The 72,089-nt window shown below is 37.4% G+C and overlaps 3 protein-coding genes and 3 long non-coding RNA genes across 6 annotated transcripts in view; 1 reads left to right on the forward strand and 5 right to left on the reverse strand.

The window, feature by feature from the left end:
- Positions 1-891: 891 nt before the first annotated feature.
- Positions 892-24,308, forward strand: LOC306867710 (abnormal spindle-like microcephaly-associated protein). The gene is made up of 30 exons (XM_079413544.1): positions 892-1,273; positions 2,101-2,244; positions 8,465-9,845; positions 10,006-10,074; positions 10,193-10,294; positions 10,373-10,519; positions 10,625-10,861; positions 11,694-11,761; positions 11,886-12,027; positions 12,170-12,300; positions 12,406-12,581; positions 12,747-12,892; positions 12,982-13,067; positions 13,214-13,426; positions 13,572-13,776; positions 13,910-14,052; positions 14,206-14,334; positions 14,426-14,620; positions 14,777-18,472; positions 18,584-18,733; positions 18,947-19,113; positions 19,202-19,361; positions 20,138-20,347; positions 20,806-20,955; positions 22,346-22,537; positions 22,734-22,926; positions 23,007-23,161; positions 23,288-23,464; positions 23,607-23,779; positions 23,871-24,308. Exons 1-30 carry the CDS (start codon positions 983-985, stop codon positions 23,971-23,973), a joined length of 9,531 nt encoding a protein of 3,176 aa, XP_079269670.1. The 5' UTR covers positions 892-982; the 3' UTR covers positions 23,974-24,308.
- Positions 24,309-24,416: 108 nt separating this feature from the next.
- Positions 24,417-27,564, reverse strand: LOC306867712. Its single transcript, XR_013784040.1, has 2 exons — positions 27,385-27,564; positions 24,417-27,266 (listed from the first exon to the last, which is right to left on the reverse strand). It is a non-coding gene; the product is annotated as an uncharacterized lncRNA (long non-coding RNA).
- A 2,169-nt stretch (positions 27,565-29,733) lies between these two features.
- On the reverse strand, positions 29,734-30,606 carry LOC306867711. Its single transcript, XR_013784039.1, has 3 exons — positions 30,478-30,606; positions 30,258-30,324; positions 29,734-29,873 (listed from the first exon to the last, which is right to left on the reverse strand). It is a non-coding gene; the product is annotated as an uncharacterized lncRNA (long non-coding RNA).
- A 7,635-nt stretch (positions 30,607-38,241) lies between these two features.
- On the reverse strand, positions 38,242-47,215 carry LOC306867446 (complement factor H-related protein 2-like). Its single transcript, XM_079413104.1, has 7 exons — positions 46,985-47,215; positions 44,718-44,896; positions 44,228-44,401; positions 40,297-40,470; positions 39,032-39,205; positions 38,631-38,831; positions 38,242-38,497 (listed from the first exon to the last, which is right to left on the reverse strand). The coding sequence occupies exons 2-7, from the start codon at positions 44,761-44,763 to the stop codon at positions 38,298-38,300; spliced, it is 969 nt and encodes a 322-aa protein (XP_079269230.1). The 5' UTR covers positions 44,764-44,896; positions 46,985-47,215; the 3' UTR covers positions 38,242-38,297.
- Positions 47,216-49,161: 1,946 nt separating this feature from the next.
- On the reverse strand, positions 49,162-49,879 carry LOC306867447. The gene is made up of 3 exons (XR_013784018.1): positions 49,793-49,879; positions 49,573-49,645; positions 49,162-49,289 (listed from the first exon to the last, which is right to left on the reverse strand). It is a non-coding gene; the product is annotated as an uncharacterized lncRNA (long non-coding RNA).
- A 5,973-nt stretch (positions 49,880-55,852) lies between these two features.
- The window catches only part of cfhl4 (complement factor H like 4), a 16,393-nt gene continuing 156 nt past the window's right edge, over positions 55,853-72,089 (reverse strand). Inside the window, exons 1-13 of the mRNA XM_079413049.1 lie at positions 72,068-72,089; positions 71,804-71,983; positions 71,516-71,621; positions 71,370-71,446; positions 70,821-71,015; positions 63,131-63,322; positions 61,243-61,440; positions 58,995-59,168; positions 58,505-58,678; positions 57,167-57,340; positions 56,636-56,809; positions 56,235-56,435; positions 55,853-56,134 (exon numbers count right to left, since the gene is read on the reverse strand). The exon at positions 72,068-72,089 is cut by the window's right edge and continues 156 nt beyond it. Coding sequence (XP_079269175.1) covers positions 55,935-56,134; positions 56,235-56,435; positions 56,636-56,809; positions 57,167-57,340; positions 58,505-58,678; positions 58,995-59,168; positions 61,243-61,440; positions 63,131-63,322; positions 70,821-71,015; positions 71,370-71,446; positions 71,516-71,621; positions 71,804-71,983; positions 72,068-72,089 — 2,067 coding nt within the window. The 3' untranslated portion in view covers positions 55,853-55,934. The remainder of the gene's footprint in view (positions 56,135-56,234; positions 56,436-56,635; positions 56,810-57,166; positions 57,341-58,504; positions 58,679-58,994; positions 59,169-61,242; positions 61,441-63,130; positions 63,323-70,820; positions 71,016-71,369; positions 71,447-71,515; positions 71,622-71,803; positions 71,984-72,067) is intronic.

The following is a 72,089-nucleotide window of genomic DNA, read 5'->3' on the forward strand; positions in this document are numbered from 1 at the left end:
AATAAGGAACAGAGGACAAAATGCAGCTACACTGTACTTTTCACCCTCTTGCAATCATGGCCTTCCATCCACTCCAATCGAATGACTTCACTCAAAAAGCTCTTATTTAATGCAAAATAGACCATGCAATCTGCCAGGATTCTTGGGTAAGAATTTGCAATGCCTTCCGGTTAGAGTTTAAACAACTAGCTCATTTGTCATGAACCTGTGCACTGGTGAATGTCATGTTTTTTTCTGTCATTTGTAATAATTCTCCACACAATTCTACATTATTTTGTTTTTGTATATTCTTTCTTTCCCCTTAATTTGTATGCTTTTTTTCTTATTATATTTTTTTTAAATGATGAGGACTAAAATAAAAATTCATTAAACAGAAAAAAAAGATTGAAAAGCAGAACGAAACTAAGAAAATAATAAATTTGTATAATAATAATAATTATTATTATTAAAAATCATCTTGCAATTCTACGTAGTCTACTTCTAAAAGGTAAATAAATATAACATTTTCATAAGATGTGAATATAAGAAATCATAATTTCCTAAATAATAATAATAGGCAATTATAATAATAATAAATTAAAAATCACCCTGAGCTACACATTTCGAAAGTACTAAAAAGTAGAATAACAGCCTAGACAAGCATAAGCATTGGCATTATATAACTAAAAAAAAACACATCGCTAATTTAAAACTAACTGCAACAGCCGTGCCCATGTCTGTCTGAACAACATTTCAATGTGCATGAAGCAGCCCTGCATTGTGGGCGTGTCTACATATTTTTAAATAAATCCTAGAACTTTGATTGGTTTTGCGTTTGCTTTTCTTTCCAGTGATTGGACAATTCTATCAGCTGCAACGAGCTGATTGGCCGTCTGGTCTGCACTCAAATTCAAATGTTCGACTACGCACTAAACGGTATTGTAGCTCACCATCACGAACACATGGATGTACTGAATCGTCGTTCATTTATATGAGTTAAAACATGTCGTTTAAAGTCGCGAAAGCAGAATGTTTGGACTTTAGTCCGACATTTGATTCTCACTGTAATCGCGATAAACCCGGCAAGGAAAACAACACTTCAGTTCCCGTGCTTAGTTTGCTTCAGTTCTCCAGGTCTCCTTTCGTGTCATTTGGGACGATCAAGTTGGGATCATCAAAATCTTTGCCTTTACGAATCGAAAATATTACCCAGGATGCATCAACGACAGTCATTGTGGATAAAATTGCAGTATCCAAAGGCTTTTCGGTTGATCAGACGACTTTTACAATACAAGTAAGAGAGCTGTGTGTCTAAACGATGCTTTCCAGCTAAACAAAGTGAAGAAAATCAGTTAATGTGCTTTAAAACACGTGCATATTACATTCATGTCTATGTAAAATTACTATCGTACTATGCAATGACAATGAGACTAGTTTAGTGTAATTTATTAGCTAACGTTAGGGTTTATTACAGAATTTACACATGCATACTCATAGCTATTATGTAGAGAAATAACTCGCCAAGAAATGAAAATTATTAATTCACCTAACTATCTGTTATTTGTTTTTTTTAATTCTGTGGAGCACACTGAAGTTGTCAAGCTCTTAAACTCAAGAACAGTACAATATAAGTTACTCTATATGACATTCTGAAACAACATTAGTTTTTTTGTCTTAAATTTAATTGTTATTTACTAAGTCATTATTCATATTGTGCTATCTAAATATGAGCATATTCAAAATTAGTGCCTTTTTTATTGATTACAAAACACACAAAGCAATGCCATTGTGAGTAGAAGTTGATGTCAAACCAGATGTGACATTTCTTGACGGACTATATTTGAGTATATGCAAAGGTTGTGCTGAGAAGATTATTGATTTTGTGTAAAAAAAAAAGAGGCCTAAATGTAACTGGAATATTGTGCAATGTGCATAACTATTATGCTGCTTTTTGTTGTTTTTGACAGCTCAGACAGTCCCTATTGACTTTCATTGTATGGAAAAGAGCTGCATTAACATTCTGCTAAATATCTCATTTGGAGCTGCGCCGAAGAATAGGTGCAAGTTTGGAACGACTTGAGGGAAAGTTACTTAAAAGTGCATTCTCTATTTATTTTTTAGCCTGAAGACAGCATTATTTTAACTGTCACTTGGACACCAGTGGACGAAGGTGGGGTTCGAGAACTCCTCAGCTTTGTTGCAAATGGAATTGTCAAACACCAGGCGATTTTGCTTGGGAAAGCAGTGGCGACAAAGAAGAAAAAGGTAATCTCTTTACACAGAGAATGGGGTAAACGTACCTGTTAAGCTCACCAAAATCTACATTGAAGCATTTTTACTGCACATGATATCGGTTTTTAAGGCAAGAAGTTATGTTAAAATAAAATCTCAATCACAATAATATTTAATTTGATTTTAAATGACAAAAGCATTTCAATTAAGATGTATATCATTAAATGCAAAAAGTCTGGCTGTGCTTAATGGGTACATTTTTGTACCCTTTAAGCACACCCCTGCTCCCAATAAACCCACATCATATGTTATTAAAAATTCTTGTTTATTTTAAACAATCTTTCTAAAGAATAATTAGAAAAACTTTTTATTTGAAGGTACAGAGTCAAAAAAAAAACAGAACACTAAAATCAAGCAACAAGGCATTCGAGTTGATTAGTTTGGCCTATATATTAAGTGAAATGTCATTCAAACACATTGCAACATCTAGACTAGTCCATGTTCAGCTAAGTAACACATAAGTAAATCAAACCTATAAAACATTTGATGTTTTTCTGAATTTCCACTGATTTACAGTCTGGAAAAGTTGACACTAGTTGCCAAAGGTCAGTCTGCAGATTTGAGTTGACAGATTTAATAGAAAATTATGTAGTGTGTGATACTTACAGACAGATTTTTTTGAGCTTCAGACTGATTCTCTCCAGTCGGTGGAGATCAAACATGTTTGATATTTTCAGCTGACTTTAGAACATATTGTTTTTTGAGATAATTACATTATCTCAAAAAAGCAAAGTTTTTTGAGATAATGTAATCTTGTTAAAACTGTTTTCATAAAATTGGTATCGAAAAAAGTATCGTTCAGGACCCGGTATCGAACTCAAGGTATCGTATCGATATCAAACATTTTTGAACGATACCCAGCCCTAATCAGAAGATATCTTGTTTCAACTGTGAAAAGATGTCAATAAACACTATTTTTCAAGTTCAAATCCACCAACGTTAATCTACTCTCCTGTCTGGTTTGTTTGTCGGACAAGAATTGCAGATTTGGCATTATGATTGCCTGTTAATGGAACCCCTGGCGAAGGGTCAATTGCGCAGCCAAGGTTGGACCAAGTTTAGAAATAAATGGGTGTAAAAAAATGACTGCAGTTAATGCCATATCCTGAACTTTTCACATGTTTCTTTAAATAGATTTGTAATGATGCAAGGTCTTTGTGTAATTTGCAGCGACCACTCATCATGTGGTGTGACCAATAATAGCAATAACTGTAAAAATAGTTAAAAATAAATTATCTAATTTCTGTGGCTGAAATATAAATAACTGCTATAGTATGCTTAAGTGAATGGTATTTAAAAAATATTTTTGTCAGTTTTATGCAATTTGCAGAAAAATAAGTCTGCTAACTACAATTAAGAAGGCAACTCTGAAATTATTAAAACAAAAATATAAGATCATTACACAAACTCAAAAGAAATGCAAATATTTTGTTTCTAAACGCTTCAGTTACTGAGAACATCTAAAAAAAAAGTTAAGCATGTTAAGGAAATTAATTAATTTTAATAAAAATCATGGTCGCACCACATTACATTTTTTTTTTTTTTAAGGCTATGGATGATTCATCTAGATGAAAAAACACAAAAATCACTTAATTTAAAATTTTAATATGACTTTGCGTACACAACCAAATATACAAAATATATTATTTTTGTGTTTTAAAATTTGCCTGTCGAAAATCCTTGTCAATGACCCATATATATATATATATATATATATATATATATATATATATATATATATATATATATATATATATATATATATATATATATATATATAACACACACACACCGGCCATACACCTGTTCAATTGCTTGGTAACACAAATTGCTAATCAGCCGTTCACATGGCAGCAACTCAATGCATTTAGGCATATAGATGTGGTGAAGACGACTTGCTGAAGTTCAAATCGAGCATCAGAATGGGGAAGAAAGGGGATGTGACTTTGAACTAGGGCTGAACGATTTTGGAAAATAATCTAATTGCAATTTATTTTTTTATTTTTATTTAATTTTTTTAACCAATATTAAAATTGGTAAGATTACGATTTAATATGCAATTTATTTTTTAAAGTCTTTGTTGAATAATACAGAATATAAAAAGACAAGTAATAAATCATTGTATAGTATGCAGTGTTGGGCATGTTACTTTAAAAAAGTAATTGGTTATATTTACTGAGTTACATCATTATAAAAGAAACTAATTACCAGGGAAAGTAACTATTGTTACTTTTTTTTTAATGTTCAAATATGTCAAATAACTTGTATGCCCCCAATTTTAAATGTTAAATGAATGAAATGATCACTAAATAGAATAAATTATTATTATAAAACATTGTACACTAATCTACACTTTTAATATTTCTGTGGGACAATGTGAGAGACACCTATCAAATTCAATTGATTACTGTAAATATTATCAACCCTGTACTTGGCAATAGAATCTCCATGGGCTTGTAATTGTTTTTTTTTTTTTTTTTTTTTACTCCCCAGACTAATATTAATTATCTGATTTTATATATAAATAAATATTTATTTATCTATCAACATGACAAATATGCATTCATACATGGTTATTCTAATTACTAAAGTTCTATCATCATTTATCATAATATCATATAATGTTTGACTGACAGATGCTAAGTGAGATATAAAAAAAAAAAAAACTGTGCCATTTTCCAAACATAAGCTTTTATATATATATATATATATATATATATAAGGACGTCTCCTTATGCGTTCTCTCGCTGTACTTTGATGTCATACACCAATCGATCTTCAAGTCGAAATCAAATCAAAACAAAATGAAGTTAAAGCTTGTTTTGAACAATTTCTTTGTCATCAGCAGATTGATTTTAAGTAGGGGAAAAAAATCGATTTAAATCGTAAATCAGATTTTTTTTCTTAGGCCATATCGCCCAGCCCTAGTCTCACCAGTATATTAATGGCATAAATAGAAATTTGAAAGTGAGCCTTGAATATTCAGTGTCTGAAGATCAATTTTCTTGATCTGGAAATAACTAAGCAGGCCAATGGTGCGCTACATACTTCCATCTTTAGGAAACCAACAGATCGAAATACGATTCTTAGAGCTAATAGTTTTCATCCACTCAGGCTGATTGAGAACATGCCTCATGGCCAATTTCAAAGACTGAAACGTATTTGCGATCGAGAGGACCATTATGAAATTCAATTACAGGACATGACCAGCAGATTTCGACAGCGGGGTTATGATTCAGGAGTTTTAACTAGGGCCACAGAGAAAGTTTAATCAATAGATGGGAAACAACTATTGTGTAAGAAGAAAAAAGTGCAACAAGGCTTCAATGATTATAATCGGGTGATTAATCATGAAGCAACACAAACTAAGCGTATAATATATTCCAATTGGAACATCATTGAAAGTGACAGCACCCTTAGGGCAATTTTTCAAGAAAAACCAATGGTCAGTTATAGATGTTCACCAACTATATGAAATAAGGTAGTACGCAGCTGTCTTCCTGCCCCTGAAAAGATGGGCTCGTTAGCAGGTAATTTTAGATGTGGGCGGTGTAAACATTGTGATAATATGGTGAGATGTAATAGTTTTACTGATGTGTTCTCTGGGAAAATATATCCAATTAAGTCTTTTATCAATTGCAATTCCTCGTATGTAGTCTATAGGCTAGAATGCGAGTGTGGACATTTCTATGTAGGTCAAACAAAGAGGATATTGCGTTTTAAGAGTGGCTGAACACAAATATGTTATTCGTGTGAAAAATGTTGTATCCAATGGCGAGGCATTATAATGAGGTGGGTCATGTCACTGAGAGTTCCCTTAAAGTGATTGGAATTGAATCTATCCCTTGTTCTATGAGAGGTGGAAATAGGCAGAAACCGCTTCTATCGCGAGAGACTTTTTGGATTCACACGCTCTGGGTGACTAAGTCCCCTAGAGTTAATGAAGAAATGGATATTTTACCATTTTTGTAATTTGCACCATTGATGTATAATTGTATTCCTACACTTTTGTATGTTTTATATATATATATATATATATATATAACATTTCTCTCTCTCTCGTACATTTTTTTTTTTTTTGTACTAAGAAGCTAGTCTTAGCCACACCCACATATTAACCAGCTGTTTTTGATGATTCATTGTTAACATCAGTTTAAGAATACCTGTTTGAGCAATTGATGTGTCCTGAAGAAGGCTGTTTTTGCCTAAACAGCTGTTTTCTCCACCACATCCAATGAGCATCAGTGGCTTTATAAAGAATCTGCTTCTGTTTTTTGTAAGAGTTGTATATTAATATTTTAAGTCTGTTTATTAAGTGTTTACATAGACGTTCAATGTGGAAGAGCTTTAAGGGAGCGGCAACCATTTTTAATTAATAAATATTACATGAAATTTAAAGGACAATATTTTGCAAAATGAATAATCTAGGTCATGTATTGAGTTTATACATAATTTAATATGAACAACTATGACAATATTTATGAAATTATACTTTTTATTATTGATGTCAGTCTGAAGCTGTGTTATTTTCATAGAAGTGCACCCTTTAAGGTCACCTTACAATAATATGAAATCTTTAAAAATAACAGCAGTGTAAAACCACAGACCAGCAATAAATTGTCAATTTATAATATTATAAATTAAAAAATACAAGCCAGTAATGCTGCCTGTGAAGTAATATATTAGCTTAGCACACAATCTTAGACGGCTATTCAGCCACTGTAGCATCTGGACTATGTTACTAAAATTTCCCACATTTCCCCGCCTATTTCACACATTTGAAATCCAGGTTGTAATATGCAAAATTTTAAACCTTTTTTAAATCTCTTAAAGCTGCAGTCCGTAGTTTTTTTTTATTTTTTTTATAAATCAATCAATATTTGAGTAAGTACATAACCAGCCAGCGTTCAAAACTATCGCCTTACTGTAGCCCGATTCACAAAGGTTATCTTATAATAATGTTTTCTAATTTGAGTGGTACGGGTAGGTTTTCACGGGAAATTCGAGCATGGCACTGCATCATTACTAAACAAAGAAGTTGTCCCGGCTAGTAGGCTATCGCATGTGAGGATCCTGCAGGTGACGCATCGTTTATAGCCTTTGCTCACAGCTGCTAGAATAATTCAATTTATCATTTTGATGGCGGATTGTAATCCAGAAAGGTTTATGTGTTAATGAAACACGTGAATGAAATGAAATTATATTCCAGTTTTAAATGTGCTTCTGATTACAGATATCTTGGGATTACACAAGATTTGTATTTTAAAGAAAACCAGTTCGAAGGGAGCGTAACTTTTTGGGTTAAAAGAACTTCTTAATATGAAATTCGAATGGTATGACAATTAGAGATTAGACCGTACAGAAATTGAAATCTACACACTAATACACACTATACTCAGTCACACAATGCTGATGTTGTTAACATTAATAATTTGAGAATACATTATAACAACAATAATACTTTGCACAATGTGATGTGAGCTAACCGATCAATAGGTTTAATCGCTGTTGATGGCGCGATTTATGGTAATGCTTTTTTCCTCTGTTGGGCAGAACGAACGTGGCAGACTTGTTACTTGTTCAGATGGCAATATATGGTGAAAATTCTTATTTGGGTCATATTTTACAAGACATAGGCTAGAATCTGATTTTGAAGTACAGTGAATATCCACACTGGTGCAGTGATTGACAGCCACACATTCACCTCAAAACATTAGATTAATCTGCGCTGGAGCCGTGCCGGATCACAACCCCACGCAAGCAAGATAATTCTGCAAGCAACTGCAATTCCAGGATTTCAAACAGAGATGGTGACAAAAAGGCAAAACTTATGGACTGCAGCTTTAATTTAGTGACAAGTAGTGAAATTTATCCAAAATATAGGCTTAAACATCTAAAAAATGCATGTTTAAGGGACTCCTCTTTTGGTGAAAGTTTTCAGACAGCTTTCAAAATGGCCGCCAGGCACATGGATACTTGTATCTCAGTGTGATATGGTCTTATTGACTTGAAATTACAGGAGGTATGTAGTAACAAACACATCAGTTGGTTAAGACCTCAAGTAGGATAACGCATTTATTTTATTTATAATCTGAGCTTAGAAATGGTGTGCTTAATGGGTACGTGAGCTTAATAGGTACGCTTACCCTATGTGTTTTAGCATGTTGAGTGCTTACAAATTCTTTATTTGCAGAAAACCTTATGGGATTCAATTAAAACCAAGAAGGGTGTCCCGGCGCCCTCAAAAGAGAAGAAAGTGTCTTCAGTGCCGATAAAGTCTGCAAATAAGACATTTCATGTCTCACGCCAGTCGCAGTACAGAAAACATAGAACATCCAACCCGTTGTCACCATTAAACCAGGAATGGTCTGCCTATGGGTCCAATGCTATTAGGAAGAATGCACCATCCTCCACTCCAGAGATGTCAAAGCCTGTTTTTGTGATGGAAAAGTTTGATGATATGCATTTGCAAAAGAACTCGCCAGTGGTCGTTTTAGTACCAGCAGAGAGATTTTTGGATACACCTGGTAACAAGGATGTGCCTTTTTCACGCAAAGCAGAGTGCAGAGAAATCACAAGGGTTTTGAATACAACTCTCTCTCCTGCCAGCACCCCAGAGAGGTTTGGAAATCCTTTGTGCTTTCAGAGTCCACTTCCCATGATTGGACAATTTGCACAAGATCAAAGTCGAGAGCCAGAGAAATCGTCTTTGTCTGTAAAAGATGCTCTGGACGTTATAGGATCAGATCTGTCGCATGCGGTGAGTCCGCCTAATGCTTGCTCAAGCTTTGATTTTTCTGATTCTCTTGAGTCAGAAAAACCGGATCCAGAAAGATCATTTAGAGCGACAGCAGTCATTTCACCACCAGTTGAAGTCGCTCACCCAAGGTTGACTTTCTGTGTGAAACCCAACAAAGTCATAGGCATTGAATCAAATCATGATGCAATTAGGCTCAAGGCGTTACCTTTTAGCACTGCCACAGTGACCAAATCTAATAAAGTGGATGACGCCCTTGTTCCTGATGGTCCCAAGAAGTTTCCTGTGAATTCTACCACAGTGACCAAAGGCAAAGTAGAAGCCTCTGTTGAGAGTCCAGGCTTGCGTAAGAAGAAAACTTCCAGACGCAGGCTCTTGGAGAAGACCGTGGAGCTCTCAGAAGCTAGTAATGCAGAATCCAACACAAGTTCTCCTGACAGTGCTTTACCTGTCATCAGCTCAGATTCAAGTCCAGATGTGGCACTAGAGTCCAAATTTTCTGTAACTTCAATGTCTCCCATACGACCTCAAGTTTTGACCACGGTTAGCAGTCCGTCAAGCGGTCTGGAGTTGGCAGCCGGTAACGTCTCTGACAAAGTGCAACCAGGTCTTTATCAGGACCAGTTTCCTTTGCAAAGCAGGACATCTGTGCAGAGTAAAAAGAGAAAAAGTGATGAGTTTTTGAGAGGTCAGTCAGAAGACAAGACAAACGTCCAAGCAAAAAAGTGTCGTGCTCTGGCACATGCGACAGAGGGACCAAGCCATGAAAGAACGTTAACTTCAAGGTCCACATCTGGACCGCAACGCAAAGCTATAGGTAAGCCAACTGTACTCATTGTGCATGTCATACTAGTACACATTATAAAATACATGCTGGTATACATTATTTGAGATATTTGGTCCAAAATATCTGAAGTTTAATATCCAAATAATTTGGACATTGAGTTTAACTTTCATTTAATTTTTTTCCCCTAAAGCTCCACCAAGCTCAAGAAAGTTCACAAAACCTCCACCAAAGAAATCCTCTCCAAAAACGACTCAAAAAGGTAAGAATAAATTGTTCCTTTTTAGAATGGCATGTCTTTTAAAATAAACTTTGAATAACGTGTACTACAAGTTTAGTATGGCCAAGGATACCATTTTAAATGTTTTTAACTCATATAGATGGCCGGTCTGTGAAGTCACTGTGCAGCTCGAGCCGAAAGCCTGCAAGGATAGTGGCTGTAGCGCAGGCCAAACTGACCTTTATAAAGCCGTCACAGACTGGTATGTTTTTACAGCTACTTTCTTATAATTTCTGGCATAATAATGGCATAACTTGCTTATATTGTACAATCTTGACAGCCATACCAAGGCATCCTCTGCCATTTGCTGCAAAGAACATGTTTTATGATGAGCGATGGATTGAGAAGCAGGAGCGGGGCTTCACCTGGTGGATGAATTATTTTCTCACTCCTGATGACTTTAAAGTTGCTACTGAAGTTACCAAAGGTTGGTGCTTTTGTTTTCCTTCATGTAAGATTTTGAGTCTTTTGCTTTAAGTAAATTCAGCAGCATTCTTGTAACATCTTTCTTCCTTTTATTGTGTATTCTTAGTGAATGCCTTATCGTTAACTATGGGGAACGACAAATTCAACATACCCAAAGCACCAACAAAAGAAGAAATGTCTTTTAGAACCTACACAGCCCGTCAACGGCTAAACCGCCTTCGGCGAGCAGCTTGCAAGCTTTTTACGTCAGACACCATGGTTAAGGCCATCCAGAGACTGGAGCTGGAAGTAGAGGCCAAGAGGCTCCTTGTGCGAAAGGACAGACATCTCTGGAAGGACATAGGTATGAGATGCAAATGATGTTTTGTCATGATTGTGAATTATGCTTGTATGACATGGGAAATCTCTTTATTCAACTAGTTGTTTGTTGTAACAAGCTGTCAAACGATTTATTCACATCCAAAATAAAAGTTTTTGTTTACATACTGTATATGTATGTGTACTGTGTATATTTATTATGTATAAATACACACACATTCAGTATGTATTTTGAAAATATTTACATGTTTATAAATTATAAAATAAAATAAATTTTTTATACTTTATATTATATATAAATATTTAATATAAACGTAACATATTTTTCTTAAATATATACATGCATGTTTATTATATATATATTACACACACACCATAAATATACGCAGTACACACTCATATTATGTAAACCATCTTTTATTTTGGATGCGATTAATTTTGACAGCACTGATTTTTACTTTAATATATTTTAATTTCAGCATCATTACTCCAGTCTTCAGTGTCAAATGATCCTTCAGAAATTATTCTAATATTCGAATTAGTGCTAAATAAACATGTTTTATTATGATCAACAGTTGTGCTGCTTAATATGTCTGTGGAAACCGTTATAGGGTTGTTTTATAGGATTCCTTGATGAACTAAAAAAACTTTTAACGTTACATGTCATTACTGTCAGTGTTTATCAATTTAATCTGTCCTTCCTGAATAATAATATTAATAAAAAAAAACAATCATATTACTAAAAACACTCTCTTTGCTAAATATTTGTTTTAATGGGCAATTTTTAGTTTTAGTTTTTCAGCAAGCCTCTTAAGGTGAATCTTTTTCAAATTGTTCACCTTTTATTTATTTCTCAGGTGAACGACAAAAAGTTCTTAACTGGTTGCTATCGTACAATCCACTTTGGCTGCGAATCGGACTTGAGGTATTTATTTTTCTTTGTGAAAGCATAATATTCATTTTGTTTGTTGATCAAATTCTTTAATTGAATTAAATGACTACATTTCGAATTCTCGATGACATGTCTTTTACTCATTCCTTTTTTTCAGACAATCTACGGAGAGTTAATATCACTTGAAAGCAACAATGATGTCATGGGACTGGCCATGTTTATTCTTGGACGTCTCCTGTGGAACCCAGACATAGCCGCTGAGTTCAGACACCCTAAAGTGCTCCATTTGTACAGAGATGGTAACTGAATTTATTTGATTTATTTATTCTTTTTTATGCAACCTGTTTTATTTTGTCTTTATTTTTTTAATCATTTTTATTACTTTTGCAAACATTGTGTCTGTTAGAACAGGTTCTTTATTTTTTCACTTTTATTCATCAGGTCACGAGGAGGCGCTCTCTCGCTTCACTCTAAAGAAACTAATTCTGCTGGTCTGCTTTCTGGATAAAGCCAAAGAGTCTAGACTGATCGAACATGATCCTTGTTTGTTCTGCATGGATGCTGAATTTAAGGTATGTGGCTTTATATTGTATAAAAAATGTAGAATAAAGGTGGTTAAAACAAGGAATTTAACAATGGTGCACTTTTTTTAATCTATTTTTTATCTTTCCCTACAGTCAAGCAAAGATCTGCTACTGGCATTTTCTCGGGACTTCCTCAGCGGTGAAGGCATTTTGTCACGGCACCTCAGCCACTTGGGCCTAGCAGTATCCCATGTTCAGACTCCTCTGGATGAGTTCAACTTTGCTGTGAAGAATCTTGCTGTTGATTTGAGATGCGGCATTCGTTTGGTGTATGTTTGATTTGAAAATTTTGATTGCATGCTTATTGTTCATGTGTCATAATGAAATGTTATCGCTGTTGTTACCCAAGCCAATATTTAGATATTTGATATTTAACAAGCCACCAAAATCCCATTATATACATCTTCATTAAATGTTTCTATATTCATCTTCAGACGGGTCATGGAGCTCTTCACTCTGGACTGGACTTTGTCTAGAAAGCTGCGGATACCTGCAATTAGCCGCCTGCAGAAAGTGCACAATGTTGATGTTGCACTGCAGGTTCTGAAAGACAAAGGTGTTGACCTTAAAGATGAGCATGGTGAGTTTCATGACCGTAAATAACTAGCAATGCCTTTATAATTTGGGGGAAAAAAAACTCACTCTGAATTTGCCTTCATTATCTTGAAGGAATGAACATTGGCTCCAGAGACATTGTGGATGGACACAGGGAAAAGACCCTAAACCTTCTGTGGAAAATCATATTTGCCTTCCAGGTATCAACCAGGGCCGAATAACATATTTTCCAGTCCACTTTTATGATAAATAATTAGTTTGACTGTGGCTAATTTTTTATCTTCCAATATTGTACGTGACCTTTTAAACACTGACCTTACATTCTGATGTACTTTAATTTTCATAGGTGGACGTGCTACTTGATGAAAATCAACTCAAAGAGGAAATCAGTTTCCTCAGGAAAACATGGAGGACTAAAAAGAAGCTGGCCTCATTAATGGCTAACAATGGGGTTGCAGTGACAAGGATGAAGTCAAGACAAGAATTTGAACATCCGAGCCAAAAAGTGACACTGCTCATGGACTGGGTCAATGCTGTTTGTGAGTTCTACAACATAAAGGTGAGTTGCATTAAAGAAATAGTTTGCTCGTTTATTCACTCTGTAGAGAGTTAATACTACATGTTTTTTTGTTGTTGTTGTTTTTAATAAGGTGTCCTGCATAGGATTCTTCTCTGAACAAAATCTCTCCATTATGTTTTTCCAGGCTGAAAATTTCACGGTGTCATTCTCAGATGGCCGTATCCTGTGCTACCTCATTCATCATTACCATCCTAGTCATCTCCCTGCAGAAGAGATTCAACAGAGAACAACGCAGACCATTGAATGTGGCCATCGTGGCAGAGTGGAGCTCAATAACTCCTCGACTGACTCGGACTGCTCTTTTGAAAATTTGCTCACAATACAAACTGGTACTTTGAGGAAATTACTTATTTTATTTACTTATTTATTTTAAGATTAAGCATTCCTATAATAGTGTGGTATTTTATACAGTTTAACACTGTAAATGTCTCAGAACGGTTTGCTTTTTTGCCTTGGGTTCAGAATCCTCGCCAGTGGACTTCAAAGAGCTACTTGAGAATGAGAGAAGTAACTTTCAGTTAGTGAACACTGCCATGTCTTATCTTGGAGGGGTGCCTGCTATGATAAATCCAGAGGATATGTCCAACACTATCCCAAATGAAAAGGTAAAAATAATTGTATATTGTAATCCCCTTCCACATTTTGGGTTAGCAGTAAAACATACTTATTGGAAAAAAAAAACAGGTTGTGTAGAAATACTTTTCATATTAATGTATATTTAATGTGCGTTGATAAATTGTGACTATTTTTTAACTCAGGTTGTCACATGCTACCTCTCCTTCCTCTGTGCCCGTCTTTTGGATCTCCGCAATGAAACAAGAGCAGCCCGGGTCATCCAGGGTGCATGGCGGAAATATAAGCTACAGAAGGACATTGAGCTTATTCAGGTATCGGTACAGTTTTTCTACTTTTAAGCTGCTTGGAACCTTGCTGTGCTTAGATTTTTTGTCTTATATTGAATATGCTCTGTATGCACAGCAAAGGAACCTGGCTGCTACTAAAATTCAAACCCTTGTGCGGAAGTTCATCTTGAGAAGAAGAATGATCAGACAGAATAAGGCAGCCATCATGATCCAGACACTCTGGAGAGGACACGTTGCACGGGAAAAATTGAGAGTGCTGAAAAAAGAGAAACGGTTTGCTCTTCAAAATGCAGCTGCAACTGTAATTCAGGTATATTCAGGATTAAGACAACATGTAATACAGCTCATCCTGTACCACTGTACCTAGTAAAATTGTAATATTTCAGCAGTTAGCCAATTTATAGATCAATTAAAGATCTATCTCTAGATGGCTAATCTTAATTAGAATTTTCTTGTCCTCCCATAGAAAACATACAAAGCTTGGAGGATTCAAAGTCTCCTAAAGAAAAACCATGCTGCCTCTGTAATCCAAGCAGCTTTCCGGAAGTGGCACGTAAAGAAATTGCAGGAAAGAAATGCTGCAGCCTTGCGCATTCAAGCATGGTACAGAATGCAGCGTTGTAAATCCCAGTACCTGGATATGAAAAGCAAAGCAGTTTGTGTTCAAGCATGGTTTAGAGGTCAGCTTCAAAGATGCAAGTTCCAGACTTTAAAGAAAAGGCATGATGCTTCAATTGTCATTCAGAGTGCATTTAGGGCCTACCTCGTCAGACAACACGCATCTAAAATGAAGCAAAATGCAGTCGCGATTCAGAGGTGGTTCCGAGCATGCATGCTAAGGAAAGCAGAACAGAAGAGATACTTCAAGATTAAATCGGCAGTTCTTGCTCTGCAAGCAGTTTTCCGTGGCTGGAAGGTCCGACGATCTGTGGCTCAGCGCCTCCAAGCTGCACTTCTGATTCAAACTGCTTTCAGGCGGTTTATGGCTCAAAGGTACTATTTATGTTTAAAAAGATTGGCCATTGTTCTGCAACAGAGATACAGAGCAAAAGTACTTGGAGACAAATTACGACAAGAGTATATGACTCTTAAACTCGCTTCAGTGACAATTCAAGCAATTTGGCGAGGACGAGCTGAGAGGAAGAAGATCAGTCAACTCCACAGATTTGCCAGAATCATTCAGTCAAACTACCGTAGATTTGCAGCACAGACACGGTTTTTGGAAATGAAACGGGCTGCTGTAGTCATTCAAAGAAAATACAGAGCCGTCAGAGATGGATGGAAGGTGTACGCAGAATACACTGAAATTAAAAGAGCGGCCATTGTGTTACAGAGTGCTTATCGTGGCAAGAGAGCGAGACGAGAACTGCAGAAGAAAAACAAAGCAGCAACTTTGATTCAGTCTGTGATAAGAGCACATAGGTGCCGTCAGAGGTTTTTATCTCTAAAATGTGCTGCTATTTTCATTCAGCAACACCATCAGGCTTTAGCACTAGGACGGTTGGAAAGAAGCCATTACGTCCATTTGAGGCAGGCAACTATGACTCTACAGGCCCTGTATCGGGGTTCCAAAGTGAGGCAAAATCTGAGACGAGAGCATCAAGCCGCTACTATCATTCAAGCTCAGTTCCGAATGCATAAGGTACGCGTTGCCTTTCTTGCTGCAAAGTGTGCAGCTATCATTATACAGCAGCAATACAGAGCCTACAGAGTTGGCAAATGCATGCAAGCTACTTACTTGCAAACGAAAAATGCCGCTGTAGTTATTCAGTCAGCATTCAGGGGAATGAAAGTTCGTAACTACTTAAGAAAATCTCACCAAGCTGCAACAGTGATTCAGGCACATTTCCGTGGACATTCCCAACTCAAGAAGTACCAAAGACAACAGTGGGGCGTATCAGTTTTACAGCAACGATTCAGAGCAGTGATGAATAAAAATGCTGTCATGAAGCAATATGCGGCCATAAAATCAGCTTCCATATGTATCCAGTCAGCTTTCCGTGGAATGATGGTGAGAAAGCAGATTGCAGAAAGGCACAAATCTGCAAAAACGATCCAGAAGACATATAGAGCATACAAGCAACGCCGTGATTACCTTGCTCTCAGAAATGCCACTATTCATATTCAGCAACAGTATAGAGCAATTGTAAGTGCAAGGCAACAACGCAAACAGTTTTGCTCCTTAAGAGCAGCCGCCATCACTTTGCAGTCTATGTACCGAGGGATGAGTGTAAGGAAAGAAATCGATAGAAAGCATAAAGCGGCCGCTGTGATTCAGGCAATGTACAAAATGTACAGAACTCGAGTGTCATTCCAAGCTATGAAACTGGCTGCATTGGTCATACAGAGGCAATACAGGTGCCATATGCTGAGAAAAGAGGAGCGAAAGAACTTTTTGAAGCTACGGCGTAGTGCAACTGCAATTCAGGCAATTTACAGAGGAAACCGTACACGCCGTGACATTGCTAGAATGAATTTTGCAGCCTCAGTCATTCAACGAAAGTACCTTACCTACAAACAAAGAAAGCGCTTTTTGTCCGTCAGAGCTGCTGTTGAATTCTGTCAACAACACTATCGAGCCATTTTGGTAGCAAGGCGCGATCAGAGAGATTATCTTGCTAAACGCCAAGCTGTTGTTGCAATCCAAGCAACTTTCAGAGGAATGCAGGTCCGTCGACGGATCCGAAGAGAGCATGAAGCTGCAACACTCATTCAGTCCCATGTGAGAAAGCACAACCTCAAGTTGCACTTCCAGCGACTTCGGTGGGCAGTCTGTACTGTTCAGCAGCGTTTCAGAGCTATCAAAATGATGAAACGAGAGATGGCAGCACTGCAGCAACAGAAGAGTGCTGCATTGATTCTGCAAGCAGCCTATCGTGGCATGAAGTCCAGACAGACTTTGAAGCAAATGCATCAGGCTGCCACCACTGTTCAGGCAACTTTCAGAGCTTATAGTGCTCGTAAACGATATTTAGCCATGAAATGCGCTGCCATTGTCATTCAGCAAAGGTACCGTGCCACAAATGTAGCGAAACGTCAAAGAAAGCATTTTCTTGAAATGCGCCAAGGTGCACTTGTTCTTCAGGCATGTTATAGAGGTCTTAAAGTTAGAAGGAATCTACTACAACAGCGTCAAGCAGCTGTCTTGATTCAGTCTTGTTTTAGGAGACACAAAGAGATGGTTAAGTACAAGGCCATGAGGTTGTCAGCTATCATTATTCAGAGCCATTACAGGTCAAAGATCCAGGCTCGAGCAGATCGTGAGAACTATCTATGTTTAAGAAAGTCAGCCATTGTCATTCAAGCAGCTTATCGAGGACACTCTCTAAGGAGACAATTGACAGAAAAGCAAGAAGCATCCATCATCATACAGGCTGTTTTCCGGATGTACCTGCAGAGGTCAGCATTTAAGAGACAGCGCTGGGCAGCCAGGGTTCTCCAGCAGAGGTTTAGAGCCCTGAAACTTCGAGATGAGCAGATGCGTAGATACCAGCAGGTAAGAAATGCTGCTGTATGCCTGCAGAAGTCGTTCAGAGGGATGAAGGGGAGAGAACTGGCCAGACAGACCAAGGCTGCAAGAACCATCCAGTCCTACCTAAGGATGGCTGTCCAACGCCAGCGTTTCTTGAAAGAAAAAGCTGCAGCAATCACGATTCAGTCTGCGTACAGAGGTCATTGCGCCAGAGTTCAGCATGCCAGGATGCAAGCAAGCGCATCACTCATCCAAAAGTGGTACAGATCATGTAAACTGGTCCAGAAAGATCGGAATTGTTTTGTTGCTCTTAAGCAAGCTACGCTTACCTTGCAATCTGCATTGCGTGGAATGCTAGCAAGGAGGCTTGCAAAACAAAGGCGGGCTGCAATCAAGATTCAGTCTGTAATGCGCATGCACGTACACCGCAAGCACTACGTGACGCTCCGCTCAAGTGTCCTGAAGTTGCAAGCTCATTACAGAATGTTTGTGGACCAGAGAAGATACTGCAGATTGCAGGCTGCAACTGTTACTCTCCAAAAGCATTACAGAGCTCATAGGGCAGCAGTGGAGCAGAGGAGCAGTTATCTGAAGACACTCCAGAACATAAAGATCCTTCAGGCCAGAGTGCGTGGACATATTGAGTACAGAACATTTCAGAGATTGCGTGCAAGTGCCATCACAATTCAGGTATGCAATTCACTGTACTTGTATTTTGTCTTGTCATTTGTTTTATCCTGTATCACTTTGGAAATTCAACAGGAGTGACTAGGCCAAACTTTATTTTTAACCCTCAAACAGGCCCATTATCGGGGGATGATTGAAAGACGCAGGTTTCAGCATCTCAAGGAATCTGTTTTGGTTATACAGGAGCATTACAGAGCTTTTCGGCTCTGCCAGAGAGAGCGTGCACAGTTTCTTCAACTGCGAAAGTCAGCTGTTGTGCTACAAGTAAGCATGTAACAACTCGAAAACTACATTTGATTAAACTATTTATTTTTTTCCCTGAATCTCTGGCACCTGTTACTGCAAAATTCCTACTTCTGTTTTTGTTTATTTTTTAATGTACACTTTTGTGTTTCTGCTGATGTTCCTATTTGAGATTTTTGGATTTAAGTGTATATATTTGATTTTCATATTTGGTTTATCTCTGGCTAACCTCAGACAGCATTTCGGGCTTATCAAACAAGACAACATGCTATGCGAGCACAGGCTGCCCAGAAAATTCAGGCCTGGTTTCGAGGACGCATAGCTAGACGAAACTACATTTTAAAACGAGCTGCTATTGCAACCATTAGTCGGTGTATTCAAGCAAGACGCCAACGTTCAAGGTAACATATAAAGGATATTTTATTATTCTCTTCTACTTTTAAATTGTCGTATGGATTTACAACATGACCATTTGTCCTCTACTCCAAGATTTCTAGCAGTCCAGCACAGTGTCAGAGTCATTCAGCAAAGATGGAGGGAAACTCTAATCGCCAGAAAACAGCATGCTGACTTCCTGAGGTTTAGAAAGTCTGTTCTATACATCCAGGCGTTTTGGAGAGGTCAAAGAGTGAGAGATTCCATTCAAAAGGTACTTGTTCTTTTTGTGGGAATCAGTATTTATTAGAAAGGAATTGCTAATATAATTCTGTCTTTATAGGGCAGTCGTGTTTGACTTATACTGACACCTAGTTGTGTGGAAGCAGCATTACATTAAAGGAAAGCTTACAATTGCTGCTGTAGATATATGCTGTCAACTAACATTAGCATTCCATGAGTGAGAGTATTGAATAATAATAGATTACTGAGATGTAGTTAGTGGTATTTGGCTGGTTAAGTAATCATGACGTGACCCACTATTTAATAAGAAAAAAATAAAAAGATTGAGTGCACCTTTTAAATGTTAGTGAACTTTGCTTTGAAATGTCACACTGTTTTGTCACCAGTTTGTATAAATTCCGGTAAGTAAAATAGACTTTGTACAGTGATGACATTGCTCTGTAAATACAGTGTCTAACTAAAGTTTGTTATTTGCAGATAACGTTTCTGGGAAACCGTTATCAAAGTCCATTCTTCATTTATACAGAAATTGACATCCTGTGTAATTTTGCTTGTATTGGCAAATATTTATTTTGGTCTGTTAGGTCTTGACTGATTTTTAGAATAATTGGGGCAATTGTGTTGTGGTACATACTAAACTTTTGCTTTGACTTACAAAGAACTGCTGAAGCTATAGAAACAATCCTGTTATTCACAAAGAACTGCTGAAGCAGCTATAGAAAACAATCCTTTCATTCATAAATGTATTTTGACATGTTGTTTAGCAACTTTTGAAATCATCACTAAGCCTTCTATTCTTTTTCACAGAAAATAACAGCTGCTGTGAAGATACAGTCAACTTTCCGAGGCTTTAGCCAAAGACGTCGATATCACCAACAGAGAGATGCTGCCATAATTCTACAGCGCCATTTCCGATTTTTACAGCTGGCCAGAATTAAGGAAGAAAATTTAAGACGACGACACAATGCTGCTGTCTATCTTCAGGCTTTGTGGCGTGGTTGGCTTGTGAGAAAACGGGCAAGTTTTCTTTATATCTATGAGTAATCTTATTGACTTGCATAAGTAATTGGCTGTATAAAGGATTTGTTCACTTCCAGAATGAAAATAGTCATTTACTCACCCTCCACTTGTTCCAAATCTGTACGAGTTTCTTTCTTCTGTTAAACACAAATTAAGATATTGGTATTCGAACGGCTGATGGCAGTCAATGGTGCTTATCAACTGATTGGATACCAACATTTTTCCAAATATTTTGTGTTCAACAGAACAAAGAAACTCAAAGATTTGGAACACATGGAAGTGAGTAAATGATGACAGAATTTTTATTCTGGAAGTGAACTTATCCTTCAAGTAATCATTCAACAACCAACTAGTTGGAGTAGGTTACTTAATGCCCATCCATGATCCTTGAGTCAACTGATGGGACTGAATATACTAAAAGTTAATAAATGTGTATTAACCTTTTCCCTTAATAGATGAAAGAAATGGCTTGTGCTGCAAGACGCCACCGTTTCACAGCTGCTGTTTATCATCATCTCTGTGCATTAAGGATTCAGAGAGCTGTGCGAGCACACTGGGCTCTTAAATCCGCCAAGAAGAAGATCTCTTCGGTCCTATACATCCAGGTACATTTAATCATCAAAATAAAAACATTTCTTAATTACAGAGAAGGAATTACATGTTTTTGTTTTCAAAGTTCACAGATTTTCAACCAGCTTTGCATTGTTACAATGTTGGTTGTATATAGCCCTATTCGGACGGGACTAGTTTTACAGGGGGTCCTTGGAGAAACTTGTTTCACAGATGTATTTTGCGATTTTAATCCCGTCCGAATCTGCCACGTCTGTGTTTTTCTCACACGACCTCTGTAATAATTCCAGAGCAAATTACCTACTGTTTTTCAACAAACTCAGTGATCCTCTGTGATTAGTGAGAAAACTAATCCCGTCCGAATGCAAATGTCTGTGATCGCCGACGATATTTATAAAAAATTTTTCCCACAATGCATTTCCTTGTGTCTTTTGGCCAGTGTGAACTACCGTACCGCATTTTTTTTTTTATTTTTTTTTTTTAATACGTTTGAATCCTGGCAAAGAAATAAAAAAATAACAATAATAAAATCAATATTCAGATCACGTACACTGTTAAGACTGGCTACTATAATATCAGCAGCAGATTAACGTTACTCACCTTCATTTCTGCACTCAATTATGTTTTAATTACATATATACCTTGAAAGGAAAATTAAACATGGTTTTACTTCAAATAAAAAAAATAAAGTTGAATTAAAGTAACCACACAATAACCATGCTTTTGCTATACTATCCATATAGCTTCACCATGGTATTTGTAGTAAAACTTGTTATACTGGCAGTGTCCCAAATGGAACACTTCGTGTGCACTTGTGGTCTTACAGACTTACAATGGCCGCCGTGTGCTCGTGTCCGTTAAGTCCATTCATTCACAAGTCCGTCATTTTAGCATTCAGAAGGGTGCTCGCGAGCGCCCCCTTTGCGGCCATTATGCGCCCTTGATATGCATTTCTGCCGAGCCTGCACTGGGACAAGCTCCGCAGCAGACTTCTACCCGACAGTCAAAGCGGCATTACGTCACAAAAGTGCGGATTCAGAGGATGACCGTAAGGGTTTAGGGTGTAATTTGGGACAGGGCTACTATCAATCCGAATGATTAGCCTATACACACAGCGCGCGTGATCCCTGCCATGCCCAGATGTCCAAAACAGACCCTCCCACCTCTGTAATAAACACGGAGATGTTAGTCCTGTCCGAATTGGTACAAGAAAATCGTAGGCCTCTGGTGATAAGAATCGAAACTCAAATGTAGTTTAGAAAACTAGTCCAGCCCGAATAAGGCTTATGTAAATTAAAAATGTTACTTTTTATGTTACCTGCATTGAGATACTTTGAGTGATAAATAAATGGAGATATCTTGGTGCAGATAACAGAGAAAGGGTACACTGTTACATTTCTCTCTTCCTCTGCCCCACTTTTCTAGCAATGTTTTAGGGCAAAGCTGCAAAGAAAGAGATACCTTAAAGACAGAGAAGACATCATCAAGACCCAGAGGGCAGTGAGAACTTGGTTACATCATCGCAACAAAGCTGCTATTACTATCCAGCATGCAGTTAAGAAGCTCCTTCTGAGATGCCGCAAGGAGAGGCTACAACATGGAATAATAAAGGCACAGGTATGGTGTCTTAAATGACTTATTTAAATATTTATACATGTAATGTATTCACTATTTACTGGTTTTTCACTATTTACCAGTATAACTTGGTTTCTTTAGGCCACAAAAGTGTTAATGTAGGTGTTGGAAGTGTTTTCTATTTTGGGTGAACAACTATTAATTAATGAATTTTTATAATTGAATTAATTGTTTTAAGGCGCTCTGGAGGGGTCATCGTTCAAGAAAACATCACGACACAAGCAAAGTCATTTCCATGAGGTGCCGTCTCAGGGAAGTAAATCGAGGGGTGAAGGAAGAAGACAAGCTTTGTAACAAGACAGCAACAGCATTAAGCTACCTGCTTGGACTTCAAAATTATGCTTACATTCTTGCAGCCTTGAAACATTTGGGTAAGATCTTGTTTTTAAAGTTTGGAGGCTGGCTGATTCATAAAATGATAGCTAACTTTATCTTTTTGTCATGGTTAAAGAAACTGCCACAAGACTTTCTCCAGAGTGCTGTGAACATCTTGTTGAAAGCGGAGCAACACACACCATCTTCACTCTGATAAGGAGCTGCAACAGAAGTGTGCCTTCAATGGAGATCATCACATTATCCATCCAAGTTCTTCTCAACTTATCAAAGGTATGTTGCTTCATAATTAAGGAATTAGGGTTGTTAGTTACAAATTTGTATGAAATCACTTAATATGCTGATTAATTAATTGCATATAACATTGCTGATTTGTGCTTTTTTCAATATATTTTTCAGTACAACAGAACCATTGATGCAGTTTATGATGTGGACAACTCTGTAGAAACCCTCCTAGATCTTCTGCAGATCTACCGGGAGAAGGCTGGAGATAAGGTTGCAGAAAAAGGTGGCAACATCTTTACCAAGGCTTGTTTTCTCTTGGTCCTCTTAGTCCAGGATGAAAGGAGAGCAATGGTGGGTGTTTTGCCTTAAGCAACTTGGTTCAATAACAGTTGAAATAAAAAAAAGTGCTATCAATACAGCCCCGCTTGTATTGAACCTGTATCAATTTTAATGCCATGAAAGCAATTCATTTTGAAAAGTTCTTTTCACACAGGAGGTTCGAAACCTTCCAAAGGTTTCAGATCGCATTCACAGCATATACCGACTTACACGTCGAAAGTGCAAGATGGATGCTGAGAGAAACAAAGTCAAGCAGAAAATGAACACCTCTCTCAATGGAAGCTTCCTCCTCCAAGCCACCCCTCGAAAATCAAAACCTGTGGCCAGGTATGCAGTTATTTACTATCTATAAAACATTTTTCCATAGTCTGTGTTGTAGGGAAGACACTGATCCCATCAACCTTCTGATTTCCCTCAGGTTTGCTCCCGACTGGGTTCTACGGCGTGACAAATTAAAGGACATCGTGGATCCTCTTCGTGCCATTCAGATGCTGGCAAACGCTCTGGCTATTGTGCCTTGAAAATATTGCAGCAAGGAAAAATCTCTATATTACCTGTGCACTGCCAAAGTGTTTAATTGTTGCTCAGAATTGTGCACCCTTGTAAATATTGTGTATTTTTGTATTGTGAATATTTTTAATACTTTGTTTTATCAAACTTTTGTGGATGACTGTTTTTATTGGCGCATTGGGGTCTGTGCTAAAATATGTGATGTTAACTCTGAGATTCTGTAAATACAATGCAGTTTGGAATTGATTTATTTTAAAGCGCTGGAATTGAATATTAAAAAGAACCACAGCTTGTTCTGGTGCCATTCTTGACTGAAATAACAGAATTAAAACAACATTAGTGAGCCAATGTGTTGAAATGAAAGTTACCAAGATTCCATTTGTCGATGAGCGCTACTATTTAGGATGGTCCTCGGAGGCTACACCCGAGGTAATTTAAGACTGAGCGATCATCCCCCAACTCATTTGGTTTATTTCAGCAGAATATAATTAACGTTAAACTGTTACATCCAAATTCCCCAACATACTTAAGCAAACATTGATCACATTTTGAATAAGACAAATCTATAATGCAGCAACGCCAAATTATTAGTAACAGAAATGATCAGCCTAACTGACCATATGCACAAAGGGGCCTTTAGAATTTCCTGTGCTAAATCATTTCATTTCAGGTGCTAAATATATACTCTCAGAAACCTCTCCTGCCTCATTCTTTTACGAAACTGAGAAACAAAATAATTGCAACACCATAAATTATGATAGCGGCATTAACATACAGTTTCATGTTATTTAACAACATATAAATTTATATGCAGAGCCTTGTAATCCCAGAAGGATAAATAAACACCAACTGTTTATTTGTATCTAGACTCTAAACAGCATCATAATGGTATTCTTGATAATCAATATTGTTACCTTAATAGCCATGAACACATTTTTTTTATTTTATAACATTTTAAAGCCTTTATTTCTCAACTCAGTGCAGTAAAATTTACTTTTCATTCATGAAGAAATGTGCTAAAAATGTCTCTTGCCAGAAAATGTTAATTTTTTTTTATGAACGTGATATGAAATTACCATTTTTACCAGGAGATGGCAGCAGAGGACCAATCATTGGCTGCAGCTGCTATTTCAACTCCCTAGGTTTTTTCACGTCTTGCTTTTGGATTTATTATAAAATGAATATTATAACAAGTTTTAGTACTTTACTGCACTGAAGTATAAAGTATAGCAAGTGCAAGAAGTCCAAACTTGTCATTTAAAATAAATAAGCCCAGGCAACAGCCTATAATGGTGTATTTGGCTATTTAAATATATAGTTAAATAAAAATGGCATTCAATCATTTGAAATATTTTTTACATTTAATTTAGTAACTACATCGTTTAAGTTTTTTCTTTATCTGTGAGATGCTAAATTCAGCCAACACAGACTTGTTGCTGGTGTAGTTTTGTTACTCTAAATTAACTCTGCATCACTTAATGCACAGCTCTATTTTGACATCGGCTTGTCAGACGTTTATCACTGTCGATCATAGTATTGACTCGTAGCACGATTTAATTAGATGCACTCGTGTAAAAGTTACCCTTGTGTTTGAAATGGTATACGTGGATGATTGGTCCTCTTAAACAAAACTTTTCTTCAAATTATTAATGGATTATTTAGAGAAACAGAGCAAAGGGCACTTCCCTTACGGCACAGCACAGTTGACCGGAAATGACTGAGCTGGCTTATCTAATACCAGGAAATAATCGTGCATATGGTCAATTCATTACTTAGCCGTGAACTCCAAAACTAGGTGGTACCTCCAAGTCTCCACATGCAATAATTAAACACTGTTACTTGCATAAAGTTGAATTAATCTTACATCAGATTTAAGCATTTGTGAAATCTTGACTGTTTACCTCCTGAACTGACATTTTTTAGCACTATTCAGTGCAAACCCTGCCGAGCAGCCAATTTCATTGGTTAAGGTTAGATTAGGTTAGAAGGTTAGGTTAGTATAGGGTTAGGGGTTTGGATTGGCTGAAGCAGTGTGATGAAAATCAGCATTGTGAATGAATGACATGCCCAATGAAATCTTTAGAATCAGCTGTGGGGTGGAGTTTGTGTTGAATTGTTTTGGGAAAACTGTCAGTGGGAGAAAGCCACACTCTCTTTTGGAGTTTCCAGCCCATTTAGAGATCTCCAAGCTGCAGTTATACCCTTCTTGACAATTTGTCGTTCCCAAGTTATATTAAAGATTCATAAAAATGAATGAATCATTCAAGAATAACTGATCACTACAAAATAGACCCCCTCGGGATAATAGTAGGCTTGTGGATTTATTTATCCTGTACATTTTGTTTCTGCTTTCTAAATGCAACATGAAGGATATTAAGCCAAATGAAATTAATTATAAAGACATAAAGACACTTTATAACTGCATGCAATGAATCATTAGGCAAGCATAGGTAAATAGTCAGTTCATCCTTTATAAAGCATTGTCCCAACAGTAAGCAGTTTATAAATACCTTGTTATTGATTTATAAGCATATCTATTACAAAGGAGATTTAAAGGCTTAGTTATCTTCCTAAAAAATACACAAAAACAACACAGAGGGGTACAGAAAATAAAATAAAAATGAAACTGTACACTGTTTGTTTAACTTTTCTGTTTGGAAGATAAATGAGCCTTTAAATCTCCTTTGTAAATGCTTTATAAGGTATAAAACGTCACTTTAGATGAGCTCACAAAAATAGATGGCTGGCAACTACTAAATCATGAATTACAGCAGGAATATGTGTTAATGAAGCATTTATCATGTGTCTAAATAATTAGAGTTATAAATGTACATTTAAATAGTTTATTAATCATTTACTTACACTTTCTAAATGATCTTATGAACCCCTGACAACTAATAAAGCATTAAAATACAATTATTAAACATTATTGATATGATCAATAACAAAACATTTATAGCTGTATTTATAAACTGCTTATTAATGTTGAAACAATGCTTTTTAAAGGATGAATTGAGTATTGACTAATGCTTAACTAATGACTCATATTCTGTTATTCAGTTATAGTGTTACCCATTCTTTTACATTGTGTTGTGAATGAAGCGTTGATGTTATAAACACCGAGGCAGAAGCATCACTCCATTTGTACATGTTTGTCTTAAGATAATTTCATCCTTTAAATTTTTGCCTGTCTGACATGCAAAGGAGATTGAATCCTTGTGTGGTGAGAATATTTTTTGCCGTCCACCCCATTGCAGCTCTATACCCCTTTTATCCATTTCCTCCACCGTCACTATACAGGGCTCTGAAACAAACCCAACATAGAAATGTTACAATAAATATTCATTAATTCATCCACACAACCTACAACTTAAACTGACACATTAAGACATACACAAAAACAGGTAAGTGTCCATACTTACTTAAACATGTAAAATATCCTCTCCATTCACCTTGCACACAGGTCAAGTATGGGTAGCCTTCCATTGTGAATTTATTATAGCACATGTATTCGACTTTCTCCCCATAACTATATTCATTTTTTGCCATTTCTACTGTGTCTGCATTTTCCTGGTGTGGTGGTGGCCCACATTCATTTCTCACTGGAGGCAAAGACATTTTCCTTGATTTTTATTTATTTTAATTAGTATTAACTGTAACTGTAAGCCAGTGTTTCATTAATTAGTCTTAACATTAGCAAGATGCATTTTTATGTTGTTATCTATAAAATGCATTTTCAGTGTAATGTACTATGAGAGGGCTTAAAGGATTAGTTCATTTTTAAAAAAACTTTTGCTGATAATTTACTCACCCCCATGTCATCCAATATGCCCATGCCTTTCTTTCTTCAGTTGAAAAGAAATTAAGGTTTTTGATGAAAACATTTCTCCATATAATGAACTTCATTGGGACCCAAACGGTTCAAGGTCCAAATGACAGTTTCAGTGCAGCTTCAAAGGGCTTTAAACAATACCAGACGATGAATAAGGGTCTTATCTAGCGAAACGATCGGTCATTTCAAAAATAAATAAAAAAGTTTAAGTTTTATAAGCACAAATGCTCGCCTTGCTCTGTTCTGTGATGCGCGTTCATGACGTCACGTAATACGCAATGACGTGAAAGGTCACGGTTGACTTAGGCGGAAGTACCGAGTCAGTGTTTACAAATGTGCGGAAGGAGGACCATATTGTAACATTCTAAATGTTACCTGATTTTTATGATATATTTTTTCTCTAGCTATTGCTTATGAAGACGTACCTGGTTCAAGGGTAATTCCACTAGGAGCCACGTGATGGCACTAGTGCATAGTAGTTGCCGGATATAAGCCTGATTAGCGGCGAGCAAATTAGTTCGTTTGGTAGAGGGAAACCTCATAGTTGACCTAATGCTACCTGCCTACACATTTTAAGTCCTGGTTTGAGAACTCGTAGAGTTTATGCTCAAACGTGGGTATTGACTGACTTGGATAACGACTTGGTTTATTTGTATGCTTTTTGACTGATGTTAGCTATTTTACTTTCTTTTGTAGAAAGGACTTTTCATCTTGTATTCAGCTGATTGTATCACGATTGGACTATACCTCTCTGGTTGCTTACTTCACCGTGTTTATTGTGAGCACCGTGTGATTTCGCCGCACGCTGCCGGGAAGTGGGAAGTATGAATGCTTGTATCTCCACGCTGTAGTGAGGCTACAGCGCGGGTCTTGTTAACGAGGCAACGAACACCATTTGACTATCTTTACTTCTCTCTTATTGGATTATATCATTGCATCGCTTTCAAATAACCTTGTGGATTTATACTCCTCTCATCACCATCATCACTTTAGTTCATCTAAAGTTTGGACATTGATAAGTTTAATTTATTTCATTGACTCATTTACACAGAGAAAAGGACTGCTTGTTTATTCATGTTCTTTATTTCTTATTTTTGATGATAATTATATAAATGTGCACTTGACGGAATAAAATAGGAAAAAAAAAAAAATGTTGTTTGGTGAAGTGGTTTTATCTTTCAGTACCGGTCGAATTTCTGTTGAACCCCCTCAGAGTAACATCTTAAAGACAAAAGGAGGTGTTACAATATACACCTATTCAAATGTCTTTGTGTCAGTTTATCGTTTAAAATGCCCATTTCGTGTGCGTATCCTGGGTGTTTTAATATTAAAAAGCCTACTGACTCGGTACTTCCGCCTACCTCAACCGTGACCTTTTCCACGTAATTGCGTATTACGTGACGTCATGAACGCGCATCACAGAACAGAGCAAGGCGAGCATTTGTGCTTATAAAACTTAAACTTTTTTATTTATTTTTTAAATGACCGATCGTTTCGTTAGATAAGACCCTTATTCATCGTCTGGTATCGTTTAAAGCCCTTTGAAGCTGCACTGAAACTGTCATTTGGACCTTGAACCGTTTGGGTCCCAATGAAGTCCATTTTATGGAGAAATGTTTTCATCAAAAACCTTAATTTCTTTTCGACTGAAGAAAGAAAGACATGGACATCTTGGATGACATGGGGGTGAGTAAATTATCAGCAAACGTTTTTTTAAAAGTGAACTAATCCTTTAAGAAGGTAAGTTGAAACCATGATTTGTAAGAAGTTGGTACTTGGGGTTAACATTTTGTTAAAGCAATTAATACCAACACAATATGAGAAAGCACCTCTAATATTAAAAGAAAAGCACCATTTCATACTGTTTAGTTCATTTAGGCATTTTTCCCTCTGTGGCCTTACTTTCACATTTTGGAAATGAGTTGCTCCATTCTCCATTTGACTGGCAGGTGATTTCTCGTTGTCCTTTTAAAATCAGACCTTGTCCATTACATGAAAGTTTTAATGTGTGCCCAGGCATGACTGAAACCTCAGACTCTATGATCATATTCCCTGTGAGGTTTGCAGCACACGCTGCCTCTAAAGAACAGAAAATTGGTCAATTTAGCTTTATTCTACTTTCAAACCAACCATAATAACGATGATGGTGTGATGTGGGATGCTTATAAACTCATCCAAACATACACCTAAACTTTTGTTATAAAGCGATATCCGTTATAGTCTTACTGCAATAAAGAGCAGTTTATGGAAAGCTGATATTAATCAATAGAGTAAAACTGAGCAGAAATGCTCTGAAGGTGTATGCCATGCTATACTAATAATAAAATCGGTGATAATTTTAGGGTACGTGAGCTTTAATGGGAAACCAGTCACTGTATTCAGACAGGTATTATAAATTATCAGTTGTTTTATTCAAAAGAAATTTCAATGATCTGCATTAGCTAATTTGTTTCATTGTGTTACCTTTTGTTGAGACCTCCATGAACATTAATTGAAGAAAGAGAAATACTTCACAATATTTCATTTTAAGCTGTAAAACATAACACATAGCTCAGTGCAGTTTACAGAGTATCGACTGAATCACCGACCAAATATTTTGTATTTAAATGCTGATTCACTTTCACAAATCAATGCAAAGATTTCTTGAGTATTTAACATAAATTAGTACTGATGAAAAACTTACCTTTTTTGTTTAAATATACCTAAGCAGTAGTGAATTAAGCAGTGATATGAATTTGTGAAGTCTGTGTTGCTGAAAGCAACTGTCCCCTTCTATCCACCCCTCCAAACAGGACTTGATACTAAAAAAAACACAGACGACTTTTGTGCCTGGGTGACCCTGCACTTTGTCCATGTTTGTGTGCTAATGTTAACTGAAGTTATGCAATTTAATCCATTTGATTCCATTGGCAACATATCTGAACAATTTCAGGATTTGAAGCATCTAAAAAGAGTTTATTTATTTTACTTAGACTTGTCAACTAGAAATGATGTGCAAACTGTCTTGAATGTAAACTCATCTGACCAGAGCAGTTTCATTCCAGTTTGACACTCTAAAAGTTGAATTAGTAACTGATTTACATCATAATTGCTTCACTGGACTGTTCAATAAAAACAAAAAAAAAGTTCATTGCACACTGAGTTTTTTCATATTCCCCATCCATATCAAAATGCATGTTACAGATGCGAAAACGCAGAAAATCGAACCTGATCCAAATTTTTTTTTTGACAGACAAAAGTTTCGGAGGCAGTGTGCAAACGTGATTGATACAACGTGAGGTTGTATTTATTTTTTAACGTGCGAAAATTTCGGATGAAAATGTCAGACTCTGTGCAGTGACCTTTTACAGTATCTAGAAAAAATGTAGGGTTAAAAAAGTTAATATTTTCATACATGAATATCTGAAGCCTGTTACATTTAATTTACTTTTTTGCAAGAAATCTGAAACAGACTAATTTAACTGGGAAAAATATTTTATTTTGATTTGTTCCATTTGTTTTTGCTTAGTAGCACAGCTGACGCTTCAGCAATGCTTTCTTCCCATTGTAACACACTCGGGTAAAGTCATCGCTCCATCAATACACTTTTGTATTGGGGCAAAACCTGTTGAAACTTTGCCCCTCTGACACATAAAGGTGATATGGTCATCACATGGTGTGAACATATTTTGTTGTTCAGCCCACTGCAGCTCTTTTTTTTTTTTTTTGTAATTCAAGTTTTTATTGTTTTCATCTGGTACGTGACAATATCACACCAAACAGATTACAGATGTATACAAATACTGCATGTAAGTCCAGAATATATACAGTGGCTGAAATGAACAGTGATAATAAAAATAGATAAATGAAAATAATGAAAAAAGTATATGTGTGTGTGTATATGTGTGTGTGTATATATATATATATATATATATATATATATATATATATATATATATATATATATATATATATATATATATATAAAACTTCAATACTGTTTCTTGCTCACTGGTGTAATCTAAACATGTAAATATAATAAACATTGATACCATGTAAATATAAGTAACTTTGATAGTGTAATGTTTATGTAAAATACTAATACATTAAATATTAATAACTGTGATACATTTACATTTATGCATTTAGCAGACACTTTTATCCAAAGCGACTTACATTGCATTCAAATTACAGTTTCTACATTTTATCAGCTCTTGCTTTCCCTGGGAACAGTGTAATGGTCTTTTTTTTTTAACACTTATGCCACTTGAAGGACTGATAGGTCAGGCTGCTCGCTGGTGACACCAAAGTGTTCTTCTGAGAAAAAAACAAACAAAGGTACAGGGTAAATTAACTATAAAAATCTTGCATACATTATGAACAGTACCATATCCACTATGATTGTGTTTTGTCTTTTTCTGCAAGGCCTAATCATATAGGCATGTTATGTATTATGAATATATCAAGATATGAAAAGGTAATGTAACAATATTAGACTGTGATACATTTACAGTCTACTCCTACCTTATTGTCTCAAGGAGTCTTGCAAACAGGACCACCATCCCACTGACAGGCCCTGGCTTAACTCTCTAGACATACCAATGGGGCATGTTAATATTATTAATCAAAGTTTATTAATTATATATGTAATTCATTAAAGTATTTGATAATTCTCTTACACTTACCATTGTTCAAGGTTTGTGCCAACTCTGCTCCATTTCAGTGCAGTTATGTAAAGGAGGAACAATCTGTGCAGATAATTAAATTGGATTCAGATGCATTTTGAATTACTTTCAGTTGCATTTTAAATTGTTACATTGTAAATTAACATATATTTTGAATTGAATTATAAAGAATGAATAATCTTTATAATATTACAAACACAATACACTGTTCAGTAATATTTAAAAGGATGTCCCTATGCCTTAACCATTTCGGATCTTGTTTTTTTTTTTTTTTTTTTTTTTTTTTTTTTTACTGAACAGCTTCACCATGTTTGCGTTAGAAAACTGCTATATTAAATTAAAACAATCACTTCAAGCTTCAGGGTACAGATAATAAAACATTGAAAATATAAGTATACATTGTCATAATTAAGGTCTAAAAATAGGTACAGTATTTAAAATACTGCAATATAAATTGAAGATGTTCATCACAGCAAACACCTATCAGAGCCAAATGACAGATGCAAACAACCGTGGATTAACTTTCCGGGAGCTCTGTTGTTATTGCTACTATCTCTTAGGGGTCATAAAACTTTGTTAATGGTGTTTAAAGCTAAACTCTACTTAAGTGCTGATCAAATCGGCAGCATTATCCAGTCTTATTAACATTAGCTAGATTTGCTATAAGACGATAGCACAATACTCACCCTAATCAGAATCAGAATAAGCTTTTATTTCCAGGTATGTTTAAACATACAAGGAATTTGTTTGAGACAGAAGCTTCCACAGTGCAACAGAATTACAGTGACAGAACAAAAAACACAGATAATAAAAAAAAGAATGAAAAACTAGAACAAGTACATAAAGAATAACAATATACAAGTTGACAATTGTATGTACAGGTATATAACAATAGACAGTTCAGGTTCAGGCACAGGTATATTATGTGCAAATTGAAATGTAGACTAAGTATGTGTGTTAGATAAATAAGTATATAAGTGTATAAATAGTGTGTGTTCCACAATTATTGTCAGGTGTTCATGAGATGGATTGCTTGAGGGAAGAAACTGTTCCTGTGTCTGGTCGTTCTGGTTCTCAGAGCTCTGTAGCGTCGACCAGACGGCAACAGTTCAAAGAGTGAGTGTGCTGGGTGTGAGGGGTCCAGAGTGCTTTTGCCAGCCCTTTTGCTCACTCTGGATGAGTACAGTTCTTGGAGAGTGGGGAGGGTCATACCAATGATTCGCTCAGCAGTACGGACTACCCTCTGTAGTCTTCTGAGGTCAGATTTGGTAGCTGAGCTGAACCATACAGTTATTGAAGTGCAGAGGATGCATTCAAAGATGTCGGGAGTAGAACTGTTTCAGCAGCTCCTGTGGCAGGCTGAATTTCCTCAGCTGGCGAAGAAAGTACAACATCTGCTGGGCCTTTTTAACAATGGAGTCTATGTGAATGTCCCACTTCAGGTCCTGGGAGATGGTGGTGCCCAGGAACCTGAATGACTCCACTGTCGTTACAGTGCTGTTCATGATGGTGAGTGGGTTTCTCCTGAAGTCCATGATCATCTCCACAGTTTTGAGCGTGTTGCGCTCCAGGTTGTTGAGACTGCACCAGACAGCCAGCTCCTTAACCTCCTGTCTGTAAGCAGACTCATCACCGTCCTGGATAAGGCCGATCAGTGTGGTGTGGTCTGCAAACTTCAGGAGCTTGACAGAGGGGTCTTTAAATGTGCAGTCGTTGGTGTAGAGGGAGAAGAGCAGTGGGGATAGAACACAGCCCTGAGGAGCTCCAGTGCTGATCGTACGGGTGCTGGATGAGTATTTTCCCAGCCTCACTAGCTGCTGCCTGTCTGTCAGGAAGCTGCTGATCCACTGACAGACGGAGGTGGGCACGGAGAGCTGAGTTAGTTTGGGCAGGAGGAGGTTTGGAATGATAGTGTTCAAGGCCGAGCTGAAGCCCACAAACAGGATCCTCACATAAGTCCCTGGTCTGTTTAGATGTTGCAGAACATAATGCAGTCACATGTTGACTGCATAGTCCACAGACCTGTTTAGTCTGTAGGCAAACTGAAGAGGATCCAGTAAGGGTTCAGTAATGTTCTTCAGGTGGGCCAGCACCAGTTTTTCAAAAGACTTCATGACCACAGACATTAGAGCCACAAGCCTGTAGTCATTTAGTCCTGTAATTTTGGATTTCTTTGGGATGGGGATGATGGTGGCGCGTTTGAAGCAAGAAGGGACTTCACACAGCTCCAGTGATCTGTTGAAGATCTGTGTGAAGATGGGGTCGAAGGTTTAATGCATGTTCGGTCTTTTACTTGCGCTTCTGAATTTATCTGGATTTAGTTTCAAGTTTAGTCTAGCTCTATGTTCAATCTGACTCCAATTTCACATGATCATTAAATTTAGGCAATATTCCTAATTAAAAACTGATCACTGATATTGATTGTATATTAATTTAGATTTGATTATTCTGGAAATCCCATACTTTCAATTATTCGTTCATTAGCGACATAGTGTAGCTTAGCAATTCATTAGGCCAACTCCTGCAAATAACAAAAAGTGTGTTTTTCCTATAATCATGAAAACTGTAAATTGTTAAGTCAGTGACAGACAGAAATCAGAAGATCCCTAATGATGAGCCCCCGCTTCATTCATTGGTACTTAAGTATGATCTGTCCTGGACGCAGATTTGTGGAAACACTAGACTAAATCTCCAATCTACTTGAAAAAAATGGTTTCAGAAGAGATCAGAATAAATCAAATAACAATTTATTATTAGTCAGGTAAAGTTGTATCATGCCAATTACATAATGAAAATTATCAGAAACCAATTTAGAAATAAGAAAATACATAAAATCAGTTGTTCAAAGATGAATTTAAGGGTAAAATATAGTGGTTAGAGAGTCAGACTCGTAATCCAAAGGTTGCGGGTTCGAGTCTCAGGCTGGCAAGGATTGTAGGTGGGGGGAGTGAATGTCCAGCGCTCTCTCCACCCTCAATACCACGACCGAGGTGTCCTTGAGCAAGGCACCAAACCCCCAACTGCTCCCCGGGCGCCGCAGCATAAATGGCTGCCCACTGCTCCGGGTGTGTGTTCACTGCTGTGTGTGTGCACTTTGGATGGGTTAAATGCAGAGCACAAATTCCGAGTATGAGTCACCATACTTGGTCGTATGTCACGTCACTTTCACTTTCACTACGGGCTGATCTGGCTACAGAATTGCAATGACTGATTTGCAAATTTCCCTTAAATACTACCAGAACAAAAGAATTACCAGAACACAGATTGCATCTTTGTATGGGGAATGAGAAGCCTCTGTAGGAGCTGCTCTCGTGCCCCAAATGGTCACACCTGGTGTAGAGCAATGTTTATCAGATTTTGAAAGGAGAACGCCCACAACAGAAGTACAGAATTCACTTAAGTTTTCAATATTTCTCACAATATAAGTGACTACTGTGAAATTGAGACCAGTTTACCAATCGCAGACCTTTAAAATGATACCAAACATGAAAGGGAAAAAACAACATTAATATAACAAAATATAACACTTGTGGCATATGGATATTCTTGCTTTTTGGGGAAGAAGAGTGAGGGAGGAGAGGCAGAAAGGGCAGGGGGAAGAAGGGAGAGGAAGGGGGTCGTACATGATCAAGGAGATAAGTTTGGTCAGGGTGGTGTTGTTTGTTCTCTTTGGAAATCTTTTGTTGTCTTTGGAGATCTCTTCTCCAGATTAGTTTTATGGTTTTATTGCATGGCATCTGTCTTTGCGAGAGTTCCTGAGTTTTGACCTCAGAATTAATTTTATAAGGAAATAAATTCACTCCTTGCAGGGGTTGCTGGAGGTGTTAGTGGTTGTGTGGAGAGGTGTTCAGAGCGGGTGTGGGGTATTTTTCCAAACCTGCAGTAGAACTCATTCAGGTCTGCCAGTTGTTGATTCTTCACAGTGCTGGGGGATGATGTCCTGTAGTTGGTGATCTCTTTCAGGCCTTTCCACACTGATGCTCAGTCACTGGAAGAGAATTGAATACTTATTTTTTCAGAATAATTCCTCTTTGTCACTCTGATCTCCTTTTCCAGTGTGTATTTGGCCTGTTACAAGACTTTGTCTGAGTTCGTCTAAGCTGTCTGAGTTTTGCAGCGAACCACGGTTTGTCGTTGTTGTTGGTTAAATGAGTCCTGGGGGCTGTTCCATAAAAGACGCTAAGAAAAGCGGGGATTAAAGTCCAAAACCTGACTTGAAATAACCTAACAAATCAATTGGGACTAAAGCGGTTCCATAAACGACAATTCAAGTTCACGCAATCTGACTAATGCTATCCAGGTTCAGTGAGTCAGGATAATGTGACGTACACGCTTATTCTGAAGCAGCCCTTAATGTCGATCATGGATCAAATCGATCCACCATAGCAAACAGCGAATATTTGTGCTGTTTAACGCATTTGAAACATTGTGTTTTCCTCAGTGCATAACTGATACGTCACAGGTATATTTTTTACATCTGTAAATGTCAGAAAGCCATGCAAATATATCCATTTAGCTGTCAGGAGTGGGCGGGGCTTATGCGAGAGAACGAGCGCTGCGGCGCGCATGCGCGCTACACAGACGGAGCAGAATAGAATACTAGCGCAAGAATTCTGAATAAAATATACATTCTGCTAAAATATTTGTTGTTGGACATTAAATGTGACACATAGAATTTTACTACATATAAGTGTATTTTTATGATAGCAGCAACTGTTAATCACTAGCTCAAATGAGTTAAATGTGTGTTCCTCTTATCAGTTAAAATGTACTCTGATTTCTATTATAAATTTGCATTTTTAATTAAGTGATCTTAACTTTTGTGTTTTTATGCTTTAATGCTTTAAAGAGACATTTTAGATTGTAATGTTTTAATGTTCTAATAACCATAAAAGGTACAGCTGTCATATATTCAGAGAGAAAGGCTGCATGGCTAGAAACTTCTGATCAACTGCATGCACAAGTAGCAACTATGTTAAAATGTCATTCGCCTACATTTTGGGCACAATACATTAAATACAGTTGGTTGTAGCCTATTTTTTATTTATTTGATTATTTAAGGTGTATTTTCTGTATACTTTTATTTTTGGACCGTTAATAAATTAAACTGACTGTATGTGAGAGAGTCAGTGGTAATATCGATGCGTTCCTATTGGTCAGAGTTAGAGGAGCTCAGCTTAGCCTGACAGTTAGCCTGCTCCGGACCAGGTTAGTTTGCCAGCATAAGTTGCCGGGGTAACTGAGTTTGAACTTTTTTAAGTTTGATTTATGAAACCGAATCTACCAAAAATAAGCCTGACTAACCGAAATAAGCCTGGCTTATACTCTAATCTTGGTTTATGGAACAGCCCCCTGGTAATGCATGTTGGCGCGCTGCCCATGAGTCTATACTGGTGCCGAATCCGACGTGTCATTTTCATTTTTGTTTTCCACCAGGACACACATTTTTTTTTTCATGACATATTCATAAATGGAAAAATTAATCTTTAAAGTGAATTTTACTGCACAACTATAGAGCATAACTGTCTTTATCACCTTTTTCACCCTTGATGAGTTTGCATCCCTGGTTATACATTTTTAATTTGGCTGTTCAATGAGTAAAATACATGCACTGACTTGCAGTATATAGAAAAAAAAGTAGGGTTAATATAATTTTCATACTTTCACATCTAAAAATTTTATATTTAGTACTTCTTTAGTTTTTTGTTTGTTTGCTTTTTTCTTTTTCTTGCAAGAAATCCAAAACAGACAAATTGATTTGGGATAAAATGGTTTATTTTGATCTGCTCATTTGTTTTTTGCTTAATAGTACAGCTGATGCTCCATCTATGTTTTATTCTCACTGTTGCACACATTCGGGCAAAGTCATCTCTCCATCATTACACTTTGTTCTGAAGTCAGTAATACCTACTGAAACTTTGCCCCTCAGACACACAAATGTGATGTGATCATTATGTTCTGCGAACATCTTACGTTGATTAACATAGGCCAAACCTATACCTCTTTCAGCCATTAACTCCCTCGTCAATGTACAGGGCTCTGAAATAAACCCAGCATGTCACTGTCAGAGTCACAATATACATTCATTAACTAATCATCACAACCTACATTTTAAACTACAAGATTACATCATGATGCATATATAAGTATATTTAAGTGTGTTCATACTTACTTAAACACTTGATATTTCCTCTCCACTGGCCTTGCTGACAGGTCAAGTATTTGGTGGAAGGGTGTTGCTGATCCAGTGTGTATTTATTAAAGCATCTGTATTCAACTTTCTCCCTTGTATTGTATTCCTTTTTTGTCATTTCTACTGTATCTGCATTGTTCACTTGTGGTGGTGGCCCACATTTCGCTGAGACTGTCATCACTAAGAAAATGTGGCATTAGTAAATCTCTAATATGAGAACGAGGTAAAAAATGTTTAAGAAAAAGTTTTTATGTTTTGAAGACATGTTCTAAAAATAGTATATTTTATATATTAGACTCTCATAACTGTACAATTTTATTAATTATTTAGCTCCCGATTTCATTAATTTGCATATTGTGAGATTTAATAGCAGAACTTACTAGCACACAGTGGTTTTGGTGTCCATCCGTCTTCTGTACATGTGGCCTCTTCTGCCATTTTCTCATACCCAGACTCACAAGTGTAATATTGTTTTGATCCCAGTTTCATATCTCCTCTGAAGTGGTTGTATGTTCTATACACATGCTGGTCACGTGGAACTTTACAACCACTCTCTGAAACAAGATTCACGTGTTTTTAATAACATGCAGTGAATTCATCATCAAATGGCAGTGGCCCACATTTTGCTGAGACTGTCATCACTAAGTAAACGTGGCATTAGTAAATCTCTAATATGAGAATGAGGTCATTTTAATGAAATGTTTAAGAAAAAGATTTAATGTGCTGAAGAGATATTCTAAAAAAAAAAAAAAAATACATATATATATATATATATATATATATATATATATATATATCTAATATATATAATATATATATATATATATATATATATATATTGTGGCGGGAGGAGCAAACGACAGACAGTGGGCGTGGCGTCAAGCCTCGGAGAGGTTTTTATTAAACTAAATATTAAAATAAAGTGTCCAAAGGGGGAAAAGTGTCCAAAATAAACAGGGAATCTGGTGTCCTCGTTGTGCCACGGGGCTAGTGAAGGAGGGTAGTGTTAGTCAGGGAAGGGTCCAGGGAAGGGGCGGAGTCCGGTGGCCGCACGCGCTCCCCTCTCGGGGCCGGGAGCGAGTGGCGGCGGCGTCTCTTGCGCGGCTCCTTCCTACTCCTGGGTTCCCGGCGCTTCTGGGGGATTCGGCGGCCCGGCATCCTGGCCCGTCAGCCGCCTAACGGGTGCGGCAGTCCTCCTCGACGCTCCCTTCCTGGACCCACGAGGACACCAGCGTGCATGCACGGGGAAGAGACCGGTCTCCCGAGGAGAGGCACGCTCGGCGTTTAAACGGCGGCGGTGATGAGGCTCTATTCACGTCAGGTGCGCCTCATCACACGCCGCCAGCCCTGCGTGTTCAGCGCCCCTCCTCTCTCACACACCCACTCCCGTCGGGAGCCTGGTGAAGGGCGGCGAATACAGGACGGGGTGGTGATGATGGACAGGGGGGAGGCAGCCGACTCGTCACAATATATATATATATATATATATATATATATATATATATATATATATATATATATATATATATATATATATATATATTTTAGACTCACAACTGTACAACATTTTTATTTATTTATTTACTTATTTATTGCTCCCAATTTTATTCATTTAGATATTTTAAGATTTAATAGCAGAACATACTAGCACACAGTGGTTTTGGTGTCCATCCGTCTTCTGTACATGTGGCCTCTTCTGCCATTTTCTCATACCCAGACTCACAATAGTAATATAGTTTTGTTCCCAGTTTCATATCTTCTCTGAAGTAATGACCTGGGCTAGACACATGCTGGTCACGTGGAACTTCACAACTACTCTCTGAAACAAGATTCACATGCTTTTAATAACATGCAGTGAGGTCATCACGAAATGGCAGTGGCCTACATTTCCTTGAGACTGTCATCACTAAGAAAATGTGTATGAGAATGTCATTTTAATGAAATGTTTAAGAAAAAGATTTAATGTGTTGAAGATATATTCTAAAACATAGTATATGAAAGATATTAGACTCACAACTGTACACAACTTTATTATTTATTTACTTATTTATTTATTGCTCCCAATTTAATTAATTTGCATATTTTGAGATTTAAAGGGATACTCCACCCCAAAATGAAAATTGTGTCATTAATCACTTGCCCCCATGTCTTTCCAAACCCTTAAAAGCTTTGTTCGTCCTCGGAACACAATTTAAGATATTTTGGATGAAAACCGGGAGGCTTGAGGCTAAGCTTCACGATGTGCTCAGCGGCCACATTAACAAACATCCTGACGCTGCCTTCATCATCGCGGGGGACTTTAACAAAGCCAACCTCAAGCAGGTCATGCCGAACTTTTATCAACATGTATCCTGTCCAACTAGAGGACCAAACACACTGGTTCATTGCTACACTCAGTTCAAGGATGCCTACAAAGCCCGCTCACTACCGGCTTTTGGCAAATCGGACCATGCCGCCATCTTTCTAACACCGAGATACAAACAAAGGCTCGTTCAGGAACCTCCGGTGCAGAGAGTAGTGACGCGCTGGTCCTCCCACTCAGAGACTATGCTGCAGGCGGCGCTTGATGACGTCGACTGGGACATGTTCCGGGCGAGTTCTTCTGACGTCAGCGAGTTCACGGATGTAGCATTAAGCTTCGTAAACACGCTAACCGAGCAAGCTACAGAAACAATAACGATAAGGACATTCTCCAATCAGAAACCGTGGGTGGACAGAACAATCCGTGCCGCGGTTAACACACGCACCGCCGCTTACAATGAGGCTCTTCTGTCTGGGAATACGAGCGAGTACAAAGCATCGTGCTATGCTCTCCGACGCGCAGTAAGAGCCGCCAAACACAGATACAGAGAGAGAATTGAGTCTCATTTCCAGCTCAACGACTCTCGACGGATGTGGCAGGGACTGAGGACCATCTGTGACTTCGGAAACAAATCCTCCGCGGAGGTGAGAGCAGATCCGTTGCTGGCCGACGAGTTAAACATCTTCTACGGCCGCTTCGATGGCAACGGCGGCGGCGCGTTTCTGCCGACCAGCGCGTTTCTGCCGACCAGCGCGTCAGGAAGCAACAGGCAGAGCAGCGATGATCCTGTAATCACCGTGTCGGAGGATGAGGTTCGGAGGGCGCTAAAGAAAGTGAACGTCAGGAAAGCAGCCGGACCTGATGGGATAACCGGCCGTGTTCTGAGGTCCTGCGCCGATCAGCTCGCTGGTTTGCTCACTTCTATCTTTAATGAATCCCTTGCTACCGTCGTGGTTCCCACCTCATTCAAAAAATCCATCATTATCCCTGTGCCAAAGAACAATAAACCCTCTTGCCTGAATGACTATCGCCCAGTTGCCCTCACATCTATAGTCATGAAGGTTTTTGAGAGACTTGTAAAGAGCCACATTTGCTCCTCCATCCCTGATACTCTGGACCCTCTTCAGTTTGCCTATCGCCCAAACAGATCCACGGACGATGCCATTTCTCACGTTCTCCACTCTTCCCTCACACACTTGGATAGCAACAATGGAAATTATGTAAGGCTGCTATTCATTGACTATAGCTCAGCTTTCAACACTATAGTCCCCATCAAGCTGGCATCTAAACTCACAGACCTCGGCCTAAACTCCTCACTCTGTGACTGGATTCAAGACTTCCTCACCGGTAGACCTCAAGTGGTGAAAGTTGGCCAGTTCACCTCAAACTCCATCACTCTGAACATAGGAGCCCCACAGGGCTGTGTCCTGAGTCCCCTGCTCTACTCTCTCTACACGCATGACTGCGTGTCCTCTCACAGCTCCACATCTATTGTCAAATTCGCTGATGATACTGTGGTTCTGGGCCTCATTTCCAACAACGATGAGACCGCATACTTGGACGAGGTAGAGAGACTCACATCATGGTGCCAGGACAACTGTCTCTCTCTGAATGTGAGCAAAACTAAAGAGCTGATCATGGACTTTAGGAAGAGACAGCAGCAGCCCTACACTCCTCTTATGATCAGTGGGACCCCTGTGGAGAGGGTGAGCAGCTTCAAGTACCTCGGTGTAAACATCTCCGAGAACCTGACTTGGACTACACACATCCAAACACAGGTTAAGAAAGCCAGGCAAAGACTGTACCATCTGCGACAGCTGAGGAAATTCAGAGTCTCACCAGCAATCCTGAAAACTTTCTATTCAGGGACCATAGAAAGTGTATTGACTCAGTGCATCTCAGTGTGGTATGGAAACAGCTCCAATCAGGACTGCAAAGCACTACAGAGAGTTGTGCGCTTAGCTGAGCGCATCTCAGGGTCTGCTCTCCCCTCTCTGCAGGACATCTACCTCAAACGCTGCAAAAATAGAGCTGTCAAAATAATCAAGGACTCAAATCACCCTGGTAACCGTCTATTCACTTTGCTTCCATCTGGTAAGCGCTTCCGTAGCCTGATGGCAAAAACTGAGAGACTTAGGAGGAGCTTCTTCCCCCAGGCCATCAGGCTCCTAAACTCTAACTCTGTGTCATAACATCACTTGACTCCATGTAAATATCACCATATCAATAAGCTATTAATCATTTTTCTCTACCTCATATTGCTGCTATTATATACCCTGTACAACTTTTTTGCACATTATTTTGCACATTCCTCTTAGTACTATTTAAGTCAACAACATACTGACCTGCACATTTATATTTATATTTTTTATCTTATCTTTTTATTTTATTCTCTTATTTTATTTTATTTTTTCTACTTTTCTTCTCTTAATATTTGTATACTTTATAATTGCATTGTCCTTGGAGCGGACCTGACCTACATTTCACTGCTGGTTATACTCTGTATAATTGTGTATGTGACAAATAAAACTCTTGAATCTTGAATCTTGTGACTGTCCCATTGACTGCCAAGTAAATTACACTGTCAAGGCACAGAAAAGTATAAAAAAACGTAATCAAAATAGTACATCTGCCATCAGTGTTCAATCTGAACTTTATGAAGCGATGAGAATACTTCTTTTATGCAAAGAAAATAGAAATAATGACATTTATTCAGCAATTCGTCTCCTCGTCTTCTCTCTGTGTCAGCGTAGCGCCATTTTGGAGAGTAGCCGATGGACGCAAAGTGCGTACGCTATTTTCTGTCATCAGTAACGCATGGATACGCAGTTTCTGTTCAAATCAAAGCATAAATAAATGTACAATACATATCGATTTGCGTTACTGATGACAGAGAATAGCGTACGCACTTTCTCCAAAATGGCGCTACGCTGACACAGAGAGACAGAGAGGAGACGAATTGCTGAATAAATGTTATTTTTATTTTCTTTGTGTACAAAAAGTATTCTCGTCGCTTCATAAAATTCAGATTGAACCACTGATGGCAGATGGAGTATTTTGATGATGTTTTTTTATACTTTTTTGTGCCTTGACAGTGTAATTTACTTGGCAGTCAATGGTACAGTCACAAGCCTCCTGGTTTTCATCCAAAATATCTTAAATTGTGTTCCGAGGACGAACGAAGCTTTTATGGGTTTGGAATGACATGGGGGTAAGTGATTAATGACAAAATTTTCATTTTGGGGTGGAGTATCCTATTAATAGCAGAACATACTAGCACACAGTGGTTTTGGTGTCCATCCTTCTCGTGTACATGTGGCCTCTTCTGCCATTTTCTCATACCCAGACTCGCAATAGTAATATTGTTTTGTTCCCAGTTTCATATCTCCTCTGAAGTAAGAATCTGGGCTATACACATGGTGGTCACGTGGAACTTCACAACTACTCTCTGAAACAAGATTCAAATGCTTTTAATAACATGCAGTGAGGTCATCACGAAATGGCAGTGGCCTACATTTCGCTGAGACTGTCATCACTAAGAAAACGTGGCATTAGTAAATCTCTAATATGAGAATAAGGTCATTTTAATAAAATGTTTAAGAAAAAGATTTAATGTATTGAAGAGATATTTTGAAAAATAGTATATATTAGACTCACAACAGTACAACTTTATTATTTATTTAATTAATTATTTATTTACTTATTTATTTATTGCTCCCAATTTCATTCATTTGCATAATGTAAGATTTAATAGCAGAACTTACTAGCACACAGTGGTTTTGGTGTTTTTTCCATCCGTCTTCTGTACATGTGGCCTCTTCTGCCATTTTCTCATACCCAGACTCGCAATAGTAATATTGTTTTGTTCCCAGTTTCATATCTCCTCTGAAGTGTTTGTATGTTCTAGACACATGCTGGTCACGTGGAACTTCACAACTACTCTCTGAAACAAGATTCAAATGTTTTTAATAACATGCAGTGAGGTCATCACCATCCATCTCTGAAAATAGTTTTTCCCTCTGGGTTGAACTTTTTTTACTCCAAATGGTTGACTAAAGCCCACAAATGAGAATCATATAAGTTCACAAAATTAACTCAATGCCCAACTGTATGTCAGATTTTAATTTCTTGCTGTATAGTGGAGACTGGAGCTAGTCAGCTGTTAATCAACTTACTAAGAGATGCAGAAAGACACCAAACAAAACATTTTTAAAGGGGTCATATGATGTGATTTCAAGTTTTCCTTTCTCTTTGGAGTGTTACAAGCTGATTGTGCATAGATAAGATCCCTGAAGTTGCAAAGACTTAAGTCTCAAAACCAAAGAGATATTCTTATCAAAGTTAAGACTCTGCCACGCCCTCCTAAAACGGCTCATTCAAACACGCCCCCACATCTCTACATCAAGATGTGGAAATATTTGCGTAATGCCGCCCAAATGTTCACACAAAGAAAGAAGGCATGGTTTCAGTAACTGCAGTTGATGCAGTTGATGCAGCCATGACAGGGAGATGCTGTGTGTTTCTAGGCAAAAGCACTTTATTTGGCCTTCCGAAAGTAGATGCATTTAGGAATCATTAAGATTACTTACAACACAACAGCATTTTATGGACAACCGTTTCGTGAACCTTGGAGAGGAGGTAATTCTGACTTAGCTATGACAATCTGGCGCTTCTGAATCAGCGACTACAAGTATGTTTTGATATTAGTTTAAGTATTTGCTATTGCCTGTTCAAATGCAGAGTTTTGCACGTTGTGTGTGAGTGTGTGCTCGCGTGTGTGAGAGAGGGAGACACGGTCATACAACCGCGGCTTGTGTACTGCAAATATATATACGAGCATCATCACTGTCTGTCACGCAACTCTGTACCCCTCTCCGGCTTGAACTGATGGTCAAACTAAGGACATAATTAACTGTCTTTACATTTATTTTGAAAACTAAAGCTCGCGATTATGGAAAGGGGCGTTACATTTCCGACGTGTGCTTGTGGTGTTCGGCCAATCACAATGCACTGTGTAAGCTAGCCAATCAGAGCAGACTGTGCTTGTTGGAAGGAGGGAAAGCGAAGCGTTTGAGAGAGGCGGGGCATAGAGGACCTACAATAATGTACAATAATGTACAGTATTTGAAAAATAATGTGTTTTTTGAACATTAAAGGATGTCAACATATTCTGTTACACCAAATACACAAAATAATGATCTTTAAAAAAATATCATATGACCCCTTTAAAGAATCCATTGCCAGTTTGGGACAGGGTTTATACATGAATGTTTGATGTATGAATTATTTTTTAAAAATGAATAATGCATAGATGTTAAAGGCGCACTAAGCAATTTTTGAAAAACTTTTGACCACAGCCTCGGACCAGGTCCCAAAACACACTTGTAGCCAATCAGCAGTAAGGGGGCGTGCCTTGTATTGATAGTGAGGAGAGAGCGCTCAATTTGAGTGCACAGGACAGATATTAGCAGATCGACTATAGATAGAGAGAGATGGCAGATAAAAAAAAGGAAAATATCAGAGAAACAAAATGATCAGGCAAGAGGTAAGACCCACGTAAATATTGGAGCAGCTTTCCAGCAGTGGAGAGAACACAAGGAGCAGGAAGGCCTGGAATCTTACGCTGAGGTTGTTTCTTCTTTATAGGTGAGTAACATTGATTTTGATTCATTTCACACAACTTATCTGTGTTGGCTTTTGTCTGAATATGTTTGTGTGTCATCTTCGCTTGTTTCCATGATCGTCATTATGCCAGGGTTTTGTACGTACATGTGGGGCCGGAGATTTCAAAATAGGGCGAGGTCCTTTTGGGGTATGGGCGTGTTTATTTTGGTACTTTCAAATATCAACATCATTTGGCAAAAATTGCTTAGTGCACCTTTAACATTGTCATTATCTTTTTTTAATTTTACTTCTTTCACTTTTTTGTATCAAGAATATAATTCCTATTTTTTATACATTATACATAAACATCTCAACATTTTGTAAAAATGTTTAAAGCAAATAATATGATTACAGTATTGTTTCATACCTTCACATTTCGGATATGGGTGATCCCATTCTCCATTTGACAGGCATTCAATTATTCGTTGTCCTTGCATCTTCAGATTCACATCAGTGCAGCGAAAAACTAAAACATGTCCAGGTTTATAAGGTGAAACAATACCTGGATGTCCAGTTAAAATGTCAACATTGATGAGTTGTTCCCCCTCACAGGTAACTTCTGCAAATGAAGAAATAAAATTCAATCATTATTAAAACAAAATGGTTACAGTTTTACTGGAATAAAGCAGAGCAGAGCAGTTTAATGACAGCTAACTTTACTTCAGATTTAGACCCACATTTGAGTTTTATGGTCAATGAACTTTTATAGAAAATGAACAAAAATAATATATAAATTCAGACAGGCATTATAAATAAATGTTAGGGTGTAGAGGAAGATACGAGTGAGATAAAGGACTCAAGTGGTGATGTGCTTTGTTCACTTACTGGATTAGGTACAGAAGATTTAAAACACGCTGTCCAATTAAAAAAAAAAAAGAAGCTTGATTTGGAAATTAAGAGTCAAGAGCACACTACACAACCTTTGTGATTTAGGCAGTGTCAGTTGGAGACACAGGCTGGTCGCAGGCTGCCCAGTAAGACACAACCTCCTATTCAGATTGGTCAGGATTTACATCAGGCCTCTAATTCTTCATTGCCTATGCCTTCTGCAACTTCAGATTATGATGTTAGTAGACAAATCAACCTTATGCCACCGTTTACAGAGGCTGAGGTAGATTCATATTTTGGTGCTTTTGAGTGCAATGCTGTGGTTTTGTGCTGGCCAAAAGAGGTCTGGCCTCTTTTCTTACAGTGACGTTTAACTGGAAAGGCTCAGGAAGTGTGCTCTGCTTTATATTTTGATGATAGTCTGTTGTGTTAAGGGCCTAAGAGTTTGTCCCCAAAGCTTATCATCAAAAATGTTGTTTGCGTAAGAAAACTGGCAATCAAACTGTTGTCGAGTATGCACATGAACAGTGTGTTTTCTTTGATAAGTGGTGCCAGTCCAGAAAAACGACTAGTTGTGAGCAACTTCATGAACTTGTTTTAGTTGAGGATTTTAAGAATTTGTTGCCAGATAAAATAGTAGTGTACTTGAATGAGCAAAATGTTAATAATCTTGCCGAGGCTGCTGGGTGTGCTGATGATTTTGTGTTAATTGTGCACACTTTTTTCTTTTTGTATGAAGGTTTTTCGTTTTTAAGACATTTCATGACAACAGTGTTTAGATAAGAGCTTTCTATTTTTAATTGAACCAACTAAAATGTGTTTTCTGTTATTTTTACAAATCAATTTATTTTTTCTGTTTTAAATAGCAACAGACCTGTGTTACCCCTGCTGAAAAATCCAGCATATGGTTAGGTATGTTTTGAAGCATGGCTGCTGGTTGAGCTGGTTCTTAGCTGGTCATGTGCTGGTCCTGAGCAGGAGATAGTTGCTTAGGACCAGCACATGACCAGCTAAGAACCATCATAAACCAACTCAAACCAGCAGCCATGCTTCAAAACCTAACCAGCATATGCTGTTTTTTCAGCAGGGACCCTTTGATTAATAGTACTGAGGACATAACATCACCCTTTAAGATCAAGTCTGAGGGATTAAAAAAAAAAGGACGTTACATCTGGAGAGAGAAGAAATTCTAGTCATTTCAGTGTTCTGCATCTGGACTTATTTATCCTTTCATCAGAAGTCGTCATTTGTCTTAATATACTAGTTCAAGTATTAAACATACAATTTTTATATGTGAAAATCATATAAGTTTATGAAATTTACTTTGCACAACAGCCACAATGACTGGTTAATGCCAAACTGTTCCAGCATGTCTTTTTTTTTTTTGCAGACTGGGGCTAGTCAGCTGTTAATCAACTCACTAAGAGATGAAGAAAAACTCTGAACAAAATCTTCAAGTCATTGCAGTCGGTTCATGTGTGAATATTTGATGCATGAATGATGTTTTAATGAATAACACATAGATGTTCACTTTGCCTTTCATTTTTTTTTTTATCAAGAATATAATTCATGAATTGTTATACCTAATAAATATAGCAACATTTTGTAAAAAGGTTTAAAGCAAATAATATGATTACAGTATTGTTTCATACCTTCACATTTCGGATATGGGTGATCCCATTCTCCATTTGACAGGCATTCAATCGTTCGTTGTCCTTGCATCTTCCGGTTCACATCAGTGCAGCGAAAAACTAAAACATGTCCAGGTTTATAAGGTGAAACAATACCTGGATGTCCAGTTAAAATGTCAACATTGATGAGTTGTTCCCCCTCACAGGTAACTTCTGCAAATGAAGAAATAAAATTCAACCATTATTAAAAGATAGCTGTTGTTTTACTGAAATAAAGCAGAGCAGGGCAGTGTAATGACAGCTAAATTTACTTCAAATTTAGACCCACATTTGGGTTTTATGGTCAGCGAAATTTCATGGAAAATGAACAAAAAACCACATATAAATATGGATGTTTTATAAATAAATAAAAGTGATATACAAACACGATATTATTATATATTGTGCAACATATTAGATGTTTATCCTTTAGCTACTTTGTGTATCATTGTGTTACCTTGAGCATTTGTTGAGATATCCACGATCATTAATAGAAGAAAGAGAAATATCTCACAATATTTCATTTTAAGCTGTAAAACATGACAAATGGCTTAGTACAGTTTACAAAGCTAATAAACTGTCTTGACTTAATCACCTACCAAATATTTAATCTTTAAAGTCTGATTTACTTTCCTTATTCCTTTAATGAATGAGTACTGATGAAAAACTCTGATTACCTGTTTTCCAAAAGATGTATTAATGAACTCTTGTGGTGGTGATATGAATCTCTGAAGTCTGTGTAATGTAGATAAAAAGCGTCTTCGGGTCTGCGTCGTTCGTTCTTTTGACACGTGATGTGATAGCAGTATTGGATACTGATGGAGAAATTGGTTAATAAATCCAGTCTTCCTTATAATCACAAACGTAGTTTGGAAACCTAGGCTCTCAAGCCATATATGTTTTTTTCAATGAGTGGGTCGACGGAAGGAAAAAAATAAACAAAACAATATTTTAAACTTTTTTTCATAAAAAAGTGTCAATTTAATTAAAAATCCATAAATATTTTAGAATATTACATAATTCATCAATGCCCGTATGTCATGTAGGCTATAATACACCAATCATGATCTGGCACAATTCAGTTCAAATGTCCTTAGACAATAATGTGTAGTGGAGCAGTCATTTTCCGTTCTTATTCATAAATCAGTTGACAATTACATGGGAGAGACGAGCTTATTTGTGGAGTGATCTGGATCTGCTGTATGTCTCATTTTATAAATCAAATGACATCACTGAGAAAATGACTACAAAAGCACGGCACAAAACCGTGCAGCGCCAAAAGTCAGTATTAAATTCACTTACATTTATGTATGATGCACCGTTATTATTTCATGAAACTGTCATAGTTAATGAAGTCCAAGTGCCACCTACAGGCCTATTATGTGAAGTGTAAACTGGCGAAATGGTGACATGAAAAGATTTTGTTACCATTTTGGATAATTATGCAGCATTATGAAAGTGTCTGCATTTATTTGATCAAAAATACAGAAAAAATGTAATGTTGTGAAATATTATTACAATTTAAAAGAATGTTTATCTATTTTAATATACTTTAAAATATCACTTATTTCTGTGATGCACAGGTTTAATTAATCTATCTGTAAATATTTTGATGTTGATGAAATTTGCTCATTTTTGGTCTTGTAGAAGAAACAGCTGCCCTTGTGATTGTAGTATAACCAATACATGTTTTTTTTTAAATAATTTTAACTCTACTAATAAAACCCACAGTTTAATCCTTAAAGATGTATTTTTTTATTGCGAAAAACCAAAATCGTTTCTCTTGAATATGTTATTAATCTCTTAATGTTATGTGCAAAATTGTTCATCCACACGCAAAACTGTCTTAAATCTGCTTTGTTTTCCTCTTTTTTGTTGTTGAATGTCTCTCACGTTTAATCCCTGAGGCTTACAGTACAAATACAAACAACAAATGCAATTTTTAATGCATTATGATTATATGAATTTTATTATTCAGATATTCTTTTTTCCTGTGTATATAATCTCATACTATGATGTACGCAAATCCATTATAGTTTTTTTTTTTTTTGTCATTATGATTGTTCATTGTTAAAAATACTACCAACTTTCCATGAGCTTGTATGTAATTATAAGTTCTGCAGTAATAATACTAAAAAGAAAATATAGCGACAGGTGCACAAACACCTCATAGCATCAATAAATCCACAACCCTACCTAGTACAGTTTTCCTACATGTTTGCAATATCAGCACAAAGGAAACGCTGATCAGCTGCTCAAAGATTTCATCTTTGGAGAAGACTGTTGATTTTACACTCAAAAAATGTAAGTATTACTACTTAGAAATGAAGTTTACCTCAGAATGCATTGCCAGAATTTTTTAGCATACAATTACACGCTAATTTGTGTGAAGTGACATACTGCCAAGTATGTTGGCCCATACTCGGAATTCGTGCTCTGCATTTATCCCATCCAACGTGCACACACACAGCAGTGAACACACACACACACACACACAGCAGTGAACACACACACCGTGAACACACACCCGGAGCAGTGGGCAGCCATTTATGCTGCAGCGCCCGGGGAGCAGTTGGGGGTTCGGTGCCTTGCTCAAGGGCACCTCAGTCGTGGTATTGAGGGTGGAGAGAGCGCTGTACATTCACTGCCCCCACCTACAATCCTGCCGGCCCGAGACTCGAACCTTTGGATTGCGAGTCCGACTCTCTAACCATTAGGCCACGACTTCCCTGTACATTTTATACAGTACATTTTATATGTACTGTAGCTTCATTACTTTTGTGGTGTAGTGAACTGGTATGCAGAAGGTTGCTGGTTCGATCTCTGCAGTCGTCACCATCAGTATGTCCTTCAGCAACACAAAAGGTGATTTTGGTCAAGTTTGTCCTGCTAGTTTCATGATTCATGACCTTATTTGATGATGCTTTTGAAGCTTCTGAAACTCGGGTTTAATTGACTGATGTTGTATGAACAGAACCCAGCAGGACAAGAAGAGATCTTAGCAACAGTAAGGGCAGGTGCAGTGATGGAGCGTCTCATCCATGGCACTGGATCATTTCCAGGATGGCAGGATTTCTCCTTTCTCACTGCTCACACCAGTCTGCAGACATTTCAGCTCCTGCAAAGATGCACAAACACAAAACAAAAGCAGCCATTTTAACAGCATTGTGTCATTTGATTTCTGTATTAGAAGTAACAAACTGATTTCGTACTTTTTCTTACTTTATATTTTTGTTTTAAGTTTTTCTTCTTTTTTTTCACAAATGCTGCTGTCACATATTCCATCAAATGCAAAGAAATCAAGAATCAGAAAAGTGCGGTAATAGCTCTGTAAAATAAACTACAACTTAAGATTTAAAAGATGTTTAATTCATTTCATTTATATACTCACAGAGAGCCTTTGATGGCAGCATTCCTTCATCAGTCACTCTGCACCAGATAAACACACGTCTCATCTGTCCCTGTAACATCCAGACAAGAGTCAGTCACCTCTGTGATTTATCTGCTCAATACTATATTTATTTACATGTTGAGGTAGTTGCTCCTGTGTTAACTCGCTTTTTATCCAACACAATCCTAAATTTATCAACAATACTAATGAACTAATGAAATAAATAACTTATATTTAGTTACTCCATGTAGAATTGTTTATTTACATTATTTACATTCATCTAAAGCAGTGTTGACATCAGTGAATTCTGCATAACAGCACACATAACGTTACATCACTCACTCAGATGTGTGTTCATGTTGTGATGTGCTCATTGGTAATTCTTTTAGAAAATTTTCCTGTCTCATATTAAATAAACATTTAGTAATCGTCTTTATATATGGTTTATGTAAATGCACTTTGGAGACGTGCGTGTGTTTTCTGGAGCTCCGCTGTTCGCTATTGGCTACATAATAAAACTTGTTTTTACAGCAAAATCATAAATATACTGTAACGTTACTGTCTAGCGCCATTACACCTTAAGCAAATTAACATGTTTACAGTAGCTCAACAAATGTGATTTTAACACATGCAACAGTGCTTTTGCTTTATAATACTCACATTTGTAAACACCCTCGTCGCTGTTCTCCATCACGTTCGATGTTGACACATTGATCTCCCGTGGGATTGAAAAGTATCTGATGAGCACTCAAGAATCTGGGCTGAAGCAGTAGGATATCCGGGAACTTCTCGACTACTCTTCTATGAATACTGAGGTTTCGGACATACTTATTCGCTCGCCTACTGCTTTTCGCCTATTATATAGTAGAGAAGTAAGCTGTTTCGGACGCAGCCTAGGTCACAGCGAAGGCACATGGGAGAAAAACACAGAACACAGGGCTGACACTGCCGAAACGGTTTGGTACAAATACATGTACCGTTATACTGCTAATATATATATATATATATATAGTAGAGTATCAGAGACTGAATCAGACAAATTTAATCAGAACATTGAAACCTGAGGAGCTGGAATTCAGAGAGGCCCCAAGAAAACAGGACAACCTTGTAAATCCGATTCCTAGCTCCAACTAGTCTGAAGCAAGCAAACTAACCAGCAAGCCTCTGTCACAGAACAGCTTACAACCTTGAGACAAAAGAACACTTATTGATAATTCCAATTCAGGAAGGAGACCGTCAAATTTGGGGCAAGTAATCAAGACTGATGGTCAAAGAGATTGCCGTCACATGTAAACCTGTATTAGAAAATACATACAAGACAAAGACTGTCTGCGTCCATATGCACCTAAAATCATCTTAAAAGACTTTCATTTTCAAGTTTTATTGAAACTAATCATTTCTATGCATAACTGCATATTATGTATGTAACCCACACATTTGACTATCCTTGTTTTAATCACTCATTGTCAATGTCTTGCTTTTAATAAGTATTGAATAGCTTAAGCCTTAAAGGGTAATATTCATGTTTGGTATGTATGAGTTTGAAAACTCTTGCTTTAAATGTTTTTTTTCCAATTAATTCTTTGTAAAATGTATCATATTCTGGTTATAGAAATCACAATCAAAAGTATGCTTTGCAAGAGCTTGTAAAGTTCGGACTTGTGACTGACCATTTAACATGTTGATTTATTGATGGGGTGGAGAAACAAAGCAATACCCTGAGCAAGGACAGTATCTAATTGGTCAAGACGTCCAGATGGGACGGTCTGAAAGCCGAGTTTAAAAACTCAGGACACCATCAAACTCTCTCTTGGTCCTCTCTCTTCTCTCTTCTCTCTCCTCTTCTTCTCTTTTGCCACCGCGTTTTGACACTGCTCTTTGAGCGTGCTCTGGCCCCGTGCCAGCTGCTATCACAATGAGAAGAAACCCAACCTAGTCTCTTTACATCGCTTTCTGAGTACTTAACTGAGTACACGAAACTCACAACGGAAAAGAAAATCAATTAAAGTTCAGTAAAAGAGCTTTAATTGATTTTCTTTTCCGTTGTGAGTTTCGTGTACTCAGTTAAGTTTTGCCACCACTTTCCTGCAATGACAACGACACAAAGGAAACCCCTTAACATAGGCAAGTAACACCTCCAGGTGCTAACTGAGCTGGTGCATTTAATACAAATTTTAGCCTCATTGAGAAACTCAAAGCGAGGGTTAATTAAGGGATTGATGGTTGTTAAGGTCTATGCAATTGCACATATTGCTGTAAACTTGGGATTTCACATTTTCATTCTCTTAAACTCATCCTTTCCTCTCTCTTTCTTCAACGTGTGAATGTGTGTGTTCATGTGTTAGATTAGTTTATGTCTTAGGTTTATATAAATAAAATCTTATTTATATTGAAAAGAGAAGTATCTTGTGTTTTGTGCTCACAAGTTAATGTCTTAATCTGCCGATCTTGTTACTTTGCTATTTAATAGTGTTTTCACTGTATTTTGGATTTTAATATCCAGTGCGGAGTTATGCGGCTCGTTCAGTGAATCGCCGTAACAGTGATTCTGTTCAAATCCCTATAAAATCATAAATTATTCCCTTTGAGCTAAATTAAACTATTTCTTTAAATTACATATTAATATTATGTTTTTATTACGCTACAATATATATTTATAAAAATTTCTATCAAACGATACCAACCTTTTCACTCTCCAACAGTTTTCGAGTTATGAGTAATTATTTTTGTTAAATTGTTCAGGTCTTAAAAAGTCTTAAATTTGAGCTTAAAAATCCTGCAGATACCCTGAACTGAGCTAATGAATGATCTTCTGCTTCCAACTACATTTAGGCCTTTATTGTGATAGGGCAGTTAAGTATTGACAGGAAGTGAAGTGAGAGACAGAAAAGGGGATGGGATTGGGAAAGGTCCCAATGGGCTGGGACTCGAACTTGGGATGCCCGTAACTGCCCATGAGGCTATATTGGCGCCGACGTGTCATTTCGATCTTAAAAGTCTTTGTTTTCCACCAGGACACCCATTTTTGGCACATTTTTTTCCCCATGACATCTTCATAATTGGAAAATTAATCTTTAAAGTGAATTTTACTGCACAGCTATTGAGCACAACCGTCTTTATCACTTTTTTCCCCCTTGATGAGTTTGCATCCCTGGTTATACATTTTTAATTTGGCTGTTCAATGAGTAAAATACATGCACTGACTTGCAGTATATAGAAAAAAAATGAAGGGTTAATATAATTTTCATACTTGCACATCTAAAAATTTTATATTTAGTACTTCTTTAGTTTTTTGTTTGTTTGCTTTTTTCTTTTTCTTGCAAGAAATCCAAAACAGACAAATTGATTTGGGATAAAATGGTTTATTTTGATCTGCTCATTTGTTTTTTGCTTAATTGTACAGCTGATGCTCCATCTATGTTTTATTCTCACTGTTGCACACATTCGGGCAAAGTCATCTCTCCATCATTACACTTTGTTCTGAAGTCAGTAATACCTACTGAAACTTTGCCCCTCAGACACACAAATGTGATGTGATCATTATGTTTTGCGAACATCTTACGTTGATTAACATAGGCCAAACCTATACCTCTTTCAGCCATTAACTCCCTCGTCAATGTACAGGGCTCTGAAATAAACCCAGCATGTCACTGTCAGAGTCACAATATACATTCATTAACTAATCATCACAACCTACATTATATTTATTTAAGTGTGTTCATACTTACTTAAACACTTGATATTTCCTCTCCACTGGCCTTGCTGACAGGTCAAGTATTTGGTGAAAGGGTGTTGCTGATCCAGTGTGTATTTATTAAAGCATCTGTATTCAACTTTCTCCCTTGTATTGTATTCCTTTTTTGTCATTTCTACTGTATCTGAATTGTTCACTTGTGGTGGTGGCCCACATTTCGCTGAGACTGTCATCACTAAGAAAATGTGGCATTAGTAAATCTCTAATATGAGAACGAGGTAAAAAATGTTTAAGAAAAAGTTTTTATGTTTTGAAGACATGTTCTAAAAATAGTATATTTTATATATTAGGCTCTCATAACTGTACAATTTTATTAATTATTTAGCTCCCGATTTCATTAATTTGCATATTGTGAGATTTAATAGCAGAACTTACTAGCACACAGTGGTTTTGGTGTCCATCCTTCTCGTGTACATGTGGCCTCTTCTGCCATTTTCTCATACCCAGACTCACAAGTGTAATATTGTTTTGATCCCAGTTTCATATCTTCTCTGAAGTAATTGTATGTTCTAGACACATGCTGGTCACGTGGAACTTTACAACCACTCTCTGAAACAAGATTCACGTGTTTTTAATAACATCCAGTGAATTCATCATCAAATGGCAGTGCCCCACATTTTGCTGAGACTGTCATCACTAAGAAAACGTGGCATAGGTAAATCTCTAATATGAGAATAAGGTCATTTTAATGAAATGTTTAAGAAAAAGATTTAATGTATTGAAGAGATATTCTAAAAAAATAGTATATATATATATATATATATATATATATATATATATATATATATATATATATATATATATATTAGACTCACAACTGTACAACATTTTTATTTATTTATTTACTTATTTATTGCTCCCAATTTTATTCATTTAGATATTTTAAGATTTAATAGCAGAACTTACTAGCACACAGTGGTTTTGGTGTCCATCCGTCTTCTGTACATGTGGCCTCTTCTGCCATTTTCTCATACCCAGACTCACAATAGTAATATAGTTTTGTTCCCAGTTTCGTATCTTCTCTGAAGTAATGACCTGGGCTAGACACATGCTGGTCACGTGGAACTTCACAACTACTCTCTGAAACAAGATTCACATGCTTTTAATAACATGCAGTGAGGTCATCACTAAATGGCAGTGGCCCACATTTCCTTGAGACTGTCATCACTAAGAAAATGTGGCATTAGTAAATCTCTAATATGAGAATGAGGTCATTTTAATGAAATGTTTAAGAAAAAGATTTAATGTGTTGAAGATATATTCTAAAACATAGTATATTATATATATTAGACTCACAACTGTACAACTTTATTATTTATTTACTTATTTATTTATTGCTCCCAATTTAATTCATTGCATATTTTGAGATTTAAAGGGATACTCCACCCCAAAATGAAAATTTTGTCATTAATCACTTGCCCCCATGTCATTCCAAACCCATAAAAGCTTTGTTCGTCCTCGGAACACAATTTAAGATATTTTGGATGAAAACCAGGAGGCTTGTGATTGTCCCATTGACTGCCAAGTAAATTACACTGTCAAGGCACAGAAAAGTATAAAAAAACGTAATCAAAATAGTACATCTGCCATCAGTGTTCAATCTGAACTTTATGAAACGATGAGAATACTTCTTTTATGCAAAGAAAATAGAAATAATGACATTTATTCAGCAATTCGTCTCCTCGTCTTCTCTCTGTGTCAGCGTAGCGCCATTTTGGAGAGTAGCCGATGGACGCAAAGTGCGTACGCTATTTTCTGTCATCAGTAACGCATGGATACGCAGTTTCTGTTCAAATCAAAGCATAAATAAATGTACAATACATATCGATTTGCGTTACTGATGACAGAGAATAGCGTACGCACTTTGCGTCCATCGGCTACTCTCCAAAATGGCGCTACGCTGACACAGAGAGACAGAGAGGAGACGAATTGTTGAATACATGTTATTTTTATTTTCTTTGTGTACAAAAAGTATTCTCGTCGCTTCATAAAATTCAGATTGAACCACTGATGGCAGATGGAGTATTTTGATGATGTTTTTTTATACTTTTTTGTGCCTTGACAGTGTAATTTACTTGGCAGTCAATGGTACAGTCACAAGCCTCCTGGTTTTCATCCAAAATATCTTAAATTGTGATCCGAGGACGAACGAAGCTTTTATGCTTTTGGAACGACATGGGGGTAAGTGATTAATGACAAAATTTTCATTTTGGGGTGGAGTATCCTATTAATAGCAGAACATACTAGCACACAGTGGTTTTGGTGTCCATCCTTCTCGTGTACATGTGGCCTCGTCTGCCATTTTCTCATACCCAGACTCGCAATAGTAATATTGTTTTGTTCCCAGTTTCATATCTCCTCTGAAGTAAGAATCTGGGCTATACACATGCTGGTCACGTGGAACTTCACAACTACTCTCTGAAACAAGATTCACATGCTTTTAATAACATGCAGTGAGGTCATCACGAAATGGCAGTGGCCCACATTTCCTTGAGACTGTCATCACTAAGAAAACGTGGCATTAGTAAATGTCTAATATGAGAATAAGGTAATTTTAATAAAATGTTTAAGAAAAAGTTTTAATGTGTTGAAGAGATATTTTGAAAAATAGTATATATTAGACTCACAACTGTACAAATTTATTATTTATTTATTTAATTATTTATTTACTTATTCATTTATTGCTCCCAATTTCATTCATTTGCATAATGTAAGATTTAATAGCAGAACTTACTAGCACACAGTGGTTTTGGTGTCCATCCGTCTTCTGTACACGTGGCCTCTTCTGCCATTTTCTCATACCCAGACTCGCAATAGTAATATTGTTTTGTTCCCAGTTTCATATCTCCTCTGAAGTGGTTGTATGTTCTAGACACATGCTGGTCACGTGGAACTTCACAACTACTCTCTGAAACAAGATTCAAATGTTTTTAATAACATGCAGTGAGGTCATCACCATCCATCTCTGAAAATAGTTTTTCCCTCTGGGTTGAACTTTTTTTACTCCAAATGGTTGACTAAAGCTCACAAATGAGAATCATATAAGTTCACAAAATTAACTCAATGCCCAACTGTATGTCAGATTTTAATTTCTTGCTGTATAGTGGAGACTGGAGCTAGTCAGCTGTTAATCAACTTACTAAGAGATGCAGAAAGACACCAAACAAAACATTTTTAAAGGGGTCATATGATGTGATTTCAAGTTTTCCTTTCTCTTTGGAGTGTTACAAGCTGATTGTGCATAGATAAGATCCCTGAAGTTGCAAAGACTTAAGTCTCAAAACCAAAGAGATATTCTTATCAAAGTTAAGACTCTGCCACGCCCTCCTAAAACGGCTCATTCAAACACGCCCCCACATCTCTACATCAAGATGTGGAAATATTTGCGTAATGCCGCCCAAATGTTCACACAAAGAAAGAAGGCATGGTTTCAGTAACTGCAGTAATGTTGATGCAGCCATGACAGGGAGATGCTGTGTGTTTCTAGGCAAAAGCACTTTATTTGGCCTTCCGAAAGTAGATGCATTTAGGAATCATTAAGATTACTTACAACACAACAGCATTTTATGGACAACCGTTTCGTGAACCTTGGAGAGGAGGTAATTCTGACTTAGCTATGACAATCTGGCGCTTCTGAATCAGCGACTACAAGTATGTTTTGATATTAGTTTAAGTATTTGCTATTGCCTGTTCAAATGCAGAGTTTTGCACGTTGTGTGTGAGTGTGTGCTCGCGTGTGTGAGAGAGGGAGACACGGTCATACAACCGCGGCTTGTGTACTGCAAATATATATACGAGCATCATCACTGTCTGTCACGCGACTCTGTACCCCTCTCCGGCTTGAACTGATGGTCAAACTAAGGACATAATTAACTGTCTTTACATTTATTTTGAAAGCTAAAGCTCGCGATTATGGAAAGGGGCGTTACATTTCCGACGTGTGCTTGTGGTGTTCGGCCAATCACAATGCACTGTGTAAGCTAGCCAATCAGAGCAGACTGTGCTTGTTGGAAGGAGGGAAAGCGAAGCGTTTGAGAGAGGCGGGGCATAGAGGACCTACAATAATGTACAGTATTTGAAAAATAATGTGTTTTTTGAACATTAAAGGATGTCAACATATTCTGTTACACCAAATACACAAAATAATGATCTTTAAAAAAATATCATATGACCCCTTTAAAGAATCCATTGCCAGTTTGGGACAGGGTTTATACATGAATGTTTGATGTGTGAATTATTTTTTAAAAATGAATAATGCATAGATGTTAAAGGCGCACTAAGCAATTTTTGAAAAACTTTTGACCACAGCCTCGGACCAGGTCCCAAAACACACTTGTAGCCAATCAGCAGTAAGGGGGCGTGCCTTGTATTGATAGTGAGGAGAGAGCGCTCAATTTGAGTGCACAGGACAGATATTAGCAGATCGACTATAGATAGAGAGAGATGGCAGATAAAAAAAAGGAAAATATCAGAGAAACAAAATGATCAGGCAAGAGGTAAGACCCACGTAAATATTGGAGCAGCTTTCCAGCAGTGGAGAGAACACAAGGAGCAGGAAGGCCTGGAATCTTACGCTGAGGTTGTTTCTTCTTTATAGGTGAGTAACATTGATTTTGATTCATTTCACACAACTTATCTGTGTTGGCTTTTGTCTGAATATGTTTGTGTGTCATCTTCGCTTGTTTCCATGATCGTCATTATGCCAGGGTTTTGTACGTACATGTGGGGGCGGAGATTTCAAAATAGGGCGAGGTCCTTTTGGGGTATGGGCGTGTTTATTTTGGTACTTTCAAATATCAACATCATTTGGCAAAAATTGCTTAGTGCACCTTTAACATTGTCATTATCTTTTTTTAATTTTACTTCTTTCACTTTTTTGTATCAAGAATATAATTCCTATTTTTTATACATTATACATAAACATCTCAACATTTTGTAAAAATGTTTAAAGCAAATAATATGATTACAGTATTGTTTCATACCTTCACATTTCGGATATGGGTGATCCCATTCTCCATTTGACAGGCATTCAATTATTCGTTGTCCTTGCATCTTCAGATTCACATCAGTGCAGCGAAAAACTAAAACATGTCCAGGTTTATAAGGTGAAACAATACCTGGATGTCCAGTTAAAATGTCAACATTGATGAGTTGTTCCCCCTCACAGGTAATTTCTGTAGCTGAAGAAATAAAATTAAATCATTATTAAAACAAAATGGTTACAGTTTTACTGGAATAAAGCAGAGCAGAGCAGTTTAATGACAGCTAACTTTACTTCAGATTTAGACCCACATTTGAGTTTTATGGTCAATGAACTTTTATAGAAAATGAACAAAAATAATATATAAATTCAGACAGGCATTATAAATAAATGTTAGGGTGTAGAGGAAGATACGAGTGAGATAAAGGACTCAAGTGGTGATGTGCTTTGTTCACTTACTGGATTAGGTACAGAAGATTTAAAACACGCTGTCCAATTAAAAAAAAAAAAAGAAGCTTGATTTGGAAATTAAGAGTCAAGAGCACACTACACAACCTTTGTGATTTAGGCAGTGTCAGTTGGAGACACAGGCTGGTCGCAGGCTGCCCAGTAAGACACAACCTCCTATTCAGATTGGTCAGGATTTACATCAGGCCTCTAATTCTTCATTGCCTATGCCTTCTGCAACTTCAGATTATGATGTTAGTAGACAAATCAACCTCATGCCACCGTTTACAGAGGCTGAGGTAGATTCATATTTTGGTGCTTTTGAGTGCAATGCTGTGGTTTTGTGCTGGCCAAAAGAGGTCTGGCCTCTTTTCTTACAGTGACGTTTAACTGGAAAGGCTCAGGAAGTGTGCTCTGCTTTATATCTCTATATATAGTCTGTTGTGTTAATGGCCTATGAGCTTGTCCACAAAGCTTATCATCAAAAATGTTGTTTGCGTAAGAAAACTGGCAATCAAACTGTTGTCGAGTATGCACATGAAAAGTGTGTTTTCTTTGATAAGTGGTGCCAGTCCAGAAAAACGACTAGTTGTGAGCAACTTCATGAACTTGTTTTAGTTGAGGATTTTAAGAATTCATTGCCAGATTAAATAGGCCTAGTAGTGCACTTGAATGAGCAAAAGGTTTTGCTGAGGCTGCTGGGTGTGCTGATGAATTTGTTAACTTGTGCACACTTTTTTCTTTTTGTATGAAGGTTTTTCGTTTTAAGACATTTCATGACAACAGTGTTTAGATAAGAGCTTTCTATTTTTAATTGAACCAACTAAAATGTGTTTTCTGTTATTTTAACAAATAATTTTTTTTTTCTGTTTTGAATAGCAACAGACCTGTGTTACCTTTTGATTAATAGTACTGAGGACATAACAGCACCCTTTAAGAACAAGCCTGATGGATTAAAAAAAAGGACGTTACATCTAGAGAACGAAGATATTCTAGTCATTTCAGTGTTCTGCATGTGGACGTATTTATCCTTTCATCAGAAGTTGTCATTTGTCTTAATATACAAGGTCAAGTATTAAACCTAAAGGTTCACGAAATTAACTTTGCACAACAGCCACAATGATTAATGCCATACTGTACCAGCATACAATATTTTTATTTTTTGATGTATATTTTTTTTGCTGACTGGGGCTAGTCAGTTTTTAATCAACTCACTAAGAGATGAAGAAAGACATTGAACAAAATCTTCTAGTCATTGCCAGTTTGGGACAGGGTTCATGTGTGAATAATTGATGTAAGAATGATGTTTTAATGAATAACACACAGATGTTAATGTTGCCTTTCACTTTTTTGTATGAGTAATATAATTAATATATTTTTATACATTATACATTTTGCAAAATGTTTAAAGCAAATAATATGATTACAGTATTGTTTCATACCTTCACATTTCGGATATGGGTGATCCCATTCTCCATTTGACAGGCATTCAATTATTCGTTGTCCTTGCATCTTCCGGTTCACATCAGTGCAGCGAAAAACTAAAACATGTCCAGGTTTATAAGGTGAAACAATACCTGGATGTCCAGTTAAAATGTCAACATTGATGAGTTGTTCCCCCTCACAGGTAACTTCTGCAAATGAAGAAATAAAATTCAATCATTATTAAAACAAAATGGTTACAGTTTTACTGGAATAAAGCAGAGCAGAGCAGTTTAATGACAGCTAACTTTACTTCAGATTTAGACCCACATTTGAGTTTTATGGTCAATAAACTTTTATAGAAAATGAACAAAAATAATATATAAATTCAGACAGGCATTATAAATAAATGTTAGGGTGTAGAGGACGATACGAGTGAGATAAAGGACTCAAGTGGTGATGTGCTTTGTTCACTTACTGGATTAGGTACAGAAGATTTCAAATTGCTGTCCAATTTAAAAAAAAAAGGAAAAAAAAGCTTGATTTGGAAATTAAGAGTCAAGAGCACACTACACAACCTTTGTGATTTAGGCAGTGTCAGTTGGAGACACAGGCTGGTCGCAGGCTGCCCAGTAAAACACAACCTCCTATTGAGATTGGTCAGGATTTACATCAGGCCTCTAATTCTTCATTGCCTATGCCTTCTGCAACTTCAGATTATGATGTTAGTAGACAAATCAACATCATGCCACCGTTTACAGAGGCTGAGGTAGATTCATATTTTGGTGCTTTTGAGTGCAATGCTGTGGTTTTGTGCTGGCCAAAAGAGGTCTGGCCTCTTTTCTTACAGTGACGTTTAACTGGAAAGGCTCAGGAAGTGTGCTCTGCTTTATATTTTGATGATAGTCTGTTGTGTTAAGGGCCTAAGAGTTTGTCCCCAAAGCTTATCATCAAAAATGTTGTTTGCGTAAGAAAACTGGCAATCAAACTGTTGTCGAGTATGCACATGAAAAGTGTGTTTTCTTTGATAAGTGGTGCCAGTCCAGAAAAACGACTAGTTGTGAGCAACTTCATGAACTTGTTTTAGTTGAGGATTTTAAGAATTCATTGCCAGATTAAATAGGCCTAGTAGTGCACTTGAATGAGCAAAAGGTTTTGCTGAGGCTGCTGGGTGTGCTGATGAATTTGTTAACTTGTGCACACTTTTTTCTTTTTGTATGAAGGTTTTTCGTTTTAAGACAGTTCATGACAACAGTGTTTAGAAAAGAGCTCTCTGTTTTTAATTGAACTAAAATGTGTTTTCTGTTATTTTAACAAATCAATTTATGTTTTTCTGTTTTGAATAGCAACAGACCTGTGTATAATACAATTGAATCATTATTAAAAGATAGGTGTTAAAGTTTTAAAACTCTAAAACTCTGTTAGAGAATAAAAACAAGATGGTGCCGCGCATGGCAGCCATTGTGCTTGGCTCTCCAGTTGTTTTAGTGTTTTTGTTAGTTTTTCCTGTTTTTTGTTTGTCTAACACGATCAGTTTCACCAACGAAGAACTGCTGAACATTCGGCAGAACACACCACAAAATCTCCAACCGGTTTTCGATTATTCGGATGTTTTGCTGAACATAGTAGTTGTCGGTGGTGCTGCAGCACTGTTTAGACGCTTCAGGATGCGCAGACGGGGCGCTCAGACAGCGTGGATATCGAACGGCGTTGCCTAGCATCCATCTGGCGAATCACCGCTCTCTACCCAACAAACCGGACAAACTCCTTCTTTCCCGGTTTAACGAGGACTTTTCAAACTCTGCTGCTCTGTGTTTAACGGAAACCTGGCTGAACGACACCATTCCAGACAGCGCCTTACATCTGCCTAATTTCACGCTGATCAGAGCAGATTGCGACGCAGATTCAACGGGGAAATCGCACGCCGGCGGGACATGCTTCTACATCAATGACAGGTGGTGTACAGATGTAACTGTGTTAAAGAAGATATGCTGTTCATCTAGAAACGCTTTTCATCAACTGTAAACATTTCTATTCGCCGCGGGAGTTCTGCTCGTTCATTCTCGTGAGTGTCTACATTCCACCGCAAGCGCACGTGAGCACAGCTTTACAGAAACTCACTGATCAGATCACAGACACAGAACAACAAGACCCAGACTCTGTTTTAATAATTCTCGGGGACTTTAATAAAGCAAATCTCTCCCGCGAATTGCCAAAATACAGACAGCATGTTACATGTCCCACCAGAGACAGTAATATATTGGATCACTGTTACACAACAATAAAGGACGCATATCACTCGGTTCCACGGGCAGCCTTAGGACTCTCTGATCACTGTTTGGTCCATCTTTTTCCAACCTACAGGCAGAAACTTAAATCTGTTAAACCTGTATTAAGGACTGTAAAGAGATGAACTAATGAGACAGAGTGGGTTTTACAAGCCTGTCTCGACCTTACTGACTGGAGTGTTTTTGAAGCTGCTGCAAATGATCTGGACGAGCTCACAGAGACTGTAACATCTTATATAAGTTTCTGTGAGGATATGTGCATTCCTACCAGGACTCATCTAACTTATAACAACGACAAACCGTGGTTCACTGCAAAACTCAGACAGCTCCGTCAGGTCAAAGAAGATGCTTACAGGAATGGGGACAGAGTATTGTATAAACAGGCCAAATACACATTGGAAAAGGAGATCAGAGTGTCAAAGAGGAATTATTCTGATAAGTTAAAGATCCAGTTCTCTTCCAGTGACACGGCTTCAGTGTGGAAAAGTCTAAAAGGCATCACCAATTACAAGACACCATCCCCCAGCACTGTGAAGAATCAACAACTGGCAGAAAATCTTAATGAGTTCTATTGTAGGTTTGAAAAAACACCATTCACACATCCTGCAACCCCCCTCTCCCCCATACCTGAACTGCAGATAAGAGAAGATGACGGGCGCCAGGTCTTCAAAAAGAACAAGAGAAGGAAGGCACCAGGCCCAGACGGTGTGACACCAGCCTGTCTGAAATCCTGTGCTTATCAGCTGGCCCCCATCTTCACACAGATCTTCAACAGATCACTGGAGCTGTGTGAAATCCCCTCATGCTTCAAACGCTCCACCATAATCCCCGTCCCAAAGAAACCCAAGATAACAGGACTTAACGACTACAGACCTGTGGCTCTAACATCTGTGGTCATGAAGTCATTTGAAAAACTGGTTTTGGCTTATCTGAAGGACATCACTGGACCCCCTGCAGTTTGCCAGCAGAGCAAACAGGTCTGTGGATGATGCAGTCAACGTGGGACTGCATTACACACTGCAACACCTAGACAGACCAGGTACTTATGTGAGGATCCTGTTTGTGGACTAAGGGTGCTTAGTCAAACTAAGGGTGCTTTCACATCTGTAGTTCGGTTCATTTGGTCCAGACCAAAGGCAAAAAATTGTAGCTATTTTTAGCCGTTTTGGTTCCTTTTCACACCACACTGTTTGCTCTGGTCCGAACCAGCTGAAACGAACCAAAATGCAGTCACGTGACAACATCTGCTTCACTTGTTGGCTAGATGTGTTTTTGAACGCATTCCCTAAACTGCTTTTCGATTGGTCAGAAAGAGCGTGCGTGAAAATTCCAACGGTGCTCCTGGAAGTAAACAAAGACCGGAGTAAAATACAGCAGACAGCACACTGCTATTTTGAGGCTCCGCACCTCCTCACAACCCCAAGTTTGTCCGCGACCTGCCATGCTAAACTGCAAACTGTCAACAAACACTTCCTCGTCCTATAATGCACAGCGCAGCTGACTACAGCAGCTGGTTTAGTCCAAAAATGCTCAGTTCTTTTTGCGGTTGGGTCTGTTTAAGGTTGGATCACGTTCTCACCCTGGAGCGGTTCGTTTGAAAGCGTACCGAGACCACCTCTTCAAGAAGGTCTCGGTATGCTTGTTTGGTCCCCTTTTGGTGCGCACCTGAGTGCGATTGCTCCTTTCTCACCTGCCCAAACGAACCGCACCAAGAGGGAAAACGAACTCTAGTGCGATTCAACCGAACTAAATGAGGCAGGTGATAAAGCACCCTAACTTAGCTTTCCGTGCCCACCTCCGTCTGTCAGTGGATCAACAGCTTCCTGACAGACAGGCAGCAGCTAGTGAGGCTGGGAAAATACACATCCAGCACCTGCAGCAAAAGTGAGCAAAAGGGCTGGTAAAATCACTCTGGACCCCTTACATTCAGCACACTCCCTCTTTGATCTGTTACCTTCTGGTCGACGCTACAGAGCTCTGTGCACCAGAACGATCAGACATAGGAACAGTTTCTTCCCTCAGGCAATCCATCTCATGAACACTTGAACTCTTAACAATAAACATGAAACACACAACACTATCATACTTTTTATTTTATTTTACACACATTTCAAATTTGCACCTAACATACCTGTACATACCGAATTGTCTATTTTGTATATTGTGTTTGTGCCATTTGGCACATTGTTCATTTTTGTATATTTGTACATTATTTATTTTATTTTTTATTTTTATTCTTTATTATCTGTGTCCTGTCCTGTCGCACTGTGGAGCTACTGTCACTAAAACAAATTCCTTGTATGTGCAAACATACCTGGCAATAAAGCTCATTCTGATTCTGATTCTGATTTACTGGAATAACGCAGAGAAGAGCAATTTAATGACAGCTAACTTTATTCATGTTCTACTTGTTGTTGCCGGTGTTGTGCTGAATTCTGACCCCCGCCAGATTATTACCCCCCTAGTATTGGTAGGTTCAGGGTTAGGTGTGGGGTTAGGATTAGGCAATCAGGTAGCAATTTCAACGAGGGGGGTAATAATTTGGCAGGGAGTCGAAAATGGGCACAACACGTGAACATGAGCCCTTGAAGCTCCACCGTCCTCTGAAAAGGGGGCCGGGAGCACCAGCTCATTTGCATTTAAAGGGACAAACACATAAATGGCACGTTTTGACTCATACCCTAAAAGTGTCAATTTTAACAAGCACAAAATTATTTGTGCGATATTTTGAGCTAAAACTTCATATGCACTTCTTGCGCTATAGGCTATACAGTATATATTCCACTCAAGAGATCATGCGGTAGATGCTATTTTCTACTAAGTGCAAGTAGCGATGGATTCTATTCACACTAAGTGAAAATAGCAGTATTTTTTAATGATGTGCTATTTACACTAATGTTGTTGTATGCATTTGTCAATTTTATTTAATTTCTGTATTTTCTTAAATGGGTGTGTATAGAGTATTTACAGAGTGTTAACTTTTAGTTTTAGTTACTTTTTCTTATTTGTAAGTCGCTTTGGATAAAAGCATCTGCTAAATGACTAAAAGTAAAGTAAAAGTAAGTAAATAGCTATAGATTCTATTTACACTGTTAAAATAGCAAGCTTTTCTGCTATTTATACTACTTATTGCAAATAGTGGCAATAATCTGCACCTCAGTATTGTAGTACATTATAAAACAGTATGCAATAATAACGTATTGAGTGTAAATTATAGTTTTAATTCAAATTATTAAATGGATGCCACCTTAAAATTAAGCCCTCCCTACACCTACCCTAACCCCACCTGATACTTTTCTTTTCAACTTTTTGATTATTTCCTTAATTTTTATTGAAAATAAATGCCTTACCGATGCGATATAAGATTTGAAAAGGGAGGAAAAAAGTTTGGCAAAAGGCAGATTCGAACTTGGGTCAATCGCGTCAAAAAGTATGCACCTTACTATCTACGCCACTGAAACTAATACTGAATGATACCCCTTTTCCACCAAGGCAGTTCTAGTGCTGGTTCGGAGCCAGAGCCTAGTTTCAAACCGGTTCTTTGTTTTTCGACACCCAAAGCACCAGCTCCGAACCAGTAAAAGAGGTTCGTAAGTAGCACCAAAACATTGCTGGGCTAGAAGGAAGAACTGCTTGCGTCAGGGTCCGGGGGCGGGGTTACTGTGACCAACAAGACGAACAGAAATTTGGACCTCCATATTTGAAATAGCAGCTAAACGCTAACACGTTTGATTCGCCGTGTTTGGATGCCGATGTAGGTTCTCAAAGCCATGAACATCAATAGCAATGCAACGTCCGCCATAGCTGATAGTTTGTTTAGGCTTGTCCGGGATAGATCGGCTCTTTATGCTTTTGGATCGCTCTCGCGGTGCTTTAGTGTGTTCTGTGCTGATCGATCGATCTGCGTGGCGCTGATGCACCTCGAACAAGCATGTTGTGCCGCGCTAGTGAACCGAAACATGAAACGTATTCAGTGACGTAAGCCCTGGCTCTGTATTGGCTCTCTAGCCTGTGGAAAAGCAACCGGTTCTTAAAGGGCTCGCCAGTCGAACCAACTAAGAACCGGCAATAGCACTGGCTCTGAACTAGCACCTGGAACTGCTTTGGTGGAAAAGGGGTATGAGTGTCTTTTTTTTAATCTTGACTATCCCAATCACACGTTGGTGGGCGGAGTTAGTGTAAATAGCCTTTGCCAACAAGGCGAGCTATTTGCACTTAGTCTAAATAGACACTGCGTATTTATAATTGTATTAATTTGTGATCTCAAATATTCTGTGCTTTGTGTCAACTTTGAATTGACCACTTTTATTTGTTGTGTATTATTTTAATGCTTTCGGAGCATAGGAGTGACCTGCCATTTATTTTGTTGACCTTATTTGTGATTTGTTTATTTGTAGGGAGGCAGGTCAGTTTTTCTGTAATTTTTGTTTTCTATTGATTAGATTATTTATATATTTTATTTTCTAAGTTTGTTTTGCTTGTTATTTTGTCCTTGGGTCACCTTGACGTTATAGTTCCTTAGTTTGATTCTTACTTTCATTATTTTTTTCTCTTGCTTTAATACATTTATTTGACTTGAAGTCAGTGTATTTGGTGATCTGTCATTTCATGCCACACCATCACCTCAGAATGGGCCCTAAGAAAGGGGAGATTGTCCTATAGTATTTACATTACTTTGTTATTTTGGTGGTGAGCAAGTTTGATTGGCAGTTTCTTTTTTGTGTCATGGAAAGGAATATGGTATAATGGAATTTAGAATTTAGTAGTTACATAATCTACCAGTAGGGGCAGCATTTGGCTCTGAAAACTCCTAACTGTCACCAAAGTTTTCTGATGATGTTGCATGAAATCTCTACTATTAGGAAGTTTGATTCATTTACTGTATGTGAACCAATTATTTTGATTACTGCTCAGCATTTTATGTAGCATTATACAAAATAGTATTATAAAATGTATAATATAATAAATTCCATAAAATATGAAATATTATAAAACAGGATGCATAATATTATCAAATATGAACAATATTATACAACAATATGTTTTTAGTAAAATATAAAATAAATATATAATAAAATAATATAAAATTTAGCATTGTTCAAAATATTTTGCTGCAATATGCAAAATAGTATGTGAAAATATTTACAAAAAGCGTCAGTCAATCAAGCATTTTTTTTTATAATGTAGATGCGTGACACCTTATTGATCATTCAGTGTTCCTGTATTCCTGCCCACTACCAAAGAAACCAGTCTCTCAAATACTTAGTGTTCAAGATGCTAGATTTTTTCTTAGCCTCTAACTCAGTTATTGGCAAGCGAAATTTAATGTTTTATTAGTTTCTGACTAAAGATAGACTTTTTGTTGTCTAGCGTGAAATTTAGTCTTTACTCGTAGTGAGTTTTTTACAATCTGTGACCTTACCAACACATTTAGGAAATGCGCTGCTCCATTCCCCATTTGACTGGCAGGTGATTTCTTTCGGTCCTCGTAAAATCAGTCCGTGACCAACACATGAAAATTTCAACCTGTGTCCATATTGTATCAAGTCCTCAGGGTGGTCAGGGAGTCCCTCCACTCTGATGTTTCCCTCTGCTGTTTTTCGTTCACATGATACCTCTAAAGAGAGAGAGAGAAAAAAACATTTCAGGAGCTCAGATGGCCATTATGGTTATATCAGGCCACCCAGGATATTTATAAGGTAAAGAAATATTTGATGTCACCTGCATTTTGTCAAAATATTTTTTTTATTAGAAATAAAGCTTCTTTATTGGAATGTTTGGTTCCACGAAGAACCTTTCCATTACATTCCAGGTTCTTTATGGTGGAAAATTTTCATAAGATTATTCAAATATTCTTCACGTCAAAAAAAGGTTCTTTGGGGAACCCAGAATGATTCTTCTATGGCATCGCTGTGAAAACACCCTTTTGTGAAACCTTTATTTTTAAGAGTTTAGGCAATTTTTTCAGTACCTTCACATGCAGGTAATTGATTGTCCCATCCACCATCCCGACATGTTCTGGTGTCAAATCGACTCATTATCTGGTAGCTTGAAAAATACATCTCATAAGATTACTTTTTCAGATAACTCTGTCTAAATATGAACTTGCATACTCACCCATCGTTGCAGATATACTTGATGGTTGTTCCAAAAACAAAGTTTCTACCACTGTCAATAGTGTAACGGCCATTTGGAATATCTTCAGGTGTCTCACAACGTTTGCCTTATGATGAATCAGAAGCAAAAGATACAATTCAAAATTCTGAGAATTCAGCCTTTGAAAGCCAAGGAAATTATTACATGATAAGATACTCAGGTTACTTTTACAGGTAACACATACAATTAGACATTAAAGTATTTAATGGCAGTCCACTGATTTATAAATTGTGTGTCATGTATACCCACGTGAACATTTTTCACCACGCAATTTAATCCATTCATTATTGCTGCACTTATAGATGATTTTTATCAGAGAGGTATAGCCATGTCCGCAATTGTAGTCAAGTGTATCACCATCAGAGTAGTGTTTTTTTTTTGAGCTTATAGCAACTTCTGCATTCTCTACCACTGGGATCTCAGAGCAACCTGTTTGACCATTAGAAAATTATATTATTGTCGTAATTTGTATGTAATAATTTACAAATTCTTTAAAAAAAATAAATACCTTACCATTTGACGTGGAAGCATAAAC

Source organism: Barbus barbus (assembly GCF_936440315.1).
Source record: "Barbus barbus genome assembly, chromosome: 49".
NCBI lineage: Eukaryota > Metazoa > Chordata > Actinopteri > Cypriniformes > Cyprinidae > Barbus > Barbus barbus.

Bases quoted from the DNA above. Each gene is read 5' to 3' on its own strand.
- LOC306867710 (XM_079413544.1), top strand. From the start codon at position 983: ATGTCGTTTAAAGTCGCGAAAGCAGAATGTTTGGACTTTAGTCCGACA. The intron at 9,846-10,005 runs GTAAGCCAACTG...TTTCCCCTAAAG, and splicing joins ACCGCAACGCAAAGCTATAG to CTCCACCAAGCTCAAGAAAG. The intron at 18,734-18,946 runs GTAAGCATGTAA...GGCTAACCTCAG, and splicing joins AGTCAGCTGTTGTGCTACAA to ACAGCATTTCGGGCTTATCA.
- LOC306867446 (XM_079413104.1), bottom strand. From the start codon at position 44,763: ATGTACAGAAGACGGATGGAAAAAACACCAAAACCACTGTGTGCTA. The intron at 44,402-44,717 runs GTAAGTTCTGCT...ATCTTGTTTCAG, and splicing joins ACCAAAACCACTGTGTGCTA to AGAGTAGTTGTGAAGTTCCA. The intron at 38,832-39,031 runs GTAAGTTCTGCT...ACATTTTCTTAG, and splicing joins ACCAAAACCACTGTGTGCTA to TGATGACAGTCTCAGCGAAA.